The sequence below is a fragment of the Ascaphus truei genome, chromosome 20, assembly GCF_040206685.1.
Source record: "Ascaphus truei isolate aAscTru1 chromosome 20, aAscTru1.hap1, whole genome shotgun sequence".
NCBI lineage: Eukaryota > Metazoa > Chordata > Amphibia > Anura > Ascaphidae > Ascaphus > Ascaphus truei.
The window spans coordinates 6,106,405-6,175,059 of NC_134502.1; the positions used below are offsets into that span (position 1 = coordinate 6,106,405).

Genomic DNA, 68,655 nt, shown 5'->3' on the forward strand with positions numbered 1-68,655 from the left:
TACAGAACCCAATGGACACGTGTTAAAATGTAATGATACCGGATGCATCATGTCATGGTTTTTAATAAGTCTCAAGTGTTCTAAAATGCAAATCTTTAGGGCTCTACTAGTTAACCCCACATATTGCTAATTACATCCGCATTTTAATAAATACACCACAAAGTTTGTCTGACATGACATAAATGATTTGATCTGGAATCTGCGTGTTTCATCACGGTTGGAAAAGTGTGTTGATTTATTCATATTTGGGCATATTTTGCAATGGCCACATTTGAATGAGCCCAGTAATTTGGGAAAAAAGGACAGTCTGTTTTTCTTTTGAATCATTGGTTTTAACATGCTGGGTGACAAGAAATTGCCTAACGTGGCCGCTTTGCGAAACACTACCCTTGGGCCTACACAGACCATATTGCGAATTAAAGGGTCTAAAGACAACAGTGGTGCTCGACAGGGACTACTATATTTCGGAGGCCCAGCGGCAACTTGATGACCTAGAGGCCTATCGGGCTCTTAGCAGTGACCCTACCCCTCAATTCAGCAGAGAGTTTGCGGACCTCATGGATGAAGGTGAGATTTTACATGTTCTCTCACCCAATGAGCGGGACTTCCTCACCACTCCAGATCCCATTACACCTATTTTTCATCACCTTCCCAAAATTCACAAAACACTCACTGCACCCCCAGGTAGACCCATCATTTCTAGTATAGGTTCCCTGGATGAACACCTTTCCCAATACATAGATCACTTTTTACAGCCACTCGTTCATTCCTTACCTTCACATATTATTGACATCAAGCATGTTTTATCACTCCTAGCACCTCTCACTTGGCACCCACACTACATCTGGGTCACCCTGGATGTAGCTTCTTTATACAACATTATTAAACACGAACACGGTCTCTCAGCCACTGAATTCTTTCTGCACAACTATTCCACTCTTTCCCCGGCACATATAGCGTTTCTTCTGGATAGTATTAGATTTTCACTCACGCACAACTATTTTCTTTTTGACCAGCAGTTTTATCTCCAAACACGTGGGACTGCAATGGGGACTTCGTTTGCCCCCTCCTACGCCAATCTGTTCATGGGTTGGTGGGAGATGTCACACGTGTTTGGAGATTCTAATCCATTCAGGCATCATGTGGTGTTTTACAAACGCTACATTGATGACCTGATTATGATCTGGAGTGGTGGGGAGGAAGAGCTTTTGAAGTTTTTTGAATACCTGGCAGAGAATACACTTAATCTGAGTTTCACTCATACATTTGATAAACATCAAATACATTTTCTAGATCTCAATTTATATATTGATATTGAGAACAAAATTCAATCTGATATCTTCAGAAAAGAAAATGCCAGGAATTCACTACTTCATGCCAAAAGCTGTCATGCGCGTCCTTTGGTCAGAGGCATTCCAAAGGGACAGTTCCTGCATTTACGTCGGAACTGTTCCTCACTGGAGGCCTTTGTCCTCAGGACGGGCGAGATGAGGGAGAGATTCCTGTCAAGGGGATATGATAAAAAGGACCTGGATCTAGCGTATCAAACAGTGCTTGACACAGACAGGGAAATGCTCATCAATATGAATGTAAGTCGAGCTGGCCAGAGTACACCGGTCGGGAACACTGAAGCGCCCTACTTTATCACTAATTATAGTGAACAAGCGAATTGCATTAAAGCGATAATACATAAACATTGGGCCACATTATCTTTAGACCCTTTAATACGCAATATGGTCTGTGTAGGCCCAAGGGTAGTGTTTCGCAAAGTGGCCACGTTAGGCAATTTCTTGTCACCCAGCATGTTAAAACCAATGATTCAAAAGAAAAACAGACTGTCCTTTTTTCCCAAATTACTGGGCTCATTCAAATGTGGCCATTGCAAAATATGCCCAAATATGAATAAATCAACACACTTTTCCAACCGTGATGAAACACGCAGATTCCAGATCAAATCATTTATGTCATGTCAGACAAACTTTGTGGTGTATTTATTAAAATGCGGATGTAATAAGCAATATGTGGGGTTAACTAGTAGAGCCCTAAAGATTCGCATTTTAGAACACTTGAGACTTATTAAAAACCATGACATGATGCATCCGGTATCATTACATTTTAACACGTGTCCATTGGGTTCTGTAGAGACTTTACAATGTTGTGCGATTGAGCATATTGCATTACCTCCTCGCGGAGGGGATCGGATCAAGATCTTGCATCAGCGAGAGGCACATTGGATTTTTGTATTAAATACCCTACATACCCATTGGGTTCTAAATGACGGTGGCTGCTGTCTAGAGCTCGCAGAATCAACTACTTCCTTGTACAATTGTGATGTGAGTCCCTTTGTGTCGGTCTCTGCCAGACAGAGCTTTTCGAATGATGTCAGGGGGGGGGGGTATGGGGCAAATTTGTTATAAAATGCTCGGAGCTGGAGGTACCTAAAAAATTCTGAGTGAGGTATATCTTTTTCTTCTCTGACGTGATCAAACGTTTTAATCTTGCTATTGTAACCCTCCAGATCTTTAATTCGTATATAACCTTTTTGTTTCCAAATTGATGCATCTCCCTCCAGAAGGCCAGGAGCGAACTTGGGATTGTTCCAAATTGGGGACATCGAAGAATTACTCGTTGTGAGAGAGTATTTAGTCTTATTAGCCTCCCAGATAGACAACGAGTTGGTCATTGAGGAAAGCGGCATGTCAGCAGATCGTCGTGCTGTTTTAGGTAGCCAAATCAAGTTGCGTATTTTTAAAGGAGTGCAGGCAGCACTCTCTAATTCCACCCACCGTTTTAAATGTGGACTGGATTGCCATTGAACAATTTGGCTTAATTGAGCCGCTTTGTAATATGAGAGCAGGCAGGGTACCGCTAGGCCCCCCGCTAGGACAGTTCTTTTCATATTTAATTTGTTGACTCTCGGTTTTTTCCCTCCCCAGATAAATTTAGAGATTGCAGACTGAAGTGAGAGCAAATCCTTCAGTCTGAGTGGCACTGGTAACGTCTGGAAAAGGTATAGGATACGGGGGAGTAGGTTCATTTTGACGCTATGTATCCCACCTATCCAGGATATTCGTATAGAGGACCATTTATGGAGGTCAGCTATCAACGTCCGAATTAGGTTGGGGTAATTTGCATTGTAAATGTCTTTGGTGTTCTTGGCTATGTGGACTCCTAGATATTTTCTGTATTTCTGTTGCCAGTGGAAGTTAAAATTCAGTTGCAATAACTTCTCTACGTGTCTAGGGAGATTGATGTTGAGGGCTTCAGATTTAGCTTGATTTATTTTAAATTTAAGGGTTAACACATTTGCCCGTTTTCGCGGGCTTTTTAAAGTTTAAATGTCAGGCAGTCACCGCATCTCCCCACTCCAAGACGAAGCCCTAACCTAGAGGGTGAAACGCGTAGAGGGGGAGATCGCGGTGTAGCCCTTGTGTGTGGTGTTAATAAAGTTGGTTGAAGATCATCCGGGAGCTTCATTGAGTCAGTCATGCGCAGTAGCGCCGAAGTTTCTTCTCTTTCCTTAATGTGTTGATAAGACTTGGTCTACCGTGACAGGCTTATATTTACTGGTAGCAACGGTGGGATGCTGACTGAGCCTATGGTATAGTCTCCTGTGGGATTCTATAACATAGTGGGAGAAACTCGTAGATTGCGAGCTCTCCAGACAAGTGGTAACTTACACACACTTCACAAGAAGTACGAGATAATTCACCTTGCCCTTTGCCCATACCCCTGTGCTACACATCCCAACATGAGTAACCACTCAGGAAGGTTCAGATCCTGGGACCGAGCTCGGATCATGGAGAGATGTGAGTGCTATGGGTTGCCGACGGACGGGCTATCGAAGACGCAACTGGAGGAGGACTTGGAGAGTCACGAAGCCAGACTGGCTCCAATGGAGGGGCCTGGCCCCTTAGCTGCTGTGGCAGCGAACACCAGTCAGCCCGGAGTGCAGGAGGTCGATCCAGCTCCAGCGCTGCAAGGATATGGGGAGGGAGCAAGTGACCACTTGAATAATGGTGGCTTGGCGCCAGCGGGTGCAGAGGAGGTAGTCACTGCGGCTACTGGACTTTCCACCACTGGGCTCCCAGCGCTCCTGACCACATGGGAGAGAAGGCTAACGCAGCGGAGCGGATACAGATGTTGGCCACAGTGCATGGCAAAGTCCCACATCCCTACCTTGTCAACGGGGAACAGGATATTCCCTGTGTAAACCACCACAGCTTCAGCAAGCTTGTGGATGGCACGGATGAAATAGCTGCATTTCTAAATTACTTTGGGAAGCAGTGTCTCTGATACAGGGTCCAATGTCGAGGCATGGTGCTGAGACTGCGTCCATTGCTATCCAAGAAAGCCAAGCGAACTGTGCAGGGTATTCCATGAATGGATGCCGATAACTGCAGTCATGTAAAGTTTATACTGCTCACCGAGTATGCCCTCACCCCAGAAGCCTACCGGGCAAGTTCCAGATTGAGGAGAAGTACCCTTGAGAATCCTATGTGGACTATGGAGCCTGAATGGCTTTGCAGGAGACCGAGTTGGTGGAGGGGTACGGGATCACCAAGTTCCACACACCACTGGACTTGATGTTCCAGGAGCAGATACTGCAGCAGCTTCCCTCGGACGTGAGGGTATGGGTTTTTGACCACAAACAAAAAGACCGATGTGGATGCTGCGAGGATGGCAGATGAGTATGTGGCAGGGTTCTGATAAATGAGAGCGGCTCCCAAAGATGTGGCTACCCCAGCCAAGGGAGTCAAAACCACCCCTCAGTGGATCCACAAGCCTGCAGCAGACGGCAACGCACCCAAAGCTGCAGAGTTTAGACACGAGAGGTGGTGTTTTACTTGCAACAAGATCGGACATCTCACGCCAGACTGTCCGGACCGGGACCGGTCCGGGAAACCCCATCAGGGGCAACAATCACCAGCTGCGAGGCCGTTCACCCGTGTGCGACTGGCACACACAGAGGAGCCAAGCACAGCCCTGGAGCTATCCCACATAGAGACATCCACAGGAGAGCCTACACTTGCCACCTCAGGACCAGAAGCGGATATCGGAGGACATCAGGTTGCACCAGTCAGGATGCAGCCCAACGATGTCTGGCAAAATCATCTGCAGAAGGTGACCATCAGGGACCGGCAGGCGGACGGCTTGCTGGACTCTGGTGCCACCGTGGCCCTGGTTCGCCCTGATATGGTGTGGCCAGAGGATTTGCTCCCGAGCACAGGGATGCAAGTGACCATGCCAGATGGAGGACCGTGGTCCATCCATGTAGCTCGGGTCTTTTTGGATTGGGGTGCTGGACGTGGCATGAGAGATATGGGGGTATTGCCCGGGTTAGATGCCAAGGTCCTACTTAGCAATGACCTGGGGCACATTGCCGGCATTTTTACAACTGAGCTGGCCCATGCAGCGATCACCAGAAGCCAGTCATCAAGGATCGCAGTAGATCCAGCCCCTGTCCCCTTGCATTTGGGACCTACAGTTTCAGGAGTCTCTGCGGAGACCAGACAGGTAAGCCAGATGAAGTTGCATACTGAACCTGACTTAGTGTTTCCTTTACCTGTTCCCAGTCCCCCCGACTTAGCTTCGACAGGCGGGTGGCCAGAGTTAGGTACCCAGTTTAGGGATGCGGTGTGATCAGACCCCAGCTTGAAGGGCATGAGACTTTGAGGTCCTCCGAGTCTGAGCCAGGGGACGGGACTGATTACTACTTGTGGCACCGCGGACTCCTGTATAGAGAACAAGGGACCAAGGGCTTAGATGAGATATGGACAGGTAAATGACAGCTAGTGGTGCCCACGGAGTATAGGCAGCAATTGTTGCAGGTAGCCCATGTCACGGTAGACTAAGACTTATAGTCCATATCCCGCACATCTCTCCACGATCTGTACCCGGTTCCAGGATCGGAAACTTCCTAAGCGGTTACTCATGGTGCTATCGGGGTATGGGCAATGGGGACAGTGAAATATCTTGTGCTCTTTAGAAGTGTGTGTAAATTGCCACTTGTCTGGGGAGCTCGCAAGCCATGAGGTCCCCCACTATACTACATAATCCCGCAGGAGACTATAGCATAGGCTCATTCAGTATTCCACCCCTGACACAAGTAAATAAGCCTGTCACGGTAGACTAATACTTGCAAACAATTTTATATTTTTGGGATTCTCGATTGAGCATAACAAGGCGGGCAAAATAAATTGTCATTTATTTATTTGCAGGCAAACACACGAAAACCTCAGAATACACTTAATAATCCTTTACTGGGAAGGGGAAACAAAATAAATTGTTCATTGAACGAAAGATGAAGAAATAAAGTCTTTGGGTTACAATCCTTTTGGCTTGGGCGCAACTTGCCTGCCCGCTATCTCGGCCAAATGTAAAAAGTTTGTTCTGGTTCATTGGGGTTTGTTCCTGGATCCCCAGCGCTAACGAATTCCTGAAGTAGGGGTAAATCCTTGGTTACGATGTTTTAACCCCTTGTGTTCCGGAACCGCTGCCGCTGTACTTGGACAGGATCTTGAGCCACGCTTGAAGAAATCATGAATCACACCGGGGATAGCTCAGCAGGCAGGTTTATAAGGTTTACAGTCCTATCCCCTCCATGGGAACATTTAACCCACCAATCCCCGATTTGCCCGGAGTTTGCAGAAGTGCCAAAAAGGGCTTTCTGGTTTGCAAAACTCATGTGTTAGCCTGACACCTAGGCGGTTTACCATACTGGGGTCCACCCCTTACCTGGTGATGCTCAGGCTGGGGTTTGGTCAAAAAGTGTGAATGGCCCATGTTGAGTACCGGTATCTGGCACTCAGCAACATCCCGGCCACTTTCACACTTTGGATCTCTGAGGCTTTTCAACTCCGGACTTCACTAGATGCTAAGGCGCCCACTTTGCATGGTGCCTTTGAAGTACGGAGTTGAGAAATCCCTCAGTTCCTTCACCCTTAGCATATTTGCATTGCTAAAGGATTTTTTCTGGCTTACAGAAAGCGTCTTCCTGTCTGTACATTTAAAACCTTACAGTACAACACAGTTTATTAAAACAATATGTTCTGCTTGTTCAACTTCTGTACATTTCATATTTGGGTTCATGGTTTCTTTATCCCGAGCTGCACTCCAAAAATCAGAGTGCTAGCTCTCTCCGTTCGCAAGCTAGCTTACTTAATTGAAGGGGCTTTGCTGTGGTTTCTGTGGTTAACCTAGTTCCCACATCAATATACTTTCCCCCTTTCAAGTTTTGAAGCTAACAAGGCAACGGATACATTTTGTCAGAAACCACTTCAGTTAAAACCGCAAACCACTTATTCAATTAACCTTGCGGTTGCGAGGTCGAGAGCTCAGAAATGGATACCCATACATGCAACACGACCACCCGTACATAGCCAAGCGTCTTCAATCAGCACTTGGTTTAGCGCTCACAGTGCCATCTTGTGTCTGAAAACCAATTGGCACAGTTTGTATTTATTCCCATTACTAGTCAGGGAATGAGCTGCAAGAATACAAGAGCATATTGGATTAATTAGGAGAAGGGATATGCAACATCCAGTATCCAAACATTTTTGCGAATGTAGAAATGGGGGCCTTGGTAACTTCAATTTCCTGGGGATTGATCGAGTCATAGCTAAAGAACGAGGGGGAAATCTGACCAATCTCTTGGACTGTAGAGAGTCCAAATGGATATTCCTGTTAAAAACTAGATCACCCGATGATATGAACATTGAATGGAATCTGGGTAATTTCCTTAAAGATTAAAACATTGAATTTTCTCTCATTCTGTTCTCCTATTCTTTTATCAGGTGCCCCTTATCCTTGTAGGGTCTATCCTTATATTTTAGGTATAAACGTAGTAAGAGATCCCTTGCATGCTTGTTCTCAATTGTGCTAAATTGTGCTAAAGATTTATATTGTCATATACCAACTATGTACTTTTTGATTGATTAAGTTCTTTTGCTTAAATTTCTGCCGAAAAAGGTGGCCACACATACGCCCCTCTGATTTGGGATAAAATAGGGTGCTGAATATATATCTGAGTGCCATACTGTCACATATGTCCCTAGGATTTGGGATATATCATTGTGCTGAATTTATATACAAACTCAGGCGATGCATTATCACATTTGTGAGCTTCTACGGGTGGAGTAGACAGCACTCACTTATTATATATAGGAAATGCAGGGTGCCACCGGGACCAGGAGGACCCAAATTCCCCCCCAAACTACTGATAAATAACAGGGGGATCCCAGCATGTAACTCCAAGCTTATCTTATGTTTTAGCATCTTTTCTAGACCTTTCAGGACATCCGAAGGGTTATTTTCAGCGAGAAAATCCCTATTCCCCAAACATAGAGTGGCAATCCTAGTTGCATCAAGGTCTGTGTATGCAAAAGTGTTGGCACTAACGGATGGGACTGTGATGTCCTGTGACTGCGACATAAGGTCCAAATGGTACGGGTGCACGTCTACCAATTGGGTAAATCAATGAGCTTCTACGGGTGGAGTAGACAGCACTCACGTATTATATATAGGAAATGCAGGGTGCCACCGAGACCAGAAGGACCCAAAACTACTAATAAATAACAGGGGAGTCCCAGCACTCTCTGAACAAGAGAAATGGTGACACTATGGATTATGTCAATAGTATAGTAAATTTAATGTAAATACAAGATAATACTTGGAGTGATACGGCGCAAAGCAAACACACTAAAGATGCATATAAATTATAGGGGGTGCTAAACACAGGGACAAGGGGTGACAAAAGACACAGAAAGGGGGGGGAAACAAAACTAACAGGGGGAGGGTAATCAGGGGGCAACGTTTTGGGGGGGAGACCCCTTCCTCAGGCCTGTTCCCCCAGGTCTGAAAAGACCACGAGGTACTTCCCTTGACCCTTTACACCACAGTGACCAGAGCAGCACCCAAAACATACAAAGCGAATGCAAAATAGAATGCTCAAATAGGCACAGTCCTGAGTGCATCAGAGTAAATCTAGTAGGGAAATCAAACCATCCGGTATAATGGGCAAAATAGAAGAAATCTCGGCGGTCACTGCAAACGTAGGAACTCAGCCACGGACGAATTTAAAATCAATATTTATTCAAATCTTGGTGCTGGACATCACAGAGATTCACATCCTCTGACGCGTTTCATTCCGTTAGGAACTTTATCAAAGAGTACAATGAATCTGTTCACAGGTATCTTAAGTAGGCAGGTTCCTGTCTCCAATTGGCTGGATATTTAATTAAATCAGTTGAAAGCCATTTGTAAATTACTGATTATAATTGAGCCCTTATGTGGAGACGAATCCTGTCTACAAGGATATATTGTGAATATACAACAAACATACAACAAGACAAGTGATGACAAAAATCAATATACAAATGGTTAATAACAAATTAAAAACAAAGCCAAGTAATGTGCAGCAACCCAAATATAAAATATGTTAATAATTCTTTTGCACTTGGAAGACATAATTAGATTTATGGAAGGAAAAATGATAATAAATATATATATAAATCCCAATTTATATATATATTTATTATAATTTTTCCTTCCATAAAGGGATTTATATATATATTTATTATCATTTTTCCTTCCATAAATCCCTGCACTACGGAGCAGACGCCACGATACCTCCTCCCCTTGCAGTCGCGGGGATAGCCGGCATTCGTGACGCGTCCTGTGGAACCCTCCCGGACTCACCAGGCTGGCGACGGCGATGATGTCATTCTGAAGCGCCGCACATGTGGAGTAACGCCGGGAGTTCAACGGAGCAAGCAGTGAAGACACCAGGCGGGTTAAGGGCAGCAGGCATCGGTTGGCTTATCCGTGAGTACAGGAGAGGAGTTTCTAAACAAAGCTCCTCATCCGGTCTCCTTACCAACCCCTGCACAACGGGCCCCCCCCCTAAGGTTTATAAGTCTGCATTATTGTTGCTTCATTTATATACTTAACGCCTTATATATTGATTGCAGTGGGATCGCTTCCTTTTTTCCTCCAAGTTTCAAAGCAACCAAGGTTTACTACTTGACCCATATCTAGACATATACACTTTCTAGAGCACCGAACATCGTGGGGTTCACTCCCCTTATTCTATAGACATCCGGTATAATGACCAAGTCTCTCTTCCCCCCTGACGTGCTGCTGACTGCTGCTGTACACCTGAGAAAATAAAGGGTACCTCACAATGATGTCATCAGGATGTTCCTACGGGCTCCATTGCGCAAGCTGATGAGTAAATCCTCTCAGCTGGTGTGTTGGGGAGACGTTTCTCTACCTGCAGCGCGTCACCAAATGTAAGGGTACGCTCTTGCTTTAGTCCTGGGCATGCGCCGTGAGATCCAACCTACATCTGGCAGTCCCATACTGCCGCGGTCCAGTGCGCCTGCGTCATGCCCAATAGCCACAGCTACATGTCGCAGAGACAGTAACAGCCACCGAGAGAGTGAAGAGGAGCCGTCAGACAGGGGGAGCCCATGCGCATGCGTCGTTAATGAAATCTGGAGTGTCCAAGTGGAAGGCTGGTGGAACTGCATCCTTCTGTCTGCTCGTGAAGTGAAGCAGCCATTCCAGAGGTCGCTGTCATGTGTGCACAAAAGCAGTGCTTGTAAATGGTAATGCGTGTCTCCATTTTATATGCTTTGTATGTTTTGAGTGCTGCTCTGGTCACTGGGGTGTAAAGGGTCAAGGGAAGTACCTTGTGGTCTTTTCAGACCTGAGGGAATGGGCCTGAGGAAGGGGTGTCCCCCAGAAATGTTGCCCCCCTGATTACCCTCCCCGTTAGTTTTGTTTCCCCCCCCACTTTCCGTTTCTTTTGTCACCCCATGTCCCTGTGTTTAGCACCCCCTATAATTTATATGCATCTTTATAGTGTTTGCTTTGCGCCATATCACTCCAAGCATTATCTTGTATTTACATTAAATTTACTATACTATTGGCATAATCCATAGTGTCACCATTTCTCTTAGTCAGAGAGTGCTGGGACTCCCCTGTTATTTATTATCACATTTGTATTAGAGAACTTGGTTTGAAAAAATGATTTTCGTTTCCTTATCCTCTTTTTATGCTTCCTCTACGTCTCTCCTTATTTGCTGTCTAGGTTTCTCCCTATTTGTAAATCAGTTACATAATGTAATATGGTACTGTCCGTATGAACTATATAATATGTGAGGAGGATTTGTCCTGAGTGGAACATGTGTATCAACATATGGTTCACTAGACTTGGTCTACCATGACACTCACTTTCCTTCCCGGGCTGTGCTGAAGTAGGGTACCCTATTGGTGAGTGTCGGTTACATTTCCAAGGGCTAAAGGAGGAAAAGATTGATTCACATACACTATCCTGTTGTAAAGAAAACCTATCCCATTTCCATAGAGGAAAAAAAGTTCCGAAAACAAAAGCATAAGGAAAACAAATGTTTATTATAGATTGAAAGCAAAACATGGAACACAACATTTTTCTTGTTTCATCATTACAATAACTTCCCAAACATTTCCTGAAGAAGGAAAATCTCTGGGACTTGAAACAAATTACTGATAGGGTAACACTTTATTTTTTATCAGAGTAGAAGTGTCCCTAAATGTTACCGTGTAAAAAAAGTAAATGAATGATCATTAACTATAATGACAGTTCTACATAGATTATAACATTTTAGTTCACATTGCTTCCCCAATCTAATATCTACATTTCTCTAGGACTAACCCAGCATCTACAACTTTGAGATCAAAACAAAATGGAACAATTCCCAAACATTTTCTTTATTTCTTGTTAATCAGGACATTTTTGCAGAAAATAAGTGCAAATTGAACATTCTAGAAAAAAAACACCTAGATACAGGGTTTCCTATCATGAACAGGTTTTCTAGGATTCATGTGTGGGTTTACTAGCAAGTCTAAATTTATTTTATTTATTTATAAAATATTTTACCAGGAAGTAATACATTGAGAGTTACCTCTCATTTTCAAGTATGTCCTGGGCACAGAGTAAAACAGATAATACATGGTTACAAGTACAGTTACATAAATGAACAGGGTATACATTATATACAAGACATTGCGTGCATAGTTAAAGAAAATATATATTATGGGCGTATGAAACAGTAACAGACCAGATTAAAGTGTGAGACGGCCTTAGATTTGAAAGAACTTAAACTGTTGGTGGATGTGAGAGTCTCTGGTAGGTTGTTCCAGTTTTGGGGTGCACGGTAGGAGAAGGAGGAACGTCCGGATACTTTGTTGAGCCTTGGGACCATGAACAGTCTTTTGGAGTCTGATCTCAGGTGATAAGTGCTGCAAGTGGTAGGGGTGAGGAGCTTGTTCAGACAGCTGGGTAGCTTGCCCATGAAGAAATTAAAGGTTAGACAGGAAAGGTGAACTTTGCGCCTAGGCTCTAGTGATGACCAATCTAGTTCTTTGAGCATATCGCAGTGATGTGTGTTGTAGTTGCATTGGAGAACAAAACGACAAATTGAATTGTAGAGGGTGTCAAGTTTGCTAAGGTGGGTTTGAGGTGCCGAGCCATATACTATGTCTCCATAGTCAATAATTGGCATTAGCATCTGCTGTGCGATACGCTTTCTGACCAGGAGACTTAGGGAGGATTTGTTCCTGTAAAGTACGCCTAGTTTGGTATAGGTCTTGGTTGTCAGGGTATCAATGTGCATCCCGAATGTTAAGTGGGAGTCAAACCATAAGCCCAGGTATTTAAAACTAGTGACAGGGGTTAGGGTGGTGTTAGCATTGGTTCTAATCAGGAGCTCAGTCACTGGAAGCTTTAAAAATTTAGTCTTGGTCCCAAACACCATTGTTACAGTCTTGTCAGTGTTTAAAAACAGTTTGTTTTGGGAAATCCAGTTTTCGAGTCTCAAAAAGTCAGACTGAAGTATGTGTTGAAGGTCAGAGAGGCTATGGCTGTGTGCATATAGGATTGTGTCGTCTGCATATATGTGTATTGAGGATTCCTTACAAGCTGTGGGAAGATCATTAATGAACACTGAGAAGAGTAGGGGCCCCAGAACAGAGCCTTGCGGGACACCACAGGTGATATCCAGGGGGTTGGAGTTAGAGCCTGAGATGGACACATGTTGGGATCTTCCTGATAGGTAGGACTGAAACCAGTTTAAAGCATGCTTCCCTATTCCAGAGATATGGAGTTTGTTAAGCAGGATAGCATGATCAACTGTGTCAAAAGCCTTTGCAAAATCTAGGAATACTGTCCCCGTTCCATTCCACACTGGATTTCATTGCAAACTTTTAGCAGGGTAGTTACGGTGGAGTGTTTGGGACGAACCCCAGATTGGAATTGGCTAGGGAAATTTGTCTTGGTATAGAAATCGCTTAATTGGGAGTGGACACATTTTCCCATGACTTTGGATAGAATTGGGAGAAGTGAGATTGGCCTGTAGTTTGAGACAGTGTTTTTGTCTCCACTTTTGAAGATTGGGACAACTCTGGCAGTTTTCCAGGTCTTAGGGATATGGCCTGCAGACAGGATAGTTGACTATGGACGCAATTGGTTTGGCAATGGCTGGGGCACCAAGTCATAGGAACCTAGATTGTAGTAAGTCAGGTCCACATTGGCTGCTTAGTTTTAGTTTGAGGAGTGCTTGTATAATCTCCTCTTCAGCTACTAGGCTAAATTGAAAATTGTGGGCAGTGTTGGGAGGGGGTGGGACTATAGGGGTACTCCCAGGATGAGATTCAGGTTTGTGGTTTGGGCTGTGTTTTGCTAATAAGTTAGTGGCACACCCCACAAAGTAATCATTGAATGCATTTACAATGTCAGTGGGTTTGTCAGAGTAATATCCCCCTTAGTGATGTTACTTGGTTGTTGACGGTTAGGAGGCTGGAATATATTGTTGATAACCTTCCAGAAGGTAGCTGGGTTTGTTGTATTTTGGTGGAGATTGTCAGAGTAATATTGTGCTTTTGCATGCCTTGTTTGCCTTGTGCACATGTTCCGCATGCATCTGTAGTGATTGAGATCCTTGGTAGTGCCAGTTACTTTGTAGCTTTTCCACAAGGTATCCCTGAGCTGGTAGAGTGCAATAAGGTCAGTTGTAACCCATGGAAGGTGGGCCCCCCGTACCCTTATTTTGCATAGTGGAGCATGGGTATTGCAGAGTTTTAAGAACTCGGATTGGAAATAGTCGAGTGCAGAATCAGGGTCGGGAATTAAATCGATTCTGTGCCATGGGCAGTTGGTAAGGTCATCCAGAAACTGTTGTGGGTTAAAGTTTTTAAATGTTCTAGTGAGGAGAACTCTAGGGCTTGAATGGGGCGGTTTAATTTTCCTTACACAGTACACTATTGCATGGTCTCTGAAAATGTCAGGAAGGATGCCGGAGGATTGGATTCTGCTGGGGTTTGAGGAGAGAATCCAGTCTAGCAAGGAATGGTTGTGCGATTTCAGGTTTATCCGTGTGGGTTGGGAAATGAGTTGCGATAGGTTAAGTGACTTGAGTTGTATCTGGATTTTGTGGTTTTTAGGGTAAAGCCAATTGAAGTTGAAATCCCCAAGAACTAGCAGCTCACTCTTCTCATTCAGAGAGGAAATGGAGCCAAGAAATTGGGTGATATCAGTCAGGGATTGTAGAGGAGCTTTAGGGGGGCGGTAGATGCCAGCAAGCAAGATGGGCTTAGAAAAGGGGAGGCAGATTTTGCCAACTAGAATTTCAAAAGAGGGTGGGCTTGGTGGGCAACTTAACAGTGTAAATTGTAAGGTGTCTGCAATATAAAATAACACCCCTCCTCCTCTCTTTGACCTATCTCTCCTAAAAATGGAGTATCCCTGAATGGCGATATTTGCATCAGGGGATTCAGGGGTTAGCCATGTTTCTGTAAGAACGATGGCTTTGGGTTTATGCATAAGGCACCATGCCCTTAGTTCGTCCAGTTTGGGTAGCAGGCTCTGGATATTTATATGGGCGACAGATAGGCCTTTTTGGAATTTAAAGGTGGAATTCTCAGGGGCATGGGACAGAGCTGAAATGGGAGGACCTGGGTTAGGTTCAATATCACCTGCTAAGGAGAGTAACAGTACGAGTAGAAATTTGGGTAGTTGTTTGGAGGTTGTAAATTTGTGGTGATTGCCATTAGAGTGAGCAGTGATTGGTGTGCTGGTTTTTAGAGTTCTTCAGTAGATAGTGCAAGGTTTTTGAGTAGTCCAGGGTGTATGGTGATGTTGGGTGTGGGCCAGGATGGAGGAGTTTGTAGTGGGTAGAGAGAGTAACATCTCCATGAGGCCAGGAGAAAGAAAAATGTTAAGATACATAGCAGGTTCATTTTTCCAGAGGTAGGCAGTGCTGCAAGGAGCTGTTGTGAACAGTGAGTGTGTGCAGACTAAACAGCAGTGGTGTGCCTGTTCCTTGTCAAATGTTTTGGTGCATTGCAATGCTAGAGTCAGTTAAAGGTTTCAGTGTTTTGTGCAGTCAGTTTTGGGAGAGGCTGCAGTGAAAGAAGTTGTAAAGGGGTGGGGGGTTAAAATATGCAGGTTAGCAAGAATGGGATCATAGTGTGATCTGAATAGCTTACCATTTGTTGTCGTGAGTAAAAAGGTTTGCAGAAAGATGAAGTCCCCAGTCACCTCTAGTCAAACTATAGTCTAACTATATTTATCACTTAAAAAGCACACTTTAAATGCCTCACTATCTAATGCCAAATGCAGTTCCTGCAAATTGCAGGTGTTTGTTTTATACAGCTAAAACATGTTATGTGGCTTTTTTGATGCATAGAAATATTTTATCAATAAAGTTTTTCCCACGTGGAACAATCACACAGATTCTACTCCATGTGTTCGCTGGTGTGTGACAAGACTTTCAAGGTGAGGGGGAAATAATATGCCATGGGAAGTTCCATTTCTCTCTTGTATGAGTTTGTCTGGTGTGTAAGACTTGAGTTTTCAGAAAAGCATTTCTCACATTTAGGCAAAAAATACATTGTGAATTTTGATGCAATAAAAAGCGGCTTTCCTAAAAATATTGAATGTAAGTCTCTCTCCTTTGTGTATTCTCTGATATACTGTAAAATTAGATTTGGAAGCACAGTATTTCCCACATTTATGGCACACATTATTTCTGTTCTGTACGAGTTGTCTGGTGTTGAAGAAGATTTGACCTGTGAGTAAAGCAATTCCCACACTAAGTTTAAGCATAAGGCTCTTCTCTTATTTGAATTATCTGATGTCGATTAAGAGAGGGCTTACTACTGTAGAAGTGTTTCCCACAGTCATTGAACTTATAACATTTCTACCCTGTGTGGTTTCTTTGATGTATAACAAGAGTTAGTAGCAAAATGTTTTCCACATTCACTTCATTAATTAGGGCTTCTTCTCTCCTGTGTGTAATCTCTGATGTATAATATGACTATATTTGTGAGTAAACCATTTCCCACAGTCATTACACTTAGTCTTTGGTCCCGCTGCGTCCGGCGGCGTGCGCGGCCGAGGACCACCAGCCCCTTTCCTCCAGTGTGGAGGTCCCCGCTGGCTCCTTCCGACGTGGCTGACTGAGTGCTGTGACGCGTCAGCCGGCCGATTCTGCAAGCTCCTAGTGATTTGCAGCTCTGACGCGTCACGTGATGCGGCAGTCAGCCAATGAAGGAAGGACGGGAGGAGATACGGATGGGAGGCGGCTTGGGAGAGGAGCAGGGAAGGATCTGCGGGGGAAAGTGTGTGTGTGTGTGCATATGTATGTGTTGTGTGTGGGGTGGTGGTTTTTTTTCCTGTTTGTTTTTCCACACGATATCCTTCACGTGACAGCTAGTGGGAACACTTCAGGACAGAAGAAATCCATAAACTGTAGTTATAATTCAAGACTCATGCAGTCTGGATCATATATTGATTTGCAAATTCATTCAAGTTTTACCACGCCCCCCCTCCCGCTCCCGGCTCCCTGCAGACTGCATATCGCGGTCAATTGCCTGTCAGCGCGCCGCCTGTCTGCAGTGCGGGAGCGCTGACTGAGGGAGCGGGGCCATAGCCTTATGTGGCTTCTCTCCAGTGTGTGTTTACTGATGCACAATAAGACTACATTTGAAAACTAGTGGAACAAAAAGAGGGGATACTCTTTAATATATCCAACGCCTGATGCCTTCTTGCCTCTGGTATGCAGGTACCCCCACCTGAGTATGAGTGTCCTGCTAGGACCATTTTTATATATGTATTTTTATCCATGATATGTCATGATTAAATATGTTTATATTATTAATTGTCACCTGTTGTTCTCAACGTTTGTCTAGTATTAGGTGTGTTGTATGTTGGTTTTTTGTTTGTTGTAGTATTATGCTATGATCTTTTATCTTTCATGTACCACATCACCACGTGGAGCACCTCAATGGACAGGCCACATCCGTGATACTGGTTGTATATTGTTATTTATTTATCACTTCCTAAATATTAGTGCAGAGCGCCACAGATATAACTTTTTGTTCCACTTCTATTACCTGACCAGGGGTCAGGGTTATATCATAGGCAGCCAGCCTAATTGTGGGATATAGCGCTACCTGTTTTTTTATTCTTACATTTGAAAACTAAGTCTTTCCCACATTCATTGCATTTATAAGGCTTCTCTCCTGTGTGCTCTGAGATGTTTAGCAAGATTAGATTTGCAGGTAAAGTGTTTCCCACATTCTTTGCATTTGTGAGCATTCTCTCGTGTGTGTGTTTTCTGATGTACAGTAAGACTAGATTTCAAAGTAAACTGTTTCCTACATTCTTTGCATTTATGAGGCTTCTCTCCTGTGTGCGTTTTCTGATGTACAATAAGAGCAGATTTGACAGTAAACTGTTTCCCACATTCATTACATTTATGAGGCTTCTCCCCTTTGTGTGTTTTCTGATGCGCAACAAGAGTATATTTGGAAGAAAACGGTTTCCCACATTCATTACATTTATGAAGTGTCTCTCCTGTGTGCTTTCTCTGATGTTCAACAAGTTTAGATTTGCGAGTGAAGTGTTTTCCACATTCCTTGCATTTATGAAGCTTCTCTCCTGTGTGCAAACTCTGATGTTCAAGAATATTATATTTGTAAGCAAACGGTTTCCCACATTCATTGCATTTATGAGGCTTCTCTCCTGTGTGCTTTCTCTGATGTTCAACAAGTTTAGATTTGCGAGTGAAGTGTTTTCCACATTCCTTGCATTTATGAAGCTTATCTCCTGTGTGTATTCTCTGATGTTCAAGAAGACTGGATTTGTAAGCAAACGGTTTCCCACATTCATTGCATTTATGAGGCTTCTCTCCTGTGTGTAAACTTTGATGTTCAAGAAGATTAGATTTGAAATTAAACTGTTTCTGACATTCGTTGCATTTATGAGGCTTCTCTCCTGTGTGTGTTTTCTGATGTACAATAAGATAAGATTTGGAAGTAAACTGTTTCTCACATTCGTTGCATTTATGAGGCTTCTCTCCTGTGTGTGTTTTCTGATGTACAATAAGATTAGATTTGCGAGTGAAGTGTTTCCCACATTCATTGCATTTATGACACTTCCCCTCTGAGGGGAAATTGATATTTTCCATTGTCCTGTCTGTTGAACAGGCTGCAGTGTGGATCCAGCTCATGGATCCATCTGTTGGAAGGAAATTCACAGTGAGTACAGTATATCATAACAGTATAATCTAACATTTCATTCACTATGAGCATAATTTGACAATGAGGGGTATTGGTTTTTGGTGGTAACACTTTCGAGTTTGGTTATATGTTCTATGCCACATTATGTGTTGCCTGCTATCTCTCTATATGTAATCATTACAAAGACAATTCAGAACTTGAATATGAAAACAAAACAAATAGAAAAACAAGGTGCATCTCCATGCTGCCATATAATATCACCACCCTGTAAGGCAAAGGGGATGCTCCTAAAGATAGGCACGCGATTTCACGGGGTCGCGATCCCCATTGGTAGCAATCACATGTTCGGGGATCTCCCCCAGGGTGACAAACAGAATTCTGATATTGGGATTCTGATCAAGCCATAGAAAACTAGCATTATAATGATCATTTACCTGGAATGACACAAGGACCTACAGTATGGCATGCCCTGGGCCATAGCAGGTACATTATTAGAGTAATCTGAAGGTTAAAATAAGGAATGCGAAGGAATTTTTCTAATTTCCTTGAGAACATACCTACACATAAATTTGAATTGTAATCATTTTTCTCTGCACATAGGGGAAATATGGACCCTGAGCTGCTTTCTTCACACTTGTTCTGCTCACCTGTGCTGGTACCTTCAAGGCTTTCCATCTCCTGGGCTTCCAGGTGACTCTTCACACTCAGCCCCTCTATTTGCTCAGTCCGTGGTACAATCTCATCTTTAAATTCACCTGCTCAAATCATTTAATACCAATTACATGTTCTTATTTCATTGACTTTCTCATATTTAATACCTATTCTACTTAATGTGTTTTACACATGGCAGTGGGTACCAAATTGGATAGCTCCTCACCTGCAGCTCCAGTAGGACAGAAAACTCTTCTGTAGGTACTAGTACTGTTTATAAGGCCCTTGTCTTATACACAGGACAGTATTTTTTCTGTCCTACAGCGTAGCAGTAGGTTTTGTTATTTTGAAATAGGACTCACCGTGCAGTTCAATTCAGGAGTCGTCAGCCTTTCCCCCCTGAAGCACCTGCCGGTGTCTGTGTTCTGGAACACAATCAGTGAAACACAAGGCCAGGGTAGGCCTTAAAGGGCTGGTAATGGCATCCAACGTGAGTGCTGAGGATCGGAAGTCGTCCCCATGTCTATAGGTGGCATGTGTGATGACGTCATAGTCGTGACAGTCACGGAATTCCTTTATTATGCTTGCGGTATGAGGAGGCACTTAGAAAGTCAGGAAAATAGTGCAGATTGAGCATGCAAGCAAGCAGTCTCCCAAAAGATCACGGTCACAAACAAGTCTAGACAAGATGACTCTTTTTCAGAGGGGTCAGATGTATTTCAGCAACATTCGGGGGCGAATATTGGGATTCATCCAAACAGGTGGAGTTAGATGAAGATTTGGATTGTAATTTAGACATTGTAGACCCCTTAATTAAGGCAATGAGGTAAATACTGGAGTTACAAGACACAGAAGAATAACGCATGAAGTAAGAAATTATTCATGGGCTCACAAAGGAAGATGAGATATTTTCCCCTGCACAAGGTTATAAAGGAGGTGATGGAGGCTGAGTGGACACAGCCAGACAAGAAATTGCTTGCTCTTAAAAGATTTGCTGGGATGATTTCTATTGAGAAAAATTGGTCAGGTTTTTGGGAAGCCCTCCTAAAGTTTACGCTGCAATCACAAGGATTGCTGGAACAAAGAAGTTGCATGTCGAGGAGCTGTATCCTTCAAAGATGCTATGGACTGAAAAATGGAGTGTGTCATAGGAAAGTATTTTTCAGTATGCAAACCAACAGTAGCAATAACATCCCTATCCAGAGCCATGCACATCGGAGCAGCTTACATGGAAGAAACCCTCAAGCAGGATACAATGAGAGGATTGATCCCGAGTGCTCTCACAGAAATTAAGTTGACAACAGATCAGCAAGACCCATGGCACTTTCAATGGCAGTGAGAAGGGCACCATTGTGGCTGAGACATTGGGTATATAGAAAATGTCCAAGCACATAAAAAATGTGTAAAAATTAATTATAATTAAATGGTCATACTAGACCTATGTAACGTACGTGCTCACCACAAACCTGGACCGGACCGCAGGGCTGAGGTGGGGATAGATATACACCAACCTTAGACCACGAAGCCTGATCCGGGTTGCGAATTCCATGGTCAAACAAAGCTGGGTCAGGACAGGAGAAGGCAGGATAATCCGTGGACAAGCCGGGGTCAGGATAGGAGAAGGCTGGGTAAATGAGATCCATGCTGGGGTTCGGCAACAGGACGCTTGAGCGAAGGTGCTCCAACGTAGAAAGGAACAGGAACGGGGAATCCAGTGCTTCAGCACAAAACAGCACCCCCTAGCCGGGTACAGCTGTGAGTAGTGGAAGCCACTGAAAGCAGGAGATTGCAGCAGGTAACAGGAACAACGATGCAGGCCTCTACAAGGAGAATATGCAGCAGGTAACAGGAACACCAATGCAGGCCTCTGCAGGACTGGAAGCAGGGAACAGGTACTGCAGACAGGACAAGAAACACTGGGGCTTCAGTGTAACCGCGGCCGCACGGCGGAGTCTGCCAGTAACTGAGAACAATGACAAGAAGGCCAGGCAGGCCAAACACAGGCTGTGGCAAACACAGTTACTAGAGAAAGTCTATGTTCAGCAACTTCCTCGTGGGCGGGGCAGGAGTTAAATTAAATAGAACAGACAGCCAATGAGACAGAGCAGCATAGGAGGCCACAAGAAGCAGGCTGCAGTCTAATTGCAGAAGCAGGTGATTCTTGATTACAGGTTCAAGGGGGAGTTTCCTAGAAGCTACAAGGTTCTGTAAGGACAAGGTTTCAGCAAAACCCAGGAGCGGATTCCTTACAACCTATACTGAAAAAAATTAAAGTATATGAAACCACAGATAAGCAGCTGAAGTTTAACATATATTAGTGAATAACATATTGCGTATGTGACTGTCACGGTAGCTAGTGATAGGTTTATAAAACACACCAAAATATCTGGGTTGAATTGAATTGAACACGACTTAGATATAATAAATATAGTTTATTCCTTAAAGAAGGTGAACATACAAGATATACAAATAACAACCAAGAATTAGCACTTACTTAAGAGTTGGACAATGAGCAATCAGGATACAGGATTGCTACTTCATTCAGCAACACAGGTTCAGATGAAGACATCACAAAAAGACACGAAGACAATGGGTATAGGGCTTACACTCGTTTATATGGAGTTTCAGCCCTCATACCTTAACCTTGGGGCGCCTGAATGTCTAGCAGACTCCTTTGAAGTCAGGCCACCCTTCTGTCCGTAAGTGTGAATTATGACACTTACAGACCAGTCAGGCTCTGCATTCCCCCGCCCTATTGTACACAATCAGAGTGGTCAGCCTTTGATCAGAGGGTTTATTGTAGACCACTTGTCTCCTCCCTGAACATTAACATAAAGCAGAGCCAGTAACTTTTCCCGGGCTTTTATACCAGCCTTGCAAAACAGTATTTCTTTAATACCTGCACATATTAAAATAGTCCGTTCTGTGGGTCTGAGCGGCCTGAAATTTGCCAGGACCTTTGCCACGATCCCCAGGACCGGAGATACAAAAAATAAGTTAAAATCCCATATTAAATTTAATGCAGGATTCTCCGCTAAAGCTAAAAGAAATCTCTGCTTTTCCCTCTCCCATTGAAATCAACGGGCTCCGCTGCTATAGGCTTTCAATGGAGCCACTCCGCCGTTGAAGTCAATGGGCTCCACCGCTATAGGCTTTCAATGGAGCAACTCCGCCATTGAAGTCTATAGGAAAACCACAATTTTTACATTTGCCCATACTCCGTCTGGTTGATCGGAGAGGACTGGAGATGGCCATGCGGTCATGCCAGAACAGTGACTACATGCGACCAAAAGCCCAACCCTCTGGTACTCACAGAACCGGAAATATGGGCTTACACTTTTAACACTTTCGGACTTAGCCGTTTTTACGCACACGGCTCTTCCCTCCGCCGTTAGAGTCAATGTTGCGACCCTAGGGGCGAGCGCGACCCTTTACAGTGGTCCCTCATTCCCGGACCCGGTGGTGGTCGAGTGTGGGGGTTCCTAGGGTCAAAAAGAATTTTATTTCTGGGTGCCCTAGAACCTAAGTTTCCCACGCCAATTGTAGTTGAACTTGAACTCAGTGTGATCAAAGCTCTCTTTCAGATATTGTATCCGCTTCTGCGGTCTGCGGTTTGGATGGCTGCCCACCTGTTCCTGGAGGTCGGCGTCAAGGAATCCCCATTGAAATGAATGGCTCCATTGACTTACAATGGGGAACCGCCGCTCCTCCTTTCGGGCGCCACCTGCAGGTCTTCTACGGAAACGGGCCCAAATCGCCGGAATCTCCCAACGGCGACCTACGGAGAAACCGCAAAATGGAGCCTGCAAAGGCGGGAAAAGGGAACAAAGGGCTATAATCACTCCTTAACTGTTAACCCCTTCCCTCCCGCATCCACCCCAGTGTATTTGTTGGTGCAGACACTGGAATGGGAACAATACATATTTACAGGGGAATACATATTTGGGTACTGAAGCAGGGAAAAAACACATTACTGGACCGCAGTCCAGTTAACCCCTTGCTTCCCAAGTGCGAGCAGGGGGTGGCCAAATGGGGTGTAACCCCTTTAATATCAGGCCAAACCCTCTCTCCCATGACACCTCCCCTGCTCAATGGGTGCCTTGTGACCCAGCTGCCCACCCTGGCACTGGGACACCACCGGCATTCTTGAAGCACTTGATAAGTCCTGAGGGGTTGGCCTGGCAAACTTGTCCTCCGGCATTGTTCAGTACACTTTCCTGGCCACATTGGATTGTGAAGTCCAGATCCTGCTGAGCAGGGCTCCAACGTGGCCGCCGGGCATTCTCCTTTGCCACCCTCTGCCCCCCACTCAGTGCCTGGTGAACCAAGACCACCGTGAAGGGGCACCTCTTCAGACCAGGCTGCATGTTGCCCAGAGACTGGCATGTCTGTACCAGCGCGAGACCAGATACCAAGCACAGACCGGCTGTTCTCCGTCAAACAAGTCTGGGAAAGAGCTATGTCACTATCCTGTAGGGCCCCTACCTGCCCTGGCCCTGTGCCCACCTGTAGCTGCTCCGCTATACCTATGCCGTTCCTCCCTGGCTCTAGGGCAGTCCCCACCCGAGTGGCATCACTTCTGGATTCCAGAAACCACCTGGGATGCTGAGCACTACCCCCTCCTGTGCCTTCTGGGACAAGGCAATCCCCCAGTACCCTGTACTGGGTTTCCTGGTACCCAGATGCTTTGCTCCTGCCCTCTCAAAACTGAAGGCCAGGAAATAAGCAACTGCTACCACCACTGCTGCAAGGGCCAGCATCACTCCTCTCCCCTCCACTGTGCTGCCCTTCCTCTCTGTAGCTACCCTTGGCTGCCCTGGGGCCAGAACCATTTGCTGTACCCCCCTAGCCCTGGCTACTTCTCCTGGCTGCCTATCTCCCCACAGCCCTATATCTGGGAATCCCGGGGAGTCTGTCAGGGGGGTCGCTCCTGGCAAGTCAGAACAAGGGACCTCCTGCCTTCCTAGCCCATCCCTAGCTTCTACCAGCTGCCTGACACCCCACTGACCTCCTATCTCCCCCTGCTCCCCAGTGCCTCCCTGCCTAGCCTCAGCACCTCAGCCACTGCTGATGACTCCTGCTGCCTACCTCCCTGCAGCCCACCTTCACTCTGCTCCCCCCTAGGCAATCCTAACCCAGACACAGGGACTACCTGAGTGCACCTACCTTCCTAATCTTCTAACTCCAACCCCCTGGATATCACCTGTGGTGTCCCGCAAGGCTCTGTTCTGGGGCCCCTACTCTTCTCAGTGCTAAAAGTTTGAAATGAAATCCAGTGTGGAATGGAACGGGGACAGTATTCCTAGATTTTGCAAAGGCTTTTGACACAGTTGATCATGCTATCCTGCTTAACAAACTCCATATCTCTGGAATAGGGAAGCATGCTTTAAACTGGTTTCAGTCCTACCTATCAGGAAGATCCCAACATGTGTCCATCTCAGGCTCTAACTCCAACCCCCTGGATATCACCTGTGGTGTCCCGCAAGGCTCTGTTCTGGGGCCCCTACTCTTCTCAGTGTTCATTAATGATCTTCCCACAGCTTGATGGAAACAAAAAAAGAACAGCGCAAAAAAACCATTGTGTAGTATAATAAAATAATTATTTATAGTGTAAAGGTGAGTATTGCACGTACATCAACAAAAAGGGTTAATAGCATGACATGTTAGGGACATGTTACCACTCGGCAGGCACAGCAGGATACAGACACCGGTTCCTGGATATCCACCCTCAGAATACTGGTATCCGGTTACAGAGTAGACAGCTCAGCGTTGGGGAACCTTCCCGCGCTGTCACAGAGTCCTCGGTAGCTGCTTCTCAAGGGATGATCTCCACGCTTCTTCCGGGTTGATCCACGCCGGCTTGTGACGTCATCCAGCAGCGTCTCTTGGCCGGTCGCGTCTTTAGTGCGTCACTGCTTTCCAATAGACAGTAGAGCTGCGCACCGAGTCCCGGACAAGTCCCGCAGCAGAAATAAAGGTTCAAGCTTTAAACCGCAATGGGGATATGAATAAAGTGTAAAGGAACGCGCCCTCTTCCTACGCGTTTCGTACTTCCGTACTTCGTCAGTACCTGACGAAGTACGGAAGTACGAAACGCGTAGGAAGAGGGCGCGTTCCTTTACACTTTATTCATATCCCCATTGCGGTTTAAAGCTTGAACCTTTATTTCTGCTGCGGGACTTGTCCGGGACTCGGTGCGCAGCTCTACTGTCTATTGGAAAGCAGTGACGCACTAAAGACGCGACCGGCCAAGAGACGCTGCTGGATGACGTCACAAGCCGGCGTGGATCAACCCGGAAGAAGCGTGGAGATCATCCCTTGAGAAGCAGCTACCGAGGACTCTGTGACAGCGCGGGAAGGTTCCCCAACGCTGAGCTGTCTACTCTGTAACCGGATACCAGTATTCTGAGGGTGGATATCCAGGAACCGGTGTCTGTATCCTGCTGTGCCTGCCGAGTGGTAACATGTCCCTAACATGTCATGCTATTAACCCTTTTTGTTGATGTACGTGCAATACTCACCTTTACACTATAAATAATTATTTTATTATACTACACAATGGTTTTTTTGCGCTGTTCTTTTTTTGTTTCCATGTAGCTTGGTGTCTGAGCAATTCCCACTGACCAGCAGCACAAAACCTCACTTATTAAGGTTGTATTACACAGTTTATTTATTGTATTTAATTCTAAGTCACTTAATTTATCACAAACCACCTATGAGCGCAAGTCCTGTTTCTGTCTTCCCACAGCTTGTAAGGAAGCCTCAATACACATGTATGCAGACGACACAATCCTATATGCACACAGCCATAGCCTCTCTGACCTTCAACACATACTTCAGTCTGACTTTTTGAGACTCGAAAACTGGATTTCCCAAAACAAACTGTTTTTAAACACTGACAAGACTGTAACAATGGTGTTTGGGACCAAGACTACATTTTTAAAGCTTCCAGTGACTGAGCTCCTGATTAGAACCAATGCTAACACCACCCTAACCCCTGTCACTAGTTTTAAATACCTGGGCTTATGGTTTGACTCCCACTTAACATTCGGGATGCACATTGATACCCTGACAACTAAGACCTATACCAAACTAGGCGTACTTTACAGGAACAAATCCTCCCTAAGTCTCCTGGTCAGAAAGCGTATCGCACAGCAGATGCTAATGCCAATTATTGACTATGGAGACATAGTATATGGCTCGGCACCTCAAACCCACCTTAGCAAACTTGACACCCTCTACAATTCAATTTGTTGTTTTGTTCTCCAATGCAACTACAACACACATCACTGCGAAATGCTCAAAGAACTAGATTGGTCATCACTAGAGTCTAGGTGCAAAGTTCACCTTTCCTGTCTTGCCTTTAAATTCTTCATGGGCAAGATACCCAGCTATCTGAACAAGCTCCTCACCCCTACCACTTGCAGCACTTATCACCTGAGATCAGACTCCAAAAGAATGTTCATGGTCCCAAGGCTCAACAAAGTATCCGGCCGTTCCTCCTTCTCCTACCAAGCACCCCAAAACTGGAACAACCTACCAGAGACTCTCACATCCCCCACCAGTTTAAGTTTTTTCAAATCTAAGGCTGTCTCACATTTTTATCTGGTCTGTAACTGTTTCATACGCCCATAATATATATTTTCTTTAACTGTGCATGAAATGTCTTGTATATAATGTATAAACTGTTCACTTATGTAACTGTATTTGTAACCATGTCTTATTTGTCTTACTTTGTGCCCAGGACATACTTGAAAACGAGAGGTAACTCTCAATGTATTACTTCCTGGTAAAATATTTTATAAATAAATAAATAAACCTTGTCTCCCCCTTACCATGGATGAGCTATGGGGCAGCTCTTCAGATGCAACCGCCTTAGCACTTTACTGGCAGGTATCCCTGGGGTGGCAAAAGCTTGCCACTGCCCATGATACCTCCAGCCCATAGCTAGGCTGCAAAAGGGGCTTGCCGATCTGAGAAACACCCTGAGACTCCGCCAGGCTAATGGGGAATTCTAGCTGCCATACCTGCTGCTTTCCCTCCCCGGCTACCACTAGCCCTTCTTCTCCTACTGAGACCTTGTGCTGGCTGCCTACCTGCAACCTTCCCTCACTCCGCTTCTCACTAGCTAGTCCTAACCTGGATACTAAGGACACCTGAGTGAGGCCATCTCCCTGACACTGCCTCCCCATTACCAAAGATGAGCCCAGGGGCACTGGTGCAGAAGCACCTGCCTTGGCTCCTGGCTGGCTGGTAATCCGAGGGTGGTCTAAATGTGCCACTGCCCCTGATACCCTCAGCCCATAGCTAGGCGACAACAGTGGAGCTCTAAACCGAGAGACCCCCTGAGGCTCTGCCAGGGTAATGGGGAAATATAGCTGGCTCACTTGCTGCCTTTCCTCCCCGGTTCCCACTGGCCCACCCACCCCTCTCCCAGGCAATCCTACCCTAGAGCTGGGTGCTAACGGGGCTAGCCCATCTCCCTTTTTTTTTTAACTTATCGTTTTTATTGATTTTTCTTTTAAGTAACAGCCGTGATACATTGCAGGAACAGTACTGCGTCATGCATTATCATCCTCTCACATGTATCTCAACCATAAAACATCTGTGGTCAGAAATTTAACGATGTGTAATAAAAATAATAAAGAAACGGGAATAGGGGATGGGAGGGAAGAAAAAAGGGGGGGTGGGGAATGGTTGGAAGGCCACGGAGCCGCTCCGAGTCTTTTGCGCCGCTTTGCTCTCCTCGAATCCATGGGACGTGCCTACTATCCGTTTATCAGTGTGAACGTCGTTTGCGTTTAATATCACCCAAGGCTCAGTCTTGTTACTGCATCACAGGAGAACGCATTTTCTACTTATCAAAGCAATATTGAGGTTTTTTCCACCCCTGGGATGTCTGTCTGAGCCAACCATGGCGTCCAGACTTTTAGGAAATTTTCGCCAGTATCATTAACTAAACTCGTTAATTTTTCCATCTGGCAGACGTACCAAATTCTGTTCCGAATCTTGGGAATTGATGGGATTTCACTTTGTTTCCATAATGCTGCGATCTCGCACCTCACAGCTGTTGAAAATGAGCAATAAGCTTGAGATCTACTTTTGCTATTCCCTTGTGAGCTCTACCTAATAGGAAGAGCCCTGGGTCGAATGATATTTTGAGGCCCAAGATCCTCTCTAGCCAATCTTTGATTATATGCCATAGCGGTGCTAGCCGAGGGCAGGACCACAGCATATGTAACAGATCCGCAGGGTCTCCACATTGTCGTGGGCACAATGGGGAGTATCCTTTGGCAAATTTCGATAGTTTGAGTCTTGTCAGGTACCACCTCATCAGGACCTTATATGCGTTCTCCTTTAATGTTGTACAAATCGAGCTCTTGGCTGCTGTATCTATTTGGGTCCATGCTTCTTCGTCTAGAGTCTCGCCGAGATCTATTTCCCATTTTATCATGTACCCTAGTTTATGGGAGACCTTGGCGGACGAACCGACTACTTCTCTATACAACTGCGATGTGAGTCCTTTAGTAGTTGTCTCTCTGAGACAGAGCTTTTCAAATGTCGTCAATGGGGGGTGTGGGTTAGTTTTATTATAAAATGCTCTGATCTGGAGGTACCTAAAAAATTCAGAGTGGGGGAACTTTTTGTCTGACCTAATTTGTTCGAATGTTATAATTTTGTCTCTTCCCTCCAGATCTTTTAGTCTTGAGATATTATTGTGTTTCCACAGTAAGAAATTTGCACTATTCATATCCGGAGCAAAGTGCGGGTTCCCCCACAGGGGTGTCATCAGCGTATTTTTGGTTGTGAGGCCACACTTAAATTTGACTGCATCCCATCATTGAGGATAGCGGCTGATGTATAGCTTTTAATCTCGCTATTTTTGGGGTCCATATTAGTTGGCTTAGTTCCAATGGGGAAACAAGTCGTGCTCTCTAATGCCACCCATCTTTTCAAATCGGGGTTTGTCTGCCATAGAGAAATTTGACATAATTGGGCCGCTCTATAATATTCTACCAAGCAAGGTACTGCCAAGCCACCTTCTGTCGGTTGTTTCAATAGTGTTTGTTTATAAATTCGTGCCTTTTTGCCCCCCCCCCCATATAAATTTGGATAAAGTGGCTTGTAACTCGTTTATTTCTGTCAAATTTATGGGTACTGGGAGTGTTTTAAACAAGTACAATATTCGTTGGAGTAAATTCATCTTTATGCTGTATATTTTGCATGAGATGTTGAATTTTGACCAGCGCCTTAGATCTTCTCTCAGGGCTCGAATTAGTTTGGGGTAATTAGCTTTATAGATTTCTTTAAAGTTACAGGTGATAAAGACCCCTAGGTATTTGATCGCCTTGCTTTGCCACCGGAAGTTAAAATTAAGTGATATATGTTTTTCTTCTGCTTTCGGGATCGTGACCTTTAAGGCCTCTGATTTTGATTGGTTTATTTTGAACCCTGATATTTTGTTAAACTTATCCAACAAGCTGAAGAGATTGGGGAGAGATGTGAGGGGCCTGGACAATACCAGAAGGACATCATCCGCATAGAGAGCTATTTTATGGACTTGGGACTCTCTTTCAATCCCTGAGATATCTGGGTTTTCTCTGATTTGGGCCGCTAATGGTTCCATACACATGGCGAAGAGCAGGGGTGAGAGGGGGCATACCTGCCTTGTTCCACTCCTGATCTTGAAGGGATCCGAAGGGAAGCCTTGGTGAATGACTCTAGCTGATGGGCCTGCGTAAAGCGCCATTATGGCCATGATTAAGTTACTATCGAATCCAAATGCTCCAAGCGTATCTTTTAAGTATGCCCAGTCGATCCTATCGAAAGCCTTTTCGGCATCTAGACGTAACACCATAACTTTTACTTTCTTGGCATTGGCTATTTCTAGCAGATCAATGATTCGTCGGATGTTATCGGCCGCTTGTCTATCTTTAACAAAGCCGACTTGATCAGTCTAGGTAGGATCTGACTTAATCTATTGGCAATTAATTTGGCATAGATTTTGATATCTCTGTTAATGAGTGAGATGGGCCTATAACTCTTACAATCTAGTGGGTCTTTTCCTGGTTTATGGATTATTGATCTTGACGCTTGGTGCATATGTTCGGGGAAGGGACTTCCTGCTAGTACCGCGTTAAACATTTTGAGCAGGTAGGGAGCTAATAATTTATTAAATTTTTTGTAATATAGGCCTGAAAAGCCGTCTGGCCCCGGGGCCTTTGACGCCTTTAAGTTGTCGATTACTAGGGAGACCTCCTCTAGAGTAAACTCTCTGCCCAACCTCTCTCTCTCCTCATCCGTCAGCTTCGTCAGTTTAGAGCTTGCTAGAAAATTCCCACGAGCTCTGTTGGTCTGAAGATTATGCGCTATTTTATCTCCATTATATAGATTCTCGTAGTATAATTTGAATTCCTCTAATATAATTTTAGGATTTCCAGAGATAATGCCTGATTTCCTTCTAATAGCTTGGATATTATAATTTGGGGTTGTGTATCGTAATTTGTTTGCAAGCATAGTATCTGGCTTGTTCGCTTTATCAAAAAACATCCTCTTTGACCAGTTCAATGAAATATCAGCCTGGGAGGTTAACAACAGGTTTAATTCGATTTTTACATCCTTCAGTTTTGTAAGGATGCTTGGGTTATTAGTTTGTTTATGATTATCTGAGAGGTTTTTTAGTTTAGATTGTAATAATCGGATCTTAGCCTCTCTTTCCCTTTTCCTCTTTGATGCCATATCAATAAGAATCCCTCTCAGAGTAGCTTCATGGGCCTCCCACAGGGATAGCTGGGAGTTCACCGAACTGGCGTTGATCTTAAAATATTGTTTTATTTCTTCCGCAATTAATTGAGAGATTTCCGGTATTTTCAGGAGGGATTCATTCAGTTTCCAGTTTGCTCCAGGTCTGTCTAGAGTTAATTGTGTGCACCGTAGCTCTATAGGTGCATGATCTTACCATGAAATATCATGGATCCCAGTATGGGAGATCTTTGGAACCAGTCTGCTAGAGACAAAGAATTAGTCGATCCTGCTATAAGTCGAGTGAGGGTGTGAGAAAAAATTATAGTCTCTATCGTGGGGGTGTTGCTCCCTCCAGATGTCCAGAAGGTTATTTTTTTTTAGGCCGAGACGCAGAGCATTTGGGCTAGTTTTGGGATACCTCTGTGGTGGGCCCGATCTATCAAGCTTAGGGTTAAGGGTGGTGTTAAAATCACCAGCTACTATTATTGGACCTTGTGCAGCTTTATGTAGTTTGTTGAAAACTAGTGTGAAGAACGTGGGGTCGTGGATGTTTGGGGCATATATCAACGCTAATGTTAATATTTGGCCGTTTATTGATCCTAATGGGGAAATCTAGCTGGCTCACTTGCTGCCTTTCCTCCCCGGTTCCCACTGGCCCACCCCTCTCCCAGGCAATCCTAACCTAGAGCTGGGTGCTAACAGGGCTAGCCCCTCTCCCTGAAGCTGTGCCCCTATTACCGGAGACGAGCACAGGGTTGCTGGTGCGGATGCACCCGCCTTAGCTCTTGGCTGGTAGGTAACCCTGGGGTGGTCTAATTTTGCCACAACCCCTGATACCTCCAGCCTATAGCAAGGCTGCAACAGTGGGGCTCTTAACTGAGAGCCCCCTTGATGCTCCACCAGGGTAATGGGAAAGCCTAGCTGCCCTACAAGCTGCCCTTCGTTCCCCTCCCCTGGTAACCCTATCTCCTGCCACCCACCGGTTACTCCTACAGGGGAACAACAGGGTACAGTCGTGGGAAAAACTAAGTCAGGGTCAGTCTGCGACTGGGTCTGGCTTACCTCGCTTGTCCCCGCAGAGACCGCCGCCTTCGTAGGTCCCGATTGCAGGGGTACTGGAGTGGCCGCCGCCGGCGTCATCTTGGCCGGAAAGCAACGGGCAACTGCCACAACAGCTCCCGGCTTTGGCACAGGGAAAATGGTGCAGGACATGGATCCCAGGTCCTTGAGGAGAAACATGGCTCCATTCAAACAAGGTGAACCACCCTCCTCTCGCAACCCCTGTCCCTCCCCCACTCAGAAAGGGCTCCGGCACGTTGCCAGAATCGCGGCTCTTCCGCCACCGTTACGGGTGAGCTCCGGGTGACTGCCGCAACAGCACTGGCTTCGGCACAGGGTCGCCGGCGTAGATCGTGGGGCTCCGGTGATCGCTGACGATCGTTGACTCTGCCAAACAATGTAAAACACCCACCTCCTGCACACTCCGAGCCTCCCCCCAAATCAAATCGGCTCCGGCATCATGCTGGAATCGCGGCTTCTCCTCCGCCGCCTGCATCCCGTGTCCTGGGAGCACTTGCACTGGCTGGACCATATCAGGTCGGGCCAGGTGTATCACAGAACCTTGCTGTAGCAAGCCGACCGCTTGCCGGGCACCGCTGCTGATGACCGGAAAAGATATGCTCCGGCCGCCGCTCCGCTGTTCTCCGCCGGGATCAGATGGATGGCCGCCACTCTCCACTGCTGTTGCCGATGAAGCCCGGCCAGGTTCTTCAGGGGACGTCCCGCGAAGGGTTGTCGACCCGGCTGGGCGGGAGCCATTGGAGGATGCCGCTAAATGGGTCACCTTTTCCGCAGCTCATGAGCGCTGGCCCTGAGGGGCTTTTTTGGCCGACCGCGCACGGTCCGGGCATCAGGCTTTGATGTGGCCCGCTTTGTTGCAGTGGTAACACCGCCGCTTCTGCCGGAGCTCCTCCGCTGCCGGTGGACTACCTCAGCTCAGGGAGGGGGTAAGCTCAGGGAGGGGGTAAGCGGGTCGGGACTTTGCCAGCTTCTGGCGCTCGTTCCGTTCCGCCTGGGACAACATCCCTCCCCACGCAGACATCAGTGAAAGCTTTTCCAGGGAAAATGGACTGGCCGCCGCAATGGCCGATACCTCTCCTGCTGTAAGACTCCCGTGGACTCCCCCTGCTGCCTCCGCAAGTCTCTGCCGTTCCGGAGCTGGGTCCATTCCCTGCTCTCTGGGCGGTTTGGTGGTTACAGCGGCTGCAGCTGTGGATCTTTGCTCAGCCTGCCGGGTTTTGTGCTCACTGATCGCCGCCTCTCTCTCAGCTCTATCGGCTGCAGGTTCCCGCTCGGACTTGATACATTCCTCCGGTCTCGGGTGCCCGGCTCGTCACACGGATGGCCAGCACTTGGGTTCTGGAAGCAATGCTTCTCACAAGTAGGGGAACAGTGAGGTGGTGCCATATCTTGTGTTATATATTGTACACTGTGTGTCCAATATCTTTAGCCTCAGGAACTCGCAATTCACCCGAGTTCCAACTGTATTACAGAGTCCCGCAGTAAACTGTAATACAGGTTCAATTCAATCCCACCGCTGCCATCAGTTTTATATAAGCCTGTCACGGTAGCTAGTGATAGGTTTATAAAACACACCAAAATATCTGGGTTGAATTGAACACGACTTAGATATAATAAATATAGTTTATTCCTTAAAGAAGGTGAATACACAAGATATACAAATAACAGACAAGAATTAGCACTTACTTAAGGGTTGGACAATGAGCAATCAGGATACAGGATTGCTACTTCATTCAGCAATACAGGTTCAGATGAAGACATCCCGAAAAGACTCGAAGACAATGGGTATAGGGCTTACACTTGTTAATATGGAGTTTCAGCCCTCATACCTTAACCTTGGGGCGCCTGAATGTCTAGCAGACTCCTTTGAAGTCAGGCCACCCTTCTGTCCGTAAGTGTGAATTATGACACTTACAGACCACTCGGGCTCTGCGTTCCCCTGCCCTATTGTACACAATCAGAGTGGTCAGCCTTTGATCAGAGGGTTTATTGTAGACCACTTGTCTCCCCCCTGAACATTAACATAAAGCAGAGCCAGTAACTTTTCCCGGGCTTTTATACCAGCCTTGCAAAACAGTATTTCTTTAATACACATATTAAAATAATCCGTTCTGTGGGTCTGAGCGGGCTGAAATTTGCCAGGTCCTCATGCCGGAGGACCATTGCCAAAGTGGCCAAGTTTCAGCCTTCCACGACCCCCAGGACCGGAGATACAAAAAATAAGTTAAAATCCCCTATAAACTTTAATGCAGGATTCTCCGCTAAAGCTAAAAGAAATATCTGCTTTTCACTCTCCCATTGAAATCAACGGGCTCCACCGCTATAGGCTTTCAATGTAGCAACTCCGCCGTTGAAGTAAATGGGCTCCGCCGCTATAGGCTTTCAATGGAGCCACTCCGCCATTGAAGTCAATGGGCTCAGCCGCCATAGGCTTTCAATGGAGCAACTCCGCCGTTGAAGTCAATGGGGTCCGCCGCTATAGGCTTTCAATGGAGCCACTCCACCATTGAAGTCAATGGGCTCCGCCGCCAGAGGCTTTCAATGGAGCAACTCCACCATTGAAGTCTATAGGAAAACCACAATTTTTACATTTGCGCATACTCCGTCTGGTTGATCTGAGAGGGCTGGAAATGGCCATGCGGTCATGCCAGAACAGTGACTACATGCGACCCTTTATGGGGGTCCCTCATTCCTGGACCCGGTGGTGGTCGAGTGTGGGGGTTCCTAGGGTCTAGGGGCAATTTTTTATTTTATTTCTGGGTGCCCTAGAACCTAAGTTTCCCACACCAATTGTAGTTGAACTCAGTGTGATCAAAGCTCTCTTTCATATATTGTATCCGCTTCTGCGGGCTGCGGTTTAGATGGCTGCCCACCCGTTCCTGGAGGTCGGCGTCAAGGAATCCCCATTGAAATGAATGGCTGCATTGACTTACAATGGGGAACCGCTGCTGCTCCTCTCGGGCGCCACCTGCAGGTCTTCTACGGAAACGGGCCCAAATCGCCGGAATCTCCATAGGGTTGTATTGAGCCCCAACGGCGACCTATGGAGAAACTGCAAAATGGAGCCTGTAAAGGCGGGAAAAGGGAACAAAAGGCTATAATCACTCCTCGACTATTAACCCCTTCCCTCCCGCATCCACCCCAGTGTATGTGTTGGTGCAGACACTGGAATGGGAACAATACATATTTATAGGGGGATGCACATTTGGCTACTTAAGCAGGGTAAAAACACATTACTGGACCGCAGTCCGGTTAACCCCTTGCTTCCCAAGTGAGAGCAGGGGGTGGCCAAACCCCCTCTCCCATGACAGTGACAAATAACACCATAGTGAAAATATATAATAATAAACATCTCTTTACAAGTAGAGTGTCTGTAGCTGTACTAGAAAGGCTGAGGTCAAGATAATGCCAGCTAGATCAAGAGAAAAAGAAGAAAGCGCAAGACCCTCATAGTGTAGTATGTAAAAATAGAATTTGTATATGGAAGGTAAAATATGCACGTACAGAATAGAAATACTATATAGGCATGTAGGTATTGTGAGATATAAGGGTATGGTAGTGGAAAGTGTATATGTTGCCCCTCAATTATTGCAGGGTTTCTGCCATAATTAAGCCCCAGGGAGATGCAGTGTGCAATTTTGGATTATTGCGACTCCTATTGGGTCCCTGGGGCGGAGCACTTGGAGAGTAGGGTGGGCCAGTGCTTTACTCCACGTTTTGGAGATTTACCAGGTAGAATCGAGACCGGGACTTCTAGCTCTCCCTGGTCTCACACAGCTGCAACTGCTAATGAAGAGGAGCAGCTGTTAAAGCCTGCCTGTGAGCAAACCAATTTGTTTTCAGAGAAGCTTGTACTAAGAGAGCGGTGTTTTGTGCTCAGTGGAGCAAGGACTTTTGTTTGTTTTGATTTATTTATGTTATCTGCTGCAACATCTTAATGGCAAAATAAACAGGCCAAAGCTTTATTTTCACCTCTGTGTCAGAAGACTGTCTCCGCTACTTGGAAGTGATGAAAGTGGTGATCCCTGGATGAAAGGTACATAGCAAAAGGGTACTTTTGTCACAGTATAAAAACCTGTAATGGATAAGGTGCTCCCACGACGGCTGCACAGACTCCACAGAAGGCACCACGTCTTCCTTCACAGGCTACGATATGGCCACGGATGCCAAAGTTGTTCACCCTCACATCACTGTTCCTCCAAGGAATGGGATAGCCAGAGTTGGTGAGGGAGTAGAAGAATATCAATCGAGATCCACTTTCTCCAGCAGTTACAGTTCTTGGGTACTGCGCGTCTCAACATCCAATCAGCACAGCAGAGAGACCCAATCCCGTCGTAATACAAGGGCAACAGGAATTTGAGGTCCATTCTCGATTCACGTTTTTCCAGGGGCAGACTTCAGTTCCTCATTCATTGGAAGGGATATGGCCCGGAGGAACGCTCCTGGGTACCTTGTCATCATATTCATGCTCCAGCTCTCCTTAAACAATTTCGTCGGAAATTTCCTCACAAACCTTGGGAGGATCGTCTGGAGTCCGATCCTCAAGGGGGGGTTCAGTAAGGGATCGGGGGACACGTGCCTCTCAGAGGGTCCCCATCACCTCGGCTCCCAGTGCGCCTGCTTGCTCCGGTACCCCTCCCTGTCGGCTCCTTACCTCTTCTGCTCGGGCGCCATGCTGCTCCTCCGCGCCGCACACCACATCCTTCCGCTTGCGTCCGGGGCGTGCGCACGACAATCTTACAGAGTGCGCATGCACCCGATCCTCTTGGCTGCCCTCCCGTGCCGCTGGTTCCGCCCCCCATCAGCTGCAGGCGATTTCCACTACTCACCTGTCTGACTCCCATCCTGCACATCTGGACCTATCCCTGGGCTTGCTCAGACAGGCCTCTGCTCCACCCCTTGCTACCATTTGTCCTCCTGCATTTATAACCCCAGTCTGCCCTCTCCTTCCTCGCCCTGCATAGTTCTTCTGTGACTCCTGTTGTGCAGTTGGCTATGCCAAGCTCTATTCTGTGTTGCAGCTCTTGTTCCTGTCCCTGCCAAAGACATTTTTTATTTCACCAGAGCTTGTCCAGTCTGTGCTCAGAGCAAGTCCGCCCGACACAAACCTTCCGGTCTTCTCCTGCCTCTTCCTATTCCGGAACAGCCTTGGAAGCATATTTCCATGGACTTTAATGTGAAACTCCCAGCTTCTAAGGGGATGAATACGATCCTTGTAGTAGTGGACAGATTTTCCAAGCACACACACTTTATACCCCTCAAGGGTCTCCTCAATTCAGCTACCTTGGCTGACAGTTTTTCTAAAGAAATTTTCAGGCTACACGGCGTGCCATTCTCCATTGTCTCGGAGAGGGGTACTCAATTCATCTCTAAGTTTTGGCGAGCTTTCTCTCAGAGACTTGGCATTTCCCTCCTTTTCTCCTCGGGTTACCACCCGCAGACCAACGGTCAGACGGAGAGAATGAATCAGACCTTGGAGCAGTATCTCAGATGCTTTGTGTCAGAATCTCAAGACAACTGGGTGGACCTATTACACTGGGCGGAGTTCGCTATTAATTCGCTGAAGAATGAGTCCACGCAAGAGTCGCCTTTCTTCATTAATTATGGGTTTCACCCCAGCAGCCTTCCCCTCTCCTCACTCCCCTCTGGTGTACCTGCAGCAGATACTCAGGTGTCTAATTTACAAACCTCGTGGAAGAAGATTCAAAAAGCCTTGCAAGGAGCCGTCCAAAAACAAAAAACTCAAGCAGATCGGCGACGTCAAGTGGGCCCGGAATACAAACCTGGAGACAGAGTTTGGCTTTCTTCAAAAAATATCAAGCTTAAAACTCCTTCCCAGAAGCTGGCTCCCAGATTCTTGGGTCCCTTCAAGGTCTTTGAATGAATCAATCCTGTAGCGTACCGACTCTCGCTACGTCCCACCATGAGGATACCCTCTGTGTTCCACGTCTCCCTCCTGAAACCCTTCGTCAAAATGTACATTTTCCGAACCGTCCTCGGAGATCCAATCCCGTTGTAATACAAGGGCAACAGGAATTTGAGGTCCATTCCATTCTCGATAAACGTTTTTCCAGGGGCAGACTTCAGTTCCTCGTTCATTGGAAGGTATATGGCCCGGAGGAATGCTCCTGGGTACCTTGTCATCATATTCATGCTCCAGCTCTTCTTAAACAATTTCGTCGGAAATTTCCTCACAAACCTTGGGAGGCTCGCCCGGAGTCCGATCCTCAAGGGGGGGGGTACTGTAAGGGATCGGGGGACATGCGTTTCTCAGCGGGTCCCCGTCACCTCGGCTCCCAGTGCGCCTGCTTGCTCCGGTCCCCCTCCCCGTCGGCTCCTTACCTCTTCTGCTCGGGCGCCATGCCACTCCTCCACGCCACATCCTTCCACACGTGGAAAGGGCGCGCGCACGGCAATCTTACAGAGTGCGTGCATACCCGATCCTCTTGGCTGCCCTCCCGTGCCGCTGCCTCCGCCCCCCATCGGCTTCACCTGTACCTGGGTGTACCTGGGTCTTTTGGGGAATTGCCACTGGTTTTTGTTAGAATAATCGCTGCCTCTACTGTATGCACGTACAGAATAGAAATACTATATAGGCATGTAGGTATTGTGACAGATATAAGGGTATGGTAGTGGAAAGTGTATATGTTGCCACCCCCCATTGACTGCAGGCGATTTCCACTATTCACCTGTCTGACTCCCATCCTGCACACCTGGACCTATCCCTGGGCTTGCTCAGACAGGCCTCCACTCCACCCCTTGCTACCATTGGTCCTCCTGCAATTATAACCCCAGTCTGCCCTCTCTTTCCTCGCTCTGCATAGTTCTTCTGTGACTCCTGTTGTGCAGTTGTCTATGCCAAGCTCTGTTCTGTGTTGCAGCTCTTGTTCCTGTCCCTGCCTCTGTTGAATACCTTTGGATTTGATCTCGGCTCTTGTTTGACTACGTGTACCTCGCTACCCCTAGACTCGGCTTTGGACCTCACTACGCTGCTATCTCCTGCCCCTTACCCACGGCTCTTGGACATTAACCCTCAGACTTCTGGCACCCCGGACGCAGCAAGTATCTTGTTAACCTTTTCTCATCAGGCCCGGCAGCGCATCTTACCACACTACGGGCATACCCTCACTGCTGTGGGTGCTTGTTATACCCTTACCCACCTCAGTACTGGGGACTGGCCTGGTCTGCGGGCATACAGGCGTTACAGTGACGTGTACCGTGTCACAAACTCCAACCAATCACAGCATCCCTGAAGAAGTGACCGTCATGAAACGTGTTGGAGTTTTTATTTTGATCCAATATGTTTATATATATTTCTGGTCAGAAAAGTACAGGGAGAATTCAGAGCAGTACTGGATCTCAGGAGGTTCAATACTTTCCTCCAACTAAGAAAATTCAAGATAGTATGATTAAACACAATTATTCAAGAAGTCAAGCCAAAGAACTGGTTGGTTTCAATAGACCTGAAGGATGCATATCTGCACATACCCATCAGAGATTCTTCATAATTCCAGTAAGGGGGAAGCATTATATATACACTGCCATCCCTTTTGGATTAGCACCTTTACCAAGGTAGTAGTTCCATTGGTGGTTGAGTTGAGAAAGAGGGCTATCCAGATATATCAATGACTGGATGAACACGAAGAATTATTGTTAACATCTCAAGACAAAAGGTGTTACTGTCAAACACACACACAGTAATCACAATCCTGGAATATCATGGGTGATGGGCAAGATTCCATATGAAACCACTGCAGAAAACATTCTTAGATCAATGGAACACAGCTCCAAAATATCTAGAGCAAAATATTTACATATATCCCAGAACAGGACTGGATCTAAGATGGTGGGAAATCCCACAAAATCTACATAATACACGATCCCTCCAGGAAGGTGATTGAATAACAATAACCAACAATCAGTTCTGGATGGGGAGTGCAGATGGGAAGACGGTTGGCACACAGAAGTTGGCCAAGGTCCTACAAAGAGCTTCCAGCAAACATGCTAAAAATGCGCGCAGTGAAGAACATGATCAAAAAATGTCACGCTTGTATTAAAGACAATAATATAAGAGTAGAGTCTGACAATATTGCCATGGTAATATACATTGCAAAAGAAGAAGGAACCAGAAGCGGGAGACTCACATCATGTCTTAGGATGACCACACGAACAACATCACCGCGGTTCATATTCCCAGATGCAAAAGAAAATGCTGCAGCTGACTTTTTGAGCCGAACAAGAATCCGTCCAGATGAATGGGAATTAGATATTGCGATATTTTACCAGCTGATGTATCCCCAGGGTCAGCCCCAGAGAGGGTTCCTATCTCAAAAACAAAAAAGTTGACTGCTTCTACTCAAGGCTTTCATAAGATCACTCAAATAAGACAAGAAGAACATGGTTTGCCCATCTGGTGAATATGGCAATAGATCCCACATGGCATCTCCCAGTCTTTCAGGGGACATGGAGATTAGGTGGCACATACTGAAAAAGAAGGGATGTTCAGATAAGGCAATTGAAACTCTAATGCCAGCCAGGCAACCTCAATTTTATTAATATACCGTTGACTTCAAGACTGGTGTCAGAAGAAAAATTAAGATTTTTCTGTTCTCTCTTTTTAGTCATTGATAGCATTTTTGCAAGATGGGTTTGACAAGGGTTTCAGTCTGAGTTACTTAAAAGGACAGGTTTCAGCATTATCAGCACTACTAGAGAGGAATTTAGCATCAGACACCTTCCCGACTTGCTTTTTTCCTCCATTTTCCAAGATACACCCTTTCCTCTGTTGCTCTACTGCTAAAACTCTAACGCAGGCCCTTATCCTCTCTCGTCTATTGTAACCTTCTACTGTCCAGCCTTCCCGGCTCTCACCTGTCTCCCCTACAATCTGAAGGGGAGGAACTAGCAAATTTAGTACCCAGTGCAGTGATTGGAGACCCAGAAAAGAAAATAACGGTAAACTATACATATACACACATATATATATATATATATACACACATTATATATATATATATACATATACATATATACAGTGGTTGACAAATCACCAAAAAATCTACTCGCCACACAAAAAAATCTACTCGCCACCTAGTACCAAACGTGTGCTGCTTGGGCCAATATTTACTCGCCCGGGGGTTAAATCCACTCGCCCGGGGCGAGCAAATGTATAGGTTTGTCGAACACTGCATATATATATATATATATATATACATATATATATATATATATATATATATATATATATATATATATATACACACACACATATATATATAAAAACTACAAATATATAACAACATACATACATACATACATACGTACATATATATATACACACACATTTACTCTTTTTTTCCCTAAAACATTTTTTTATCAAATGAACTTGCTAGAAATTAACATTGGAATATAAATACACCTACCAACGATTTTAAAGGGTTTTAAACAGTCAAAAATATTCACATTAACTTAACATTTAAGAACTCGGGGAGACTATTTATTAATTCTGACCCATGTTCCATGGAGATTATTATCCTGTATGTTACTCACCTGCACTGGTGTCTGGGTGGAGTTTCCCCAGTTGAATGTCCTGTTCCCCTCTCTCATCCTCTCTCTGTTCTTTAATTGATACAATATCTAGATGTTCATAGTGGAGGCCTGTTAGTTCCAATAGAGGATTAAACAGATGTGTATACATTTATACCATACATTATAGCAGTTTAAAGATATTGTAAAAATGTATATTCATTCTTAAGAATCTTTTATGGACTTGTCCTATCTCAAAATTAATTGACCCTATCTTCATAGTATTCACATATAAATTAAGATAGAAAAACATTTTAATTAAGAGTTTTTAACCCACAAGGGTTACGTCGCCATTTTAATACACTTGGGACGGTGTTCTACTAACACAGAAGAGAGAGAGACTGCAAACTTGTGTCTCTGCTGATAATATTTTTTACATAATTGGCATGAACCCAGAGTGGGATATTTTGGTTCAAGTCCATAACAAACAAAACATAGTTCTATACAAGTATATAACTATTCAACTAAATATTAAATTACAGATGCAGCCACAAGCATTAGAACACTTGCCTTGGAAATTCTGGGGCAGTCTCACAGTAAATGCCTCAACATTTCTGTGAGATTCTTAATGGCCCATCGCATTAACACCCCAGGGATCAATCAGTTTGAATGGAACTGCAGGGACCCCCCCCTGTGCTAATCATATGGGCCATTAAGAATCTCACAGAAATGTTGAGGCAATGTTGAAGAATTTACAATGAGATTGCCTCAGAATCTCCCAGGTACAAGTGTTCTAATACTCGTGACTGCACCTGCATTAATATTGAAAAAAAGTATATATGATATAAATATATTATGCTGGTGAATGTATGTAAAACATCTATAAAAACTCTAAGAAAACACAGCTAAATAAAACAACAATTGATAGCTCTTAAGCAATAAATCAGCTGGTGTAGCAACTCAATATCCATCCTCAGCTGGAGGGTAAGCAAATAAGTCCAAAAAAGTTCATAAGAGCTCATAGCTTCCAGTTAGATTTAGTAGTAGTATTGCAACCCTGTGGCTTCCCTGATGAAGCCGAGTACCCCGGTGAAATGCGTAGGATGGAGATAGCCGAGTAAACAGAGGATATTACCCAGCCCCCATTGACATTCCTGCACGAGAAGGACTGAGTGCGCATATGCAACCACACACCGTCGGAGCATCTCGACAAGTAGGTTAGAGGGTGGAATCCAAACTACACTATAGGGAAGCTGTGTCTGCAGCCCGAACAAACCCTAGAGTATTTGTGCAGGAGAGTGATTGAGGGGAGAGCTAAAGGAGAGACTCCTCAAATGCTAAATGCTTAAAAGAACTTCCCAAATGTGAGTGCAACCATTGGATGTTAGTTAATACACTGATTAACTTTTAGAAACAAATAGCACTATTGTTTATTTTTTGTTCTCGTCCCTTTTTTATTTTCATCTCTACCATTTTTGTTACATGTGGGTTTGACTGTATGTCACTTCTATTGAATCTAGCAGGACGCTATGAACTTTTTTTAAACATAGTTCTACCTGAACTCCTGTTTAATGGGATTCCCAAAGATTTGAGGGACTTGTAATTCTCCACCATTGCGTCCTTGTAAAGCCCTTTGTGTCCTTCTATATAGTCCCACTCCTCCATAGAGAAATAGACAGCAACATCCTCACACCTTATAGGTACCTGAGACAGAGAGAATCCCATTCTGCGTTCACGTAGAGCAATTTATTCTGTAATACCAATTACTTATAAAGAGACAGTAAAACAAGAACATGCAGAGAAACACAGAGAGAAGATAGAATAATACACACAGGTCCAGACAGAGCGTGGTCAGTAAAGGATAACTACTGTACTGGCTCTAATTTGGTATGTTCCAAGACCCCTGGCTGTTGGTTTCTCCATCACATATTTCCTTATTGAACAGGTAAGTATACTGTCTCTTTCAGCCAGCAGTCACCTCACCTATCTCCTCTGGTAAAGTTAATATAATAGACCTCTCCCTTATATTTGTTACCTGCCCAGTCTCCGCCCTTTTTTTCTTACTGTTGTTCTACAATAGAGATTACAGAAGAAAATAAGGACTCTGTGTGCATCAACAGGGAGTGAGTTAAGCTGCCTGCCTCTACTCACTTGCCACAGTGAGCTTGGGTCAGAACAGTCATGAATCTGGTATAATGTAACATTCCCCAGCAGTGCTCACCTCTCCAGTTAGCAGGTGGATGCTGCTGTGGGGGGAATTCTTCTTCACAGTTATGTATTCCTACAGAATGAAAGAGAGCTGTGTATGAGATGAGAGGTGAGGAGAGGGGATATGAGACAGGATGAGAGGAAATTAATTATTTTAAAAATCCATATAAAATTTGGCACATTTTGCCTTTTTTTAAAATGTTGTATTATGCAAGTTTTTTTGACGTATTTGTATTCACATTTATATTGTATATCGATACCGATTTAATAAACTTTTTTCTCATGTAGATTTGGATTAAATCAGGCAGGGTGGGCCACACTAATATCATAGATGAAAAGGGGGCTCGCACTTCAAAAGTTTGCTCACCAATTACGGGAGACCAGGTTAATCAACACCTTTTTATACCGGGATCATTGATTGAGCAAAGCAAGGAGGTAAAATAAATTGTCATGTATTTCAGGAAAAGACATATACACAATGTAACACAATTTACAGGGTTAACACACTTACTGGGAACGGATAAAATAGTCCTTTAAACAAAATTCACAAAAATGACCTCTGTAGGAGCCCTTTCCAATGACTGTGAGGTACTCACAAAATCCTGGAACTGATTTCGGCATGCAATGCCAGCCGCGACCGCTACGTTCTCAAAAAGTGGGACTTCAAACATTTTGTCACTCAAAATCTTTGAAGCCGGCTCGCGTCTATTCAGCACAGAGCACCTTTGAATTTGCCGCTGTTGGTTTGGCGCGTGGAATCTGCCCCTCTGATTGGCTGGAACGCTCCTTATGGGTTTCAGTGTCCTATTCACAAACCTCTACAGCCTATCAGAGCGTGGGAATTTCCCTGCCAGCCAATCACCGATTTTCCGGTATTGTAAAGCTGGGTGGGCAACTTTTTTCATTCTGCTAATGGGCATGCGCCAACCTGGCACCTCTGCCCTTTTGCATACTGAGCCCACCCATTGTCCATGCTCCACAGAGTCAGGGCTCTGGCAAATGGTGGCCGTATAGCCCTGTGTTAGCCCAGGATGCGGGTACTCAAGCAGAACTGCAGTACCCCATCTGTTCTAACAAATTGGCATCCCTGAGGCTTTCAAGTCCGGACTCCGAACTGACCCATAGGCACCAAGCTTGGTAGTCATCTGGTCCCTCGGCATCCATGACTTGGAAATCCCACAGTTCATTCACAGGTTATCAGTACATATACTGTGGCCTGTATTTTGTGTGATAAAGATGTGTAAGTCCCAGTTCTAGTGTCAGGGATGGAGTGAGGGTATATATTGTCTACACTCACTAGCCTCATTCTTGGCACACTCTACAAATAACATTTAAACCTTTTACACACAATAAATCACTCAGCTTTATCCTGTAGCATCCCCTGAACTCCTATACTAGGTTCAGGGTACCTGGGCATGTATCTGGGCACCCTTCCATATACTAGGGACCCCTCTTTATACTAGGGACCCCGTGTATGATTGCAGGTATACATTAACCCCTCCATGCCCGGTTACCTTGTCTGGATGATGCTGCAGCAGGAATCCTGGCGGTGAGTCGTAAGAACGCTTTCAGAGTCAGAGTTTGCCCGGAGCAATGTGCTTGGCTGCATCCGAGAATCTCACTCGATTCCTGGATCCAACTCTTGGGGTATCCCAGAACTCTGGAACCCCGATACATAGACACATTCTGTAAAGACTTTCTCCGGCAAACCCACGCTAAAACTTACAAGCCCAGAAATCTCCCGGTTCCAGCACCCCAGAAAAGGCAAAACACAAATAAATCTTTAATGTTGCATAATTTGCACACAGTCACAGTAATGCATTTCTGATATCTGGGTCCAAGAGCTGACACTCTAGGACCTTAACACACGGATCAGGGGTAGCCAAGTGGGCTTAAACTTTATTAGTGAGCCTGGTTAACCCCTTCACCGTCACATCACCCCTGTAAGCTATTAACAAAGTATATATATATACACACACACTAGCTTTTGTACCCGGCTTCGCCCAGGGAATGCATCTCCCCCCCCCCTCAGGTACATATCCCCCCGCTTCCGGAACATCTCCCCGCCCCCCCCCCCCCCACTCCCCTGCTTCCGGCTCATCTCCCCGTCCCTCCCGTGCTGCCGGCACATCTCCCCGTGTAGCTTTAGGCTGCGGCCACACTGCCGCTGAGCTCGGTCATGCTTGAGAGCAGTGACGTCACCAGCTCTCCAAGCATGAGCGATCGACTGTCCTGCAATTTTTTTAGAGCAGGAGCGGGGGACGTGTCATTGGCTGGATAGGGGCTGCCTCTGTGTATGTGTGTGTGTGTCTCTCTGTCTCCATTTTCCCTCTACAACCTTACCTCTCCTCTCTCCCCCTCATTGCTCTCTCCCACCCCCCCTTCCCCCCTCTTCTTTCTCTCCCTTCCCCTCTCTCCTTTCTCTCCCTTGCCCTCTCTATCCCCCTTCTCTCCTGTCTACCCCCTCCCACTCCGTGTCCCCCCTCCCACTCCATGTCCCCCCTCCCACTCCATGTCCCCCTCACTCTCACTCCATTTTCTCCCCCCTCACTCCGTTTTCTCCGCCCCTCCCTCACTCCGTTTTCTCTGCCCCTCCCTCACTCTGTCCCTCCCTCCGTTTTCTCCACCCCTCCCTCCATCACTCCGTTTTCTCCCCCCTCCCTCACTCCATTTCCCCCCCTCCCTCACTCAGTTTTCTCCCGCCCCCTCCCTCACTCAGTTTTCTCCCGCCCCCTCCCTCACTCAGTTTTCTCCCCTCCACCCTCACTCACTTTTCTCCCCCCACTCCGTTTTCTCTCCCCTCCCGCAATCCATTTTCTCCACCCCTCCCTCACTCCATTTTCTCTGTCCCTCCCTCCCTCCCTCACTAATATTTCTCCCCCCTCAACTCCGTTTTCTCCCCCTCCCCCACTCACTCCATTTTCTCCCCCTCCCCCACTCACTCCATTTTCACCCCACTCACTCCGTTTTCTCCACTCACTCCGTTTTCTCCCCCCTCCCCCACTCACTCCGTTTTCTCCCCACTCACTCCATTTTCTCCCACCTCCCCCACTCACTCCATTTTCTCCCCCTCCCCCACTCCATTTTCTCCCACCTCCCCCAGTCACTGTTTTCTCCCCCCTCACCCACTCACTCTGTTTTCTCCCCCTCCCCCATTCACTCCATTTTCTCCCCCCTCCCCCACTCACTCCATTTTCTCCCACCTCCCCCACTCACTCCGTTTTCTCCACCCCTCCCTCCCTCACTCCGTTTTCTCCGTCCCTCCCTCACTCCGTTTTCTCCGTCCCTCCCTCCCTCACTAATTTTTCTTCCCCCTCCCCCACTCACTCCGTTTCCCCCCCTCCCCCAATCACTCCGTTTTCTCCCCCTCCCCCACTCACTCTATTTTCACCCCACTCACTCCTTTTTCTCCTCACTCACTCCTTTTCTCCACACTCACTCCGTTTTCTCCCCCCTCCCCCACTCACTGTTTTCTCCCCCCTCCCCCTCCCCACTCACTCCGTTTTCTCCCCCCTCCCCCACTCACTCTGTTTTCTCCCCCCTCCCCCACTCACTCCGTTTTCTCCCACCTCCCCCACTCACTCCATTTTCTCCCCCTCCCCCACTCACTCCATTTTCTCCCACCTCCCCCAGTCACTCTGTTTTCTCCCCCTCCCCACTCACTCCATTTTCTCCCCCTCCCCCACTCACTCCATTTCCTCCCACCTCCCCCACTCACTCCGTTTTCTCCACCTCTCCCTCCCTCACTCCGTTTTCTCCGTCCCTCCCTCCCTAATTTTTCTCCCCCCTCCCCACTCACTCTGTTTTCTCCCCCTCCCCCACTCACTCTGTTTTCACCCCACTCACTCCGTTTTCTCCCCCCTCCTCCCACTCACTCCATTTTCTCCCCCTCCCCCACTCACTCTGTTTTCTCCCACCTCCCCCACTCACTCCATTTTCTCCCCCTCCCCCACTCACTCCATTTTCTCCCCCCCCACTCAATCCGTTTTCTCCCCCCCACTCAATCTGTTTTCTTCCCCCTCCCCCACTCACTCCATTTTCTCCCCCTCCCCCACTCACTCCATTTTCTCCCCCTCCCCCACTCACTCCGTTTTCTCCCCCTCCCCCACTCACTCCGTTTTCTCCCCCACTAACTCCGTTTTCTCGTCATCCCACTCACTCCATTTCCCCCTCACTCCGTTTCCCCCTCACTCTGCCTCCTGCCACTCACTCCATTTCCCCCTCACTCACTGTTTCCCCCCTCACTCACTCAGTTTTCCCCCTCACTCACTCAGTTTCCCCCCTCACTCACTCTCCCACTCACTCCGTTTCCCCCCTCCCTCCCTCCGTTTTCTCCACCCCTCCCTCCATCACTCCGTTTTCTCCCCCACCTCCCTCGCTCCGTTTCCCCCCTCCCTCACTCAGTTTTCTCCCGCCCCCTCCCTCACTCAGTTTTCTCCCCTCCACCCTCACTCAGTTTTCTCCCCCCCACTCTGTTTTCTCTCCCCTCCCGCACTCCGTTTTCTCCACCCCTCCCTCACTAAATTTTCTCTGTCCCTCCCTCCCTAATATTTCTCCCCCCTCTCCCACTCAACTCCGTTTTCTCCCCCTCCCCCACTCACTCCATTTTCTCCCCCTCCCCCACTCACTCCATTTTCACCCCACTCACTCCGTTTTCTCCACACTCACTCCGTTTTCTCCACACTCACTCCGTTTTCTCCCCCTCCCCCACTCACTCCGTTTTCTCCCCCCTCCCCCACTCACTCCATTTTCTCCCACCTCCCCCACTCACTCCATTTTCTCCCCCTCCCCCACTCCATTTTCTCCCACCTCCCCCAGTCACTGTTTTCTCCCCCCTCACCCACTCACTCCGTTTTCTCCCCCTCCCCCATTCACTCCGTTTTCTCCCCCCTCCCCCACTTACTCAATTTTCTCCCCCCTCCCCCACTCACTCCATTTTCTCCCACCTCCCCCACTCACTCCGTTTTCTCCACCCCTCCCTCCCTCACTCCGTTTTCTCCGTCCCTCCCTCCCTAATTTTTCTTCCCCCTCCCTCACTCACTCTGTTTTTCCCCCTCCCCCAATCACTCCGTTTTCTCCCCCTCCCCCACTCACTCTATTTTCACCCCACTCACTCCGTTTTCTCCTCACTCACTCCTTTTCTCCACACTCACTCCGTTTTCTCCCCCCTCCCCCACTCACTCTGTTTTCTCCCCCCTCCCCCTCCCCACTCACTCCGTTTTCTCCCCCCTCCCCCACTCACTGTTTTCTCCCCCCTCCCCCTCTCACTCCGTTTTCTCCCACCTCCCCCACTCACTCCATTTTCTCCCCCTCCCCCACTCACTCCATTTTCTCCCACCTCCCCCAGTCACTCTGTTTTCTCCCCCTCCCCACTCACTCCATTTTCTCCCTCCTCCCCCACTCACTCCATTTTCTCCCACCTCCCCCACTCACTCAGTTTTCTCCACCTCTCCCTCCCTCACTCCGTTTTCTCCGTCCCTCCCTCCCTAATTTTTCTCCCCCCTCCCCACTCACTCCGTTTTCTCCCCCTCCCCCACTCACTCTGTTTTCACCCCACTCACTCCGTTTTCTCCCCCCTCCCCCACTCACCCCGTTTTCTCCCCCTTCCCCCACTCACTCTGTTTTCTCCCCCCTCCCCCACTCACTCCATTTTCTCCCACCTTCTTCACTCACTCCATTTTCTCCCCCTCCTCCACTCACTCCATTTTCTCCCCCTCCCCCACTCACTCCATTTCTCCCACCTCCCCCAGTCACTCTGTTTTCTCCCCCCTCCCCCACTCACTGTTTTCTCCCCACTCACTCCCTTTCCCCCCCCCCACTCACTCCATTCTCTCCCCCCCCCACTCACTCCATTTTCTCCCACCTCCCCCACTCACTCCATTTTCTCCCCCTCCCCCACTCACTCTGTTTTCTCCCACCTCCCCCACTCACTCCATTTTCTCCCACTCCCCCACTCACTCCATTTTCTCCCCCCCCACTCAATCCGTTTTCTCCCCCCCACTCAATCTGTTTTCTCCCCCTCCCCCACTCACTCCATTTTCTCCCCCCTCCCCCACTCACTCTGTTTTCTCCCCCTCCCCCACTCACTCCGTTTTCTCCCCCACTAACTCCGTTTTCTCGTCATCCCACTCACTCCATTTCCCCCTCACTCCGTTTCCCCCTCACTCTGCCTCCTGCCACTCACTCCATTTCCCCCCTCACTCACTCAGTTTCCCCTCTCACTCACTCAGTTTCCCCCCTCACTCACTCAGTTTCCCACTCACTCCGTTTCCCCCCTCACTCACTCCGTTTCCCCCTCACTCACTCCGTTTCCCCCTCACTCACTCCGTTTCCCCCTCACTCACTCTGTTTCCCCCTCACTCACTCCGTTTTCTTCCCCATCCCCTCACGCACTCTGTTTTCTTCCCCTCCCCTCACTCACTCTTTTCTTCCCCCTAACTCAGTTTTCTTCACCCCCTCACTCAGTTTTCTTCACCCCCTCACTCAGTTTTCTTCACCCCCCTCAATCAGTTTTCTCCCCCCCCCTCCGTTTTCTCCCCCCCTCCCGGCACATCTCCCCCGCACATCTCACTTCAGACACACACAACACAGAAGCAGGCACGGACACGCCCCCGCCCCCTGCTTCTGCTCTAACATTATTGCATTACAGGCGAGGGAAACCTATAATGTCCATAACTTGGGAGGTGAGTGACATTGGAAGCTCAAAATAGTTGCATTGACCTACAAATCCGCAGCAGAATGTGCAGTCCAAGGAAGGAGGAGGAGGAGAGAGGAGGGAGGGGAGGAGGGGGGGAGGAGCAGGGGCAGCAGTGAGTGCGGGCGGCCAGGCGGAACCTCTGGGACTGCTCTGCGGAGCCCCGGCTGAGAATCACTAACACACACACAGTCCTATCAAGGCAAGGACACGTCCCCTCCCGTAGTAGCCACGCCCCCTCCCTTAGTAGCCACGGTCCCCGTCACTTGCTCTCGCTCTAACATTACTGCTGTCCAGCCGAGTGAAACTTAGAATGTCCATAACTTGGGAGGTGAGTGACATTGGAAGCTCAAAATAGTTGCGTTGACCTACAAATCCGCAGCAGAATGTAGAGAGAAAGTTTTGTGGTGCCGTTTGTGCGATATCGGTGCTTCTGACATACAAACAAATGGAAAACGGAATCCAACTTAGAATTATAGTATATATATAATACTATAATTCTATGTTGGATTCCGTTTTCCATTTGTTTGTATGTCAGAAGCATCGATATCGCACAAACGGCACCACAAAACTTTCTATATATATAGCAAATGGAAATATACTGTATGCTCATTTGCATGTCTTAGGCAGGTCTGCAACCCCGGTTTTCTGGCTATGCATCTTAACCCTGGCTGTGCTCAAAGCTGTGACCATGCAGCAAGCTTAAGCCTATAGGGAACCATGTTTAAAATGGTTTTAGAAGCAAAAAGTGGCACTGTGTGCTCATTTGCATGTCATTTCCCAGAATCCCTTGCTGCAGTGGAAATGCTGTGTGCTGGGTGATAATGGTGAAAGGCGGGGTTGCAGACCTGTCTAAGACATGCAAATGAGCAAACAGTATATTTCCATTTGCTATATGCTTTGCTGTGGAGGGTTTTTGTCACTTTTTTTTACTCACCATAACTTAACTATGTATGTATGTATGTATGTATGTATAGGAAAGGAACAAAACAAAAGAAAAAAGCTGCGCCTCCGAACCAAATAAATAATATCAAATATAATATATTAAATAAATATATAAGAAAAAGGGGGGGTGTGTGTGTTATAATTGTATAAAGTGAAAAATCAAATATAGAATATAAATATACACCTAATATTAGTAAATAATTGACTAACAAATACTCATATAACACCTGAAATATTGAAAATGACTAAACACTAAACTTCAACAAACAATGTTAATAACAAATGGTGAAATACAAGTTCATACATATAAAAATATATGATAATATAAAAACAAAAAACTAAAGAAAAAGGAAAAAACAGTCCTCAAATGATAGTCCAATATGAAGTAGAAACTGGTACAGGGGAACTCCGGCTGCTCTCAAAAATGGACAAACCACGTCCACAGGAAATCTAAAAGAAAAAGAGAGAAGAGAGCGCACGCCCCATCGCGTAAAAAGGTAATTTAATGAGGGGAAGGGGGGTAGAGGGGGTGGTTAAAATGCACTCACAAGGTTACAGATCATAAAAGCATTGTGTGATTATAATCACCACCATCCGGTTCTCGCTTCGTGTCCTTAATGGAATCCGGTCTCAGAACAGGATGGGTCCGCGTCCCAGCTGATAGAAAAGGCCAACGGTTATGAAACGTCCATAGAGAGTTCAGGAAAGTGTGGCTCTGTAATCCTCAAGCCTCCATAGCACCGGCGCAAGTCTCGGTCTGTTCTCTGCGCTGTGTAATGACGTAATGTCGTAGCGTCTGACGTAATGACACTCCCTTACGCGTTTCGTCACTCGGCGGGTGACTTTCTCAAAGGGCGATACTGAGAAGGGGTATGTCCGCTATTTATATACACAAACCAATGCTGCTTATTCAACAGAACGCCCCTCATCAGCTGTTGATGCTTAAAACTTAATACAATTGTTACCAATGTTAAAACACTCAGAATGTGCCTAATAAAAACTATTGCCTAATTGAATTTGAATGAGATTGATTATACATATGTGTGACTGAATACTGGACATTGCCAGACCCGAGGGACTCATATATCCTATAAAATATCAAATCTAAACTCATAAAAGGAAATGTCTAAATTATATACCAAACCATAAAAATAATATATCTAAAAATAACATCATAGCATGACTAAAGATATATAGACCCTAATGGACCCCTAATATATCATTTATGTAGCAATACTATTCCCATATAGGGCGTAATACATAACAGGCAATAAAATTGAAATTACATCAGAAATCAAGGAGTATATCGACGAACAATTCAATACTATTAATTGATAAAAAACAAAAGTTGAAGTTACAAAATAAATTTGAAATAGAAACTACAATATTATAAAATTACAATATTATAAATGAAAAGTGTTGATGGACAGATAATCCCACAAGGATATATGATACCATTCAATTAGTTTAATATATTCATAAAGACAATTCGTGAAAACAGATTCCCTATGCCACGAAAAAAGCTGGTACCTAGAAGGGGGAGAATTATAGCTAATAAATAATTTCTCAATACTAGTTGATAAATTCATAAATGATTAATATTATTTGTTATACTATATTTATATGAATTATAATTAATATCACAGGTTGAAAATTGTGTTATATATATATATAGTGTAATCTGTAACAGATCTATGTGAATAACTACATAATCCATGTGTTTAAGAGTGTATCCCAAGTAAACATAACATACATGATCTCAACTATTATAAACTAATCTATAATTATAATTATATATGAGTGAACGTGAACGTGGTAATTCTGTGATAGTAAGTATAAGAAACTAAATATATAAATGGATGTGAATATGGGTAAGTGCTAGAAGTGATTGTGTAAATGTGGTGATGGAACTACACTACAATGAATTGAAAGTGAAATAAATGATATATATTAGGATTTATATATGAAATATTGTAACCAAAGACCCACCTTATAGTAAATGATACCAAAACTAAAGTGCCCGACACGAGGAGAGGCCAAAAAAAGAGAAAAGACCCAGACAAAAGATGGCAGAGGAGAGCAGAAGAACTCCTGGAGAGGAAGGGCCGTCCAAGGACTAATTATACTAATGTACTGACGTCCAGGCATTCATTTAATCTACCTGGACTAAGAGTCCCCAACTGGTGGATCCAAAAGGTTTCCCGCTTGCAGAGAGTCTTGAAGCGGTCGCCTCCTAGAGTACAAGGAGAAATGGTCTCAATTCCCATCACTGTCATGGTTTTTGGATCTTGTTGGTGATAAAGTTTAAAGTGTCGAGAGACACTATGGGAGTGGAGACCTTTAATCACATTTCTCCTGTGTTCCAGGAAGCGAGTACCAAGAGTTCTGGTGGTGCGTCCAACATATTTTTGGCTGCATCCACACTGTATCAGATATACCACATAGGTGCTAAGACAGTCAATATAACTAGTGATGGGATATGTGGTACCTCTACTTGGAGAATCAATCAGCGTTTCTTTCTGGAGATGCCTGCAGGTAATACACCGATTACGTCCACACTGATGATTACCTAATGGACCCTTAGGAATAATGGTATTAGACAAGGATGACCTAAGTTTCGTGGGGGCTAGCAGACTCTTCATGCTTCTTGCCTTTCTGTACACTACTTTAGCTCTTTCTGGCAGACAGGATCCTAAATGGGGGTCACACTTGAGGATAGACCAGTGATTGTTCAGAATTTTATTGATCGATCTATAAGACTGGTTATAAGTTGTTATAAACCTCAGAGTGGACACCTCTGTATTCATGGGTTCCACTGGAGTGTCATAACTCAAGCGAACCCCCTTATCTCCTTTCTTCTTTGATTTATTTAATAGAACAGATCTGTCAATAGAGCTAACTTTACTAAGAGCCTCCGAGATCAAATCAGGGTCATATCCTTTGGATATAAACTTATTACTGAGTATTTCAGATTGGCTTTTAAATTCCATGTCCCTTGAGCAGTTCTTCCGTATTCTATGAAACTGCCCCAAGGGAACATTGTCGAGCCACTGCTTGTGGTGATTGCTGGACGCATGAACATAGCTGTTTACAGACACAGACTTGAAATGTGTGGAGGTGATAATATTCAAGTCCGTGTCTGTACTAAGAGCCAAATCCAGAAACACAGTGGACACTGCATCAATTTCAAAAGTAAATTTAAGTCCAAAAAATTGTCATTGAAGGAACTCAAGATACCAGATAGAACAGACTCTTCACCATCCCAAATGATAATAACATCATCTATGAAGCGACCAAAGTACACGAGATCCGCCCCAAGTGTGTCATTTAGCCACACATGGGACTCCTCCCAGTACCCCATGAAGAGGTTTGCGTAGCTCGGAGCGAATCTCGTGCCCATGGCCGTTCCACAGATTTGCAAGTGATAATTGTCTTCAAATAAAAAATAATTGTGAGTGAGAATGAAATGAATACTTTGCAAAATAAAGTGCTTGTGCTTATCTGGAAATGATAAGTCCGTGTCCAGACAGTATTTAATTGCTTCTAACCCCCTGGCATGTTGAATACAGGTATATAGTGATGTGACATCACATGTGGCCCATAGGTAAGTGGATTTCCACCTAATATCAGAGATGGAGTCGATGACATGGAGTGTATCCCTAACATGGGACCTAAGCTTGACTACGTAGGGATGGAGAAAATAATCAACATATTGGGATAGACTCGATGTCATCGACTCCACACCCGAAACTAAGGGTCTGCCAGGGGGATTGGACAAGGACTTATGCACCTTGGGTAAGTGATAAAAAATGGGAGTGCGTGGATGTGAGGTAAACAAAAATTTAAATTCAGATTTAGAAATGATCCCATCTCCCTGTGCAGTGGTAAGGAGTTCCTTCAACAACAACTGGTAAGTGTCCACTGGGTCTGACTCCAACAAGGTATAGGAAGCAGGGTCACCCAGGAGTCTACGTGCCTCTATGAGATACGCAGATAAGTCCTGGATGACTATGCCTCCCCCTTATCAGCCTGTCGGATGACAATGTCATTGTTGGCTCTTAGTTTGCCCAATGCGTCCAGCTCACCTCTAGATAAATTGTGATTGAATTTAATTGGTTTAGCACACAGTGACTCGAAATATCGTAGAACCAAGTTATAAAACGTGTCCACAAATCCTCCCTTAGATTGGTAAGGGAAGAAAACTGACCTGGGTTTAAAAGGTGAAAATAATATATTCAGGTCATCGTATAAGTCAACTTCCACAGACCCGGTTGGATGGATGGACAGTTCAAGGTTGTCAATTGAGGCTTGTGATCCCGATAATGAGCCCGACTCTCTCAGCAGTGACGTGAGTGTCTCAACACAGGCTGTTTCCTGTGTATTGAAAATAGTGACAGGATTAAAGGATTTGATATTGTTCTCTTGTATTTTAAAATATCGATTTAGAGTCATTTTTCTAATGAAACTGTTTAGATCAATAAACAATTGGAATAGATTCGGACCCGTATTGGGTGCAAAAGATAAACCCCTCTCTAATAAAGATTTTTCACAATCTGTCAATACAGTAGATGAGAGGTTGAATATATTACTAATCACAGATGGTGTAGCTAATCCTCCTCTGTTTTTCTTCTTCCTCTGGACGACTCTGGACGACTCTGCCTGCCCTAACTCCTCTGCTCCTCTTTTTCCCTGACCCAATGGTCTGTTCGGGGCATCTCGATCCCATAAGGGGTAATGTTTGTCTGAATCCCTTGCTGCAGTGGAAGTACTGTATGCTGGGTGATAATGGGGAAAGGCGGGGTTGCAGACCTGCCTAAGACATGCAGATGAGCATACAGTTATATTTGCATATTTGCTTTCCTGTGGAGGGTTTTTGTCACTTTTTTTACTCACCATAACTTAACTCAGTATTATGGTTTAGCCTATCCCATAGCCTCTCTTGCATTCCCAGTAAAATCAACCCCACACTTATGAGACCCATCAAAGTCGAAACAGCTGTCTGTGGGTGGTTTTCTGGGTATGCACCTTAACCCTGGCTGTGCTCAAAGCTGTGACCATGCAGCAAGCTTAAGCCTATAGGGAACCATGTTAAAAATGGTTATTGAGGCAAAAAGTGACACTGTGTGCTCATTTGCATGTCATTTCCCAGAATCCCTTGCTGCAGTGGAAGTGCTGTATGCTGGGTGATAATGGGGAAAGGCGGGGTTGCAGACCTGCCTAAGACATGCAGATGAGCATACAGTTATATTTGTATATATATATATATATATAGATATATATATATATATATATATATTGTGACAAACAGCTTACTCCGGGGCCCCGCCGTCTGTCCGGGACTGTTAGAACATGGTCTTTTAGGGTAGGTTAAATGATGAGACGTCGCGTACTGTTCCTTTAAACAGGCTATGCCTGGTTTATTTAGTCCCAGGCACTGAGACTGCCACAGTGCAAACAGAAAACAAAGCCAAACAAAAAGCTGCTCATCTGAGCGATAACTTAAACTTAGATATTCCCTGACTCAGGGTTGGAAGTGGCTTGTCCACTTCCACCAACAAAATAAGTACCTTTGCAGTCTTAGACAAACGAACAGAATGATTGAACCTGTTTGGGGAAGAGGCTTCTCCCCCCTCTGTAGTTCAGCAGCCTTCCAGCCTCCAGGCTCTTGGGGAGGGGGAGAAGAAACAGGAAACAGGTCTTATATACCTGATCTCTAATCAGCATGACAGGTGACAGAAAACAGGCAGCAGAGAAACTGTGGAATGGAGTGTATGTACCACGAGGCTGCCCTGTTCAGCCTAGACAGGACAGAAACTGTTCAGTATCCTGGGAGCCCTGTATATGGAATTTATTACCATCCCCTGGTTTCTGTCACATATCCTCCCCCCCAGCTTAGACCTCGAGGGATGAGCGACCATGGATATTAGGGAGTGCATCCTTGACAACCCGTCGGCATTGCCATGTTTGTGCCCTGACCTGTGTTCCACAGAAAATTTAAAGGGTTGTAAGCTTAGGAACCACCTGGTCACTCTAGCATTCTTCTCCCTGTTTTGACACATCCAGGTAAGGGGTGCATGATCTGTGACCAACCGGAATTTTCTCCCCAACAGATAATATTTGAGCGTCTCTACAGCCCACTTTATTGCGAGACACTCTTTCTCGACTATGGAGTAATTTTTCTCCTGGGGATTTAGTTTCCTACTTAAATAAAGGATGGGGTGCTCCTCCCCTTGAGACTCCTGGGAGAGTACCGCCCCCAGCCCTACCTCAGATGCGTCGGTTTGGACTACGAACTCTTTGGAGAAGTCAGGTGTGACCAACACTGGTTGGGCACAGAGAGCTTCTTTCAGGCTTCTAAAGGCCTGTTCGGTTTCGGGGGACCACTTTACCATTAGCGGTCCTCTTGCTTTTCTGAGGTCGGTTAGTGGGGTTGCCTTAGTTGCAAAATTGGGAATAAACCTTCTATAGTAGCCAATTAACCCCAAAAAGGTCCTTACTTGTTTTTTTGTAACTGGCCTTGGCCAATTTTGTATCGCCTCTACTTTGAGTGTTTGTGGTTTGCGTAACCCTCTACCAATAGAATACCCCAGATACTTGGCCTCCTCCAGACCAATAGTGCATTTAGCGGGGTTAGCAGTTAGTCCGGCAGACCAAACTGCGTCGAGCACAGCTTGGACCTTTGGAAGGTGGGACTGCCAATCTTCACTATGGATTACCACATCATCTAGGTAGGCGGCAACATACCGAGCATGTGGTTTTAAAATTTTATCCATCATTCTTTGGAATGTGGCGGGAGCTCCATGTAAGCCAAAAGGCAGCACCTTATACTGAAAGAGGCCGTCTGGGGTTGAGAAGGCTGTTTTTCTTTTGCCCTTTCTGTGAGGGGAACCTGCCAGTACCCTTTTGTTAGGTCTAGGGTTGTGAGATATTGGGCTTTGCCCAGTCTCTCTACAAGTTCATCCACCCTGGGCATAGGATAAGTATCAAATTTTGACACCGCGTTTAGTTTCCGGTAGTCATTACAAAACCTTGTTGTACCGTCTGGCTTTGGGACTAAAACTATAGGGCTGTTCCACCCACTTTGGGATTCCTCAATTACGCCTAGTTTTAGCATTTTTTTAACCTCTAAACTTATAGCCTCTCTCTTGGCCTCTGGGATTCGGTACGGTTTAAGGTTAACTCTGACCCCCGGTTCAGAGACTAGGTCATGTTCAATTACGCTAGTTCTACCTGGCTGTATAGAGAAGACTTCTTTGTTTCTTCTCACTAAATTCTGGACCTCTCGTTTCTGATGCACGGCAGGGTTTCAGCTATGCTAACCTCTGGGTCAGTTTCTTGATTCTCTGACGGACCTGGGGGTACTAGGGTTAACAAGACCTCTCTATCTTTCCAGGGCTTGAGTAGGTTTATATGGTAAATTTGCTCAGGTTTCCTCCTACCTGGCTGTCTTACCTTATAATTTACTTCTCCCACTCTTTCCAAGACCTCATATGGCCCATGCCATTTAGCAAGGAATTTACTCTCCATGGTGGGAACCAGAACTAGTAACCTATCACCTGGAAAAAAATTCTGACCCTAGCACCCTTATTATACGTATTCCTCTGTGCTTCTTGAGCTTTCTCCATGTGTTCCCTCACTATGGGTAGGACTGCAGCAATGCGGTCCTGCATCTGGGCAACATGCTCTATTACACTTCTGTAAGGGGTAACCTCGTGTTCCCAAGTCTCTTTGCTATATCCAGTAAGCCCCTTGGGTGTCGGCCATACAATAGTTCAAACGGGGAGAAGCCTGTGGATGATTGGGGAACTTCCCTAATGGCAAATAACAGGTATGGTAACAAACAATCCCAGTTTTTCCCATCCGTATCGACCGCCCGGCGTAACATGCTCTTTAAGGTTTTATTGAACCTCTCTACTAAACCATCTGTTTGTGGATGATAGACTGAGGTTCTGAGATGCTTGATTTTTAGGAGTTTACATAGCTCTTTTGTTACTTGGGACATAAATGGTGTTCCCTGGTCAGATAAATCTCTTTAGGAATTCCGACCCGGGAAAACAGAACTACTAACTATTTTGCTATGTTTTTAGCAGAGGTGCTACGTAGGGGAACTGCCTCCGGATATCGGGTGGCATAATCTAATATTACCAATATATGCTGATGTCCCCTAGCAGACTTTATTAGGGGTCCTACTAGATCCATAGCAATCCGGTCAAATGGTACCTCTATTATGGGAAGGGGTACCAATGGGCTGCGGTACGCTTTGAACGGGGCGGTGATCTGACATTCTGGGCATGAGGAGCAATAGTTTGTAATTTCTGCCAGAACCCCAGGCCAATAGAAGCTTCGGAGAACCTTTTCTTTTGTCTTTTCCACCCCTAGGTGTCCCCCCAATGGATGACTATGTGCGAGGTGTAGTACTACGTTACGGAATGTCCGTGGTACCAACAATTGTTTAGTTGTAACTGATTTCCTTTTATCAACCCGATATACTAGGTCGTTCTCTACCTCGAAGTAGGGGTAAGCAAGTGACCTATCTGGTTGGCCAGGAGTACTATTCTGGTCCCGTATATTTCCCCTTGCTACCGCTAATGTGGGGTCCTCCCACTGGGCCTTCTTAAAACTCCCAGGACTGACCGCTAGGTCAGCGAGGGTCTTATCCGGTTCTGGGGTGGTAAGTGCCTGATCAACATCTTGATTTGGGGTATTCCCTACCAAAGTAGTGATGGGGAAGGGAACTTTACAGCACTCCTCCTTTTCCCCCTTCTTATTTGGGCCCTTGTCAACATCCATTTCTGAAAAAGGGAAAGGATTTGTTTCTTCTAATACTTCGTTATGGTCCGCTATTGAACTCTGGGCGCTATTCTGAGCGGGGGACCACATTTTTAGAAAATGGGGAAAGTCGGTCCCTATTAACACATCATGTGCCAGTTTGGGTACAATACCCACCTTAAAATCTAAAGAACCAAACTCTGTTTCTTCTTAATGGGCAACAGGTATTCGGACACTAGTGTGACCATGCTCCCAGAGTCAAGAAGTGCCCGAACCCTCTTACCATTAACCTTTACAAATGCCCACAGATGGTTATTCAAGGGGTCCTCTGGGCTAGGGCCCATACATTGGGACCACAGCAAATAAGGTTCCACGCTGTTGCATTGCATGGGTTCATCATTTAGTGGGCAGATTTTTGCTGTGTGGCCCCTCTCATAACAATTTACACATTTAGGTACATAGTCTGTGTCCCACTTAGAGCCTTTTCCCGGCTCCCCATGTTGGCTATTGCCCTTAGTGTGTGAGCCACTGTTGCTGGTGCTGCGTGAAGGTGGTCGCCGCTCTTCAGCGCCCCTTAACCCTGGTACCCTTTTACCGTCTCTGGAAGAGTCCTGGAACCTCGGGTAGTGGGGTTGCTCCACGACTGTGGGTTGCGGGTGCTCTTCTGCTGCATTGTACCTTTCTACGAGGGCCACAAGCTCATCCGCATTGTGGGGGTCACTCCGACTGACCCAACGGCGTAAGGCAGAGGGAAGTTGCCTCAAGAACTGGTCCATGACCAACCGTTCCACGATGTGGCTTGCTGAGTTGATCTCGGGTTGTAGCCACTTCCGGGCGAGGTGGATGAGGTCATACATCTGGCTTCGGGTGGCTTTATCCATCGTGAAGGACCATGCGTGAAACCTTTGGGCACGAACAGCCGTGGTTACGCCGAGGCGGGCGAGGATCTCGAACTTCAATTTTGCATAGACGTTAGCTTCGGCTGGCTCTAGATCAAAGTAAGCCTTCTGGGGTTCGCCGCTTAGGAAGGGTGCGATTAGACCAGCCCACTCAGCTTCTGGCCATCCCTCTCTCTGTGCCGTGCGTTCAAACGTGAGAAGATAGGCTTCCACATCATCCGAGGGTCCCACCTTCTGAAGATAGTGGCTTGCCCTGGTCATTTTCGGGACTGGGGCTGCCTCTGCCAGTGGAAGGTTACTGATAGTCCCCCTCAGGATCTCGAGTTCCTGCTGCAAGCCCTGGGCGAACCGTTGTTGCTCCTCTCTCAGCAAGCGGTTTGTTTCTTGCTGGCTTGCATTAGTCTCTTGCTGGATTTTATTCACCTGTTGCAGGGCTTCATTCAAGTCTTTCTGGACAGCGACATTGCGTACCAGCGCACTCACCACTTCGTCCATCTTGTTTGGAGAGAGTAAAAAAAAACTTTTTTTTTTTTTTAAAGTTCTTTAACCCGCAGACCTTTTAGTGTTCTGCCCGCATTCTCCACCATGTGACAAACGGCTTACTCCGGGGCTCCACCGTCTGTCCGGGACTGTTAGAACACGGTCTTTTAGGGTAGGTTAAATGATGAGACGTCACGTACTGTTCCTTTAAACAGGCTATGCCTGGTTTATTTAGTCCCAGGCACTGAGATTGCCACAGTGCAAACAGAAAACAAAGCCAAACAAAAAGCTGCTCATCTGAGCGATAACTTAAATTTAGATATTCCCTGACTCAGGGTTGGAAGTGGCTTATCCACTTCCACCAACTAAATAAGTACCTTTGCAGTCTTAGACAAACGAACAGAATGATTGAACCTGTTTGGGGAAGAGGCTTCTCCCCCCTGTGTAGTTCAGCAGCCTTCCAGCCTCCAGGCTCTTGGGCAGGGTGAGAGGAAACAGGAAACAGGTCTTATATACCTGATCTCTAATCAGCATGACAGGTGAAAGAAAACAGGCAGCAGAGAAACTGTGGAATGGAGTGTATGTACCACGAGGCTGCCCTGTTCAGCCTAGACAGGACAGAAACTGTTCAGTATCCTGGGAGCCCTGTATATGGAATTTATTACCATCCCCTGGTTTCTGTCACAATATATATATATATATATATATATATATATATATATATATATATATATATATATATACATATATATATATATACACAGTGTTCGACAAACCTATACATTTGCTCGCCCCGGGCGAGTGGATTTAACCCCCGGGCGCGTAAATATTGGCCCAAGCAGCACACGTTTGGTACTAGGTGGCGAGTAGATTTTTTTGTGTGGCGAGTAGATTTTTTGGTGATTTGTCAACCACTATATATATATATATATATATATATATATATATATATATATATATATTGCTTACTGAGGCTTAATAAATTGAGACAGGCAGATAATGATTCCTTATTTCCTACAAAATGGAGTCTTTGAATTTTTGATGCTTTATTGTAGGAACATGAACAGAAATCAGACAATGAGAGTATCTCAGTCCTGGGTTTCCACAGACGGCTAAAATCCCAAGGCATGACAAAGCACCTACGCCGTACGAAACAAGTAAGGCCAGGGCCATGGTCAAAAAGACCGTGCTGAGCAGCGCTGAGGGGAAACATCATACCTATGTGCACGGCTTTAGACAGCGCTTCCGCAGGCGTGCGGAGGGCAGGTCACGTGACTGCCAAAAGCCAATGGCAGTCCGTGACGTCTGTACCGTCACGTAGCGCGCTAGACCCGCCTCGCCTCCGCCCCGCCTCCCACCCGGCTCACAAACGCGCACACTGACGCTCATGCAGGGACACAAAAAAGCTCCTGCTTGAGCAGGAGAGCATGAGCGTCAGCGCTGTTTGGATTACCATGTCCCAGGCCTTAGAGAACTTGCAAGCAAAACGTTTTTGGATTTGAATCAGTAAACATTGTTCTTGGTCATCACGTCCAGCGTTACCTTTTTTGTCTGTGCACCGTTTTTTCCCTGTTTGGATCATTCTCCCTCCTTCCAAAAGCAGATTAACACTCCTATAAGATTATTCGTTAAGTCTGGTCCAGTAATGAGAACATAGTTTAAGGAGACTCCTTGGAATTGAACACTTGAATCAAATACCACCCGGATTTGACCAGGTTTATGTGGGTGGTAAACGCCAAATAATGGTGGTACCAGCATTCTTCGCCATCCTTCAGTGGAGGAGTGGGTTCTGCTAACCACTGTCGAATATCTTCTTCTTGAAGTCCATAAAGTGACGCTTTGTTTCTGGCTTCCTTTCTAAGTTGCAATGCAGCAAAGCAAGTCTATAGAGGGCCTGTTCTCTGTTGTTTGGGAGACGTCCTCTGGGTGAATGAAATGGAAGTGGAGTCACCAAACTGTTTGATTCATCTGTAAAGAGGTCTTTATCCATCATCCTCAGTAAATCTGTCTTCCATTGATGGAGTTGGCTTATCATTGTCTTTTGTTGTCTGCAATGCTGTACATCCTAGACCATTTCCACAAATCTCTCATGTAAAGATATCTCTGTAAGTTTCAGTGATATGCCTTTGTTTCTCCTTGTTGCCAAGTCCTACTTTTATGTTGAAGTGGTTAGGACATGGTTTGAAGAGGGATGCATGCCTATTATCCAATGTTTGTTTATAGGGCATCGACGTTGTCAGGTTTGTGTACTTTGTCAATGCATATGTCACACACAATTACCCATCCCAGGTCAAGTTTTCGGGAATATGGGGTGTTATGGGAACCGTTGCGCTGTTTGCGGACTTTGTATACCCTAAAGATATACCTGCCAAGCAGTAGTAAGACCCGGGTCTCTTGGTCTAACAGTGGGACACGATCAGCTATTCTTCTGAGGTGAGGGTGATGACGTGTCATGTCTGGTGTGGGAATTTAGCTATTTTCTGGCATCTGACTAAACTCGTATAGAGTAGGGAATGGTATCTTTATTCTACAATCTATGGAACACGTGATGTAGCCATTTGCTCTACTACGTGTTGTCTCCATCATTCCTGCGCATGTTCTGAGTGTGTAGGGGGAAGCATTGTCTCTTATGTTGTACAAGTCAAAGAACTCTGACCTAACTAAAGATCAGTTGCTTTGATCATCAATGATGGTGTACACTCTTATAGCCTTTTCAGATTGTCACTCGGGGTGTACTACAAGACATTTTAGAGCAGGATCTCGCATCACGTTCTTCTCCACAAATCTTGGTGCACTTGGATGTGACTTATGGTGGTGTTATTTTCTCTTCTCCCTCTCCACCAAACTTTGAAACAGGGTTGGGGGCCTTGAGTCAGTTAGGTTTAATTGTTTCTGGATATAAAGCTGCTACATGTCACTGTAACACTCTGTATATTTGATAGCGTCTTTACAATCTCTGAGGAGGTGACTTGTGGAAGTGCAGCATTTGAAGCAAACTCCAAGTTCCTTGAATAGGCGCCTGGGTTCCTCTACGGTGGTGATGTACCGGGTATCCAGAAATTACCCAGGGGGCTGTGGCCCTGTGTCCGGTAATTTCTGTTCTGCTTCGTTGGTCCTCCTTTGGATAACGGCAGAAGCAGAGCAGCAGAAGAGACTTACCTGTAGCCATCGGTGGAGGGTGATGAGGACCACTGCGAAGGATAAGGAGCTGGCTGACCAATATTAATGCTCCTGCTCCGGTAACATTCCCCGGCTCCCACCGGCACTGGCTGTGATAGGATGTGTTCCGCTGCTCCCACTAGTTCAACAATGATGTCCTCTGCTGCCACCGCCACCAGGATGTCTGCCATTGCTCCCACAATGTTACAGTGGTCGTCCTCACCCTCTGCAGGTAATTCAAAGCTGCCTGGCCCGGGTACTTGGTACCCGGCATAGCAAATGTTCTATTTTTCCACTAGGCAACCGTTACCCAGCAATTTTTAGGACTTGGTAAAACACTACTCTATGGGTGTCACGTGGGTCATATGGACCGAGAAAGGTGTTCTAGTATTATTGTATCTTGTGACTGGTCTTTCGTTTCTTTAAATAGCTAGTACTAGATACGGTTGGTGTACCTAGGGTTGAAGATGTGGGCTGTTGTAGTTGGGTATGTTGCTCTGTCCATCATATTGGTTCACAACATTGAACCGTAAGGTGGAGAAGGGTTTATTGGAAGCCTTTGGTGTATGTGTTGGGTATGCTTTATGTGCAATAGTCCTTGCTGAGGGGAACCCTGCAGTCATCTCTTACGTGCAGTGGATGTAAGGTGACAGTGTGTAAGTATGAGAAAAGTGTTCTCTGTGTTAACGTACCTGGATTGCGAGCTTGGTGTAGTGCATCCGTACACATGTGATTGTGTGGTTCACTGTGGTAGATGTAGCCACCCCATGTAGTGTATGCTTGAAGATGCTGTTCCTCTAATTCATGTGGAGTCTCCATAGCTTTGGCATCTGTAATACTCTCCTCATCAGGTAGAGATGGTGAACCTGCGTTCATACTGGCATGACTTATTAAATAGTCTCTGGTGTGCTGGATCTTCTAAAGCTATTGGATTTCTCCAGTGCTCCCCGCCATCTTGTCTTCCGGCTGTTTCAAAGATCTCACCTTGGGCTTCAGCAGCGACGGCTTCATTTTCTACATGTAAACCTCTAAGTTTGCTTCCAAATTGGTGTTCCAACGTGCAGAGGCAGCGGTGGATGCAGCCGTGTCCCTTTGCTCCTTCCCTTCAATATGGGCTCTCTCAAATTTCATGGCTCTTTTCAACAGTAATTGACCCTTGCACGTGTAGTCTTGTTTATAGACCTCGTTAAATGTCTGGATGCGCCGGAGCTCTGCAAGGTCCTTTCTCCGACTTTTAGCTTCAGTGATTGCACTCTACATGCGGCCATAGCATTCCAGATCGATTGTTTTTTGTAGGTCTCGCCTCTTGCAGGCTTTCCACAATTATAGGGTTCTTGTCAAGTAGGTGATACACTGGCGACACACTTTATTCGAGCTCGGCTAGTCCCACGAATTCGGGTATACCCGGGTGTATTGAGGTTTGTGACTGTTTTCTGCCCGAGTGCATTGAGTTATTTTCCATTCAGGGATTGAAGCATTTTATTCCCACTGGCTGCAATACTGCACAGTATATATATATATATACTGCATTACAATTCATGAATTTATGCCATCTGGTAGACACGCGAAGCATTGCAGCCTATTAAATCCTAATCATTATCATTTAACAGATCAGCCGCCCATCAGCCAGGCATGAACCCAGGCTGGGAAGGCAAATGCAACGGGGCTTGTCAGAGGTGAGGAGCGGCGCATTCCAGGTATCTGCCAGGTACATACTGGGTATTTGCTCGAATAAAGTGTGTCGCAGCAGTATATGTTTCTGACAGTATTTGGTAACGTGGCTGGTCGGTCCTTCATTTCATCTCCGACAAAAGCCAATCAATGGGACTATCTGCTCACTAGCAAAATCCTCTATTGTGTCCAAACTCATGGTTGATCAACTTTATCTATTCTCTCGTTTTACCTAGTCATGTCCCTTTATTATCTTGTGCTCTCCCTATGCGCTAAGTTGACTTGTCTGTCTCAGGCTCTGTCATTGAATAACTGCATCTGTCCCGGACATCGGTTCTCAAAGTAACACACATACGCACTATGACATTATACAGATGCAGCGGCCATTATTCGAACAAATCACGGAACCGTTTTCGTGTGCGCTGCTGTACTCCACGCGGCATTAACGCGACCAACCGCCCCAGCACTAGTGTTTATCGCGGTTGCTTTGTTTGTGCATGGATTCTGTTTCTATTTGTGCAATGAAATGTAATGTGTACAGAACTGTGCTACTGTGCAACTGTGTCAATTTCAGTGTTTAACACTGTTTAACACTAAAATGCCATTTTCTGCACTCGCGTCTTAGGGCGGGAAGGGGCGGTACAGTTGGAAGAAATCCCGCGCCATGACATGGGTATTCCGAGGTATACAACGTGTGAAGTGTTCGAATAACGGCCTCTGCATCTGTACAGCAGCTCTCACCTCTCCAGACAGCAGGTAGATGATCTCCTGGGTGTGATTCAAGATCCTCTCAGTCATCTTTTCATTATTAATTTTGTTCATCATCAGAGAGTCAGTCAGATGCTCCAAGAAAGGTCTCTGAGACAAAAGATAACATGGGAGATGTCAGAAGTAGAGATATAGGGAATAAGGGCATTTTGTCTGTGTCACTGTGTATTTTGAAGTACAGAGAAGAAAGACTATGGTGCATATCTATCTGTAGTTAGGAATAGTGACTGTACTTGTCCTATCACATCAATAATAGGAGAGAGACCAACCTGAAATACTATGTGGAAAGTGACCATATTTCAGGAATGCTTAAACAAGACACTATCCTGCACTACAATATAATCTGTGCTACTTTATTTAAAAGATAATACGAGGGGTGCCATTATGACCTTCTGTAGAAGCCCTTACCTCTCCAGTCAGCAGGTAGATGATGTCTAGGATGTGATTCAAGATTCCCTCAGCTAGATGCTTCTTGTCCATCATAATCGAGTTAGTCAGATGCTCCATGGTAGGCTATGGAAGCAAACAGAATGGGTAAGATCTACAGATCTCAAGCAATAAGGGCTTTTCCTGTCTGTGTCACTGTGAGGGACAGAAGAGAAAGACTATGGGTCCTCTCGATCTGTGACACTTTACAGTGGGAGGGACAGATGTAAGGAAGTGATCTGCTTCTTGTCATTGTTCATCACTAACGAGTTATTCAGATACTCTAACAATGCTTCTGGTTCCTGAGGAGGCGTTTCTACCCATGGTGGTGACCTCTGCAGTTAGGGATATGACTGTACTTGTCCTTACAGCAATATCAAGAAGTGAGAGGTAGGCAGAGACAGAGACCAACTTGGGAGAGTATGGAGAAAGCTAGAAATCTCAAACAGGACAGGATCATGCACTAGAACAGGGGAGTGCAAACTTTTCTCCCTGAACCCCCTACCTGCTCCCACCCCCCTCCGTTCAGCTCCAGCGTCAAATGACAGGTCAATTGATGCCTGGTTGCCATGGCGATGTGTCGCTGGAATGCAACATAAGTGAAGTTACAGCGGCCTTACGCGATCCCCGGCATTTAATTTAAATGTCTTTGGGGATGCGCGTGGCCTCTAACTGCCAACCCCCCCCCTTTCCCCCAGAAATGTTTGTGCACCCCTGCACCAACATGTAAAACAGTTTTGTGAAAAATAAAGTACACCCTCTTTGAATTCTATGGTTTTACATATCAGGACATAATAACAATCGTCTGTTCCTTACCAGGTCTTAAAACTAGGTAAATACAACCTCAGATGAACAACAACACATGACATATTACACCGTGTCATGATTTATTTAACCAAAATAAAACCAAAATGGAGAAGCCATGCGTGAAAAACTAAGTACACCCTTACTGCTTCCATAGGAATTAAGATGCTAAGTAGCAGACAGGTGCTGCTAATCAAATGTCCTTGATTAATTGATCATCAGCAAGTGTGACCACCTGTATAAAAGCCGACGTTTTAGCATTTTGCT

General features: G+C 45.9%; 1 protein-coding gene across 1 annotated transcript; it reads right to left on the minus strand.

Moving 5' to 3' along the window:
- Nucleotides 1–11,515: 11,515 nt before the first annotated feature.
- LOC142471267 (uncharacterized) lies at nucleotides 11,516–43,794 on the minus strand. The gene is given in 5 exon segments (XM_075578079.1): nucleotides 11,516–17,573; nucleotides 17,575–18,562; nucleotides 19,212–19,319; nucleotides 41,590–41,697; nucleotides 43,122–43,794. Coding segments are annotated over 5 exon segments (1,473 nt in total). The 5' UTR covers nucleotides 43,291–43,794; the 3' UTR covers nucleotides 11,516–17,473.
- Nucleotides 43,795–68,655: the final 24,861 nt, after the last annotated feature.